Source organism: Pogoniulus pusillus, chromosome 4 (assembly GCF_015220805.1).
Source record: "Pogoniulus pusillus isolate bPogPus1 chromosome 4, bPogPus1.pri, whole genome shotgun sequence".
Lineage (NCBI taxonomy): Eukaryota > Metazoa > Chordata > Aves > Piciformes > Lybiidae > Pogoniulus > Pogoniulus pusillus.
The window spans coordinates 21,564,849-21,636,216 of NC_087267.1; the positions used below are offsets into that span (position 1 = coordinate 21,564,849).

The 71,368-nt window shown below is 47.1% G+C and overlaps 1 protein-coding gene and 1 long non-coding RNA gene across 3 annotated transcripts; both read left to right on the forward strand.

The window, feature by feature from the left end:
- Positions 1-1,538: 1,538 nt before the first annotated feature.
- Positions 1,539-4,104, forward strand: LOC135175115 (potassium voltage-gated channel subfamily A member 5-like). Its single transcript, XM_064142911.1, has one exon. It carries the CDS (start codon positions 1,755-1,757, stop codon positions 3,756-3,758), a length of 2,004 nt encoding a protein of 667 aa, XP_063998981.1. The 5' UTR covers positions 1,539-1,754; the 3' UTR covers positions 3,759-4,104.
- An 81-nt stretch (positions 4,105-4,185) lies between these two features.
- On the forward strand, positions 4,186-40,786 carry LOC135174805 (uncharacterized). Of its 2 annotated transcripts, XR_010302094.1 has the most exons (5): positions 4,186-5,393; positions 5,862-6,005; positions 7,612-7,737; positions 30,070-30,259; positions 40,677-40,786. It is a non-coding gene; the product is annotated as an uncharacterized LOC135174805 (long non-coding RNA). The 2 variants fall into 2 exon arrangements; XR_010302093.1 differs by lacking the exon at positions 7,612-7,737 and having other exon boundaries at positions 40,677-40,783.
- The last annotated feature ends 30,582 nt before the right edge of the window (positions 40,787-71,368 follow it).

The window sequence follows — 71,368 nt, forward strand, 5'->3', positions numbered from 1 at the left end:
TGGGAGGGCTACTATATTTCTGTACCACTTTTAACTTGTATATTCCTATATATAGCTGTATGTACTGTAAGTATCTACGTGTATATTGTGCTAAGCTGTAAATATAAATCTTTACTCCTTAATTTCCAACTCGACTGAATCTAGTCTAGGTAACTTTATAAGAGTGTGGGGGGTGGCTAACACCCAAACTGTCACACTTCACCAGGACAGTGGCAAAACAGGTCAGCAGTTCTGTGCTCAGTTGTAAGAAGTAAATTACAGGGCACATGCACATATGGGTAGATCATCACTTGCAGTGACCATTTAACATAATGATGATTTTTCTGTTTTGGGAGGGTTTTTCATATCTTTGGGCATATTTCATGCACAGAGGCTTTAAACTTAGTGAAACCCCACTAATCCCACTGAACCTGAATAACCTATTTGATGGAGCTATGAGCACTACCGTGAGGATTCAGAGAAAATGTCACTGTGGTGATGTCACTTGGATGGCCAAATAGTTTTCCCCCTTAATAATTTCTATACTGCTGTTAGGCATCCAGAAAACCCACAAGAGTGGAGTGCTGTGTACACGCAGAGGTTCTAATCCTGCAGCGTTTGTGTACATATTCAGTGTATTCCCCTGCAGACCTTGAAGAGGACAGATGAGTTCATAGTTTGATCATAGAAAACAAGATCTCAGCATTGATTGTACTACTGAACTGTAACTGAACTCGCTGTGTATACCTGCTTCAATTCCTTTTCCTCCAATAAAATGTGCATCTCCCCAAATTTATAAGCCGTTGCAGCAAGACTAAGAATGCACCAAAGGGAAAGGGACGGTTTGCAAAGGCTAACGTGAAGGTAGCCTGGCAGAAAATGCTGGCTTTGGAAGCACCTTTTGAAGCTGCACCAATTCCGTCACAAACTCGGGGCAGGGGGAGGAGAACAAAGCAAAACAAAAGCAAACACTCAAGCCCTTTCCTTTGTTCTCATTACAATGGGTAGGAGGGGGGACACACAACCCAAGAGGCGCCAGGAATCCCCGGGGCTTTTGATTATCATTTTCAATATAGGTGAGTGGGGGTTTACCGCCAGAGCTCTCCCTGCGCGCAATCCCTTTAAGCGAGTAATCCACGAGTGGGGCCTGCACCGTAATCCCCTGCTGCTGCGGCGGGGGAGTGTCCCGGGCCCGACAGGGTGGAAAACTGCCTCTGACCCCTTCCCGGACGGTGCCTCCGGGGACCCACCATCCCCTGCACCCGGCTTCCCCCTTCTAGGGACCTCCAGCAAGCCCCCGCCGAGAAGCTGTCCCTGCCCCGGTGCGGCGACACGGTGGCACCTGTGGGCATTAGTAGCGGCCGCCCCAGTAGCCTCTCCAGATGTGAGATCCGCCGACGGGAGCGTGTCCCTGCCCCAGTGCGGAGTTACCTCGGGGGGCGGAGCGGGGGAGGGATACGGTATCCCGATGCCCGGGAGAGGCTGCTGCTGGCGGCACAGGGGCACGGAGGAGAAGGGATCCTCGTTGACGTCAAGCGACCATAATATAACGATCGCTCGTTCATATCCGGGTCCCCGGGAGGCTTCCCCGGGCCGCGCTCGGCTGCGCGCCTTCGCGAAGTAAGGCGGTAGGCGGACGGGACAGGGCAGGGCAGAGGGCAGGGCGGCCGCTCGGAGGTGGCCGGAGGTGGTCGGCGGCGGCGGCAGAGGCAGCGGGGCGGCTAGCGCAGCATGCCCGCTGCCTCAGACACGCCTGCCTCTTGCCGCCGCTGCCCATGGAGATCGCGTTGGTGACTCTGGAGAACGGCGGCGCCACGGCCATCGTGGGCGGCGAGGATGCCGCGGCCGGCGGCAGCGGTGGCGGCGGTGGCGGCGGTGGCGGCAGCGGCGGCAGCACCGCCCGAGCCCGGCGGAGGAGCGACTTTCTCCACATCGCAGGCTCCGCCGCGCCACGGCTGAGCGACGGCATGGAGGGTGTCCCGTCGTCACCGCCGCCGTCTCCACCACCACCGGCGGATGAGGACCAGGACCGCGAGCAGCGCCCAGCGGCTCCCCAGGAAGGCGGCGAGAGGCGCGGCAGTGGCAGCGTGAGCAGCCTCAACGGCCAGGAAGCAGCGTGCGGAGTCCCCTCGCCGCCCCAACCGCCGCCCCGACAACCGGCGCCCCAACCGCCTCCCAAACCGCCACCCCGCGCCCCGCGCCCCGCCGCGGCCGTGGACATGGGCTCTGCGGAGGAAGGGGGGCATCGCCGGGGCATGGCCATGGCAGCAGCAGGCGAGGAGGAGGATGAGGCAGCGGCGGTGACGAACCGGGGCGCCCTGCACCACCAACGGGTGTTGATCAACATCTCGGGGCTCCGCTTCGAGACCCAGCTAGGGACCCTCAATCAGTTTCCTGACACGCTTCTGGGGGACCCAGACAAGCGCATGCGCTACTTCGACCCTCTCCGCAACGAGTACTTCTTCGACCGCAACCGGCCCAGCTTCGACGGCATCCTCTACTTCTACCAATCGGGGGGCAAGCTCCGCCGGCCGGTCAATGTCTCCATTGATGTGTTCACCGATGAGATCCGTTTCTACGAGTTGGGTGAGGAGGCCATGGAGCGCTTCCGGGAGGACGAGGGCTTCATCAAAGAGGAGGAGAAGCCTCTGCCCCGCAATGAGTTCCAACGCCAGGTCTGGCTCATCTTCGAGTATCCTGAGAGCTCCAGTTCAGCCCGGGCCATTGCCATTGTCTCTGTGCTGGTCATCCTCATCTCTATCATCACCTTCTGCCTGGAGACCCTGCCGGAATTCAGAGATGAGAGAGAGATGCCCATGCCCCTGCCCACACAGAGTGGAGCTTTGAATGGCACGACCGGGAGCTCCCCACCCATGAAGCCACCCAGCAGCCTTGCTGACCCATTCTTCATCATTGAGACCACCTGCGTGATCTGGTTCACCTTTGAGCTCCTTGTCCGCTTTTTTGCCTGCCCCAGCAAGCCCGAGTTCTCACGCAACATTATGAACATCATTGACATTGTGGCCATCATCCCCTACTTCATCACCCTGGGTACTGAGCTGGCCCATGAGCAACAGCAGCCTGGGGCTGGCAGTAGCAATGGGGGTGGGGGCCAGCAGCAAGCCATGTCCCTGGCAATCCTCAGAGTCATTCGCCTGGTCAGGGTCTTCAGGATTTTCAAGCTCTCCAGACACTCCAAGGGGCTGCAGATCTTGGGACAGACATTAAAAGCTAGCATGAGAGAGCTGGGCCTCCTTATCTTCTTCCTCTTCATTGGGGTGATCCTCTTCTCCAGTGCTGTTTACTTTGCTGAGGCAGATGACCCTGAGTCTCATTTCTCCAGCATCCCTGATGCTTTCTGGTGGGCAGTGGTAACCATGACTACTGTGGGCTATGGGGATATGCGACCTGTCACCGTAGGGGGCAAGATTGTGGGTTCATTGTGTGCCATTGCAGGTGTGCTCACCATTGCCCTGCCTGTCCCTGTCATTGTATCCAACTTCAACTACTTCTACCACCGAGAGACCGATCATGAAGAGCAAGCTATCCTCAAAGATGAACACAGCAGTGCTCAGGGTAGTACAGCTGGCGGAGATGCAAAGAGAAGATCCAGTAGAAACTCTCTGAACAAATCTGTTGTGCACTTGGAAAACAGCGAGGGGCTCAACAATGACACCAGCTCCCTAGAGAAAGCCAATATCAAAGCAAGAAGTAATGCAGACCTCAGAAGATCCCTCTATGCTCTTTGTCTGGACACCAACAGGGAAACAGACTTGTAAGGAGAGGAGAGAGAGTTCAGAGATGCAGAAGGGTTTGCTGGTGTCACAAACTAACTACTAGAATTATTATTTTGGTACCAATTTGTTTTGTTTTCTTTTTTAAAAGCCAGGCTATATTTTATAAATTGATCACCATACTGAGTAAGTTCTTCAGGAGTATGTGTTTTTTTTTTAATGTTCTTTTTCCATGACACAAAGGGTCACCTATTTTTAAAATAGACTAAGAATAAGCAATGCTCCGTGATGCAGGAGCTGGTAAACTGTGACAGCGCAAAACCCACTTTGTAGGAAACATCTTTTAGCAAACGGTTATTGGTTTTAAATGGGTTGTTTGTCACCAGTTCAGTTGCTCTAAGCTGGGGGGGGGTGGGGGATGTGTGTGTGGAGAATGAATGGATTTGGGGGTGGGGAGGGAGGGATGGGAGGAGGAGGTTGAGTTGTTTTTTTTTATATATATATAAATATAGACTGTAGTTTCAAAATGAAGTTATTCTGATATATATTTTATATCTGTATTTATGGTTGGAAGGGGGATGTCTTATTCCTGTGAAATACGACATCATTAAAGCACTTAGGAACATTTAGCTCAGCACTTTTCAGACTTTTCCACTTGTGATCAGTAATGATCCGGTTATCTCATCTGTGAAGTGAATTTGGTGCTTTGAATCCTCTAGCAGAAAAAAAACCCAAACAACAAACAACCCAAACACTTTTGTTGTCATCAATATATTAGTTTCCTGTGAGCCTTACATTATTAAATATTGTAGATATTATTCTTTACCAATAGTTTTATTAATTCCTATTTCTGAATTTCTAAGGAGTCTGATCCTGATCTTACTACCTTCACTCAAAAAGAAATGTGTGTGCAGCTTTTTCTTCTTTTTTTAAAAATTTCCTTCCCAATTTTACAGTTCAGCTATGTGAAGCTTTTGATTTATTTTACCTTTTTTCCCCCTCCAGTTTTGCATTTTTATACCTTTGTTATCTTTTTGAGACAGAAAGGAAAACAAAAACTAGTATCTGCTGTTGCTGGTTTCGATCCAAGTGCACAACAGATCAAAAACATGAAAGAGTGGATAGCTACAAGAAGAAAGTAGAATATATGAGTGCAATATCTGCACAACTATTTTCACTGTACCCTCCAGATTACTTTGACCATGTGTGTTGGGTCACCTTTACGTATCCATACCATTTCTTCACTGGTTTTAATTATCATAGACTGGAAACAGACGGCACTCGAGGAGCCTAATGTGGCACGCCGTGCTACTTAACTAACCATTGCGTGGCTTATAGCTTGGACTCAGACAGGAAAGCACAAAACACCCTGGTTTTCTTTTATTTCCAAATAAACCCTCCTTCAGTGCTTTGGATTTTACAGTTAAGATGCCGTTGAGAGATGAACGACACAATTCCTTTGTCGTGATAATGCGACGCTGGACGGCTTACTAGTGAAGGCTGACACAAAGTGGCTTCTTCAACTCAAAAGAGCTGTGTTACCAATTTTTTCTTGCCAAGGACAGCCCTGTTTTGCCCTCAAGTTGCTGGTTTATTGCTGAAGGATGTTTCATGCCTTTACCATGTTCGGCGGCGCAGCAAGACTAGCAGAAGGAGAAGTCTTGATTGTCAGCGCTCAAGGTTTGTTCCTAACAAATTCTCTAATACAGTGAAGTGCTTGGCCAGATTTCTAACACATTTTCTAATACCATTATAATTTATACAAAGCAGAACTTTGAATTCTCTCATCTGGACTCAAGTTCTGCTTACCCGTGCCTTACTGTGCTGTTTAAAGATAATGGCTATATGCATGATGTTTTTTCCTTAGTAAAACCAGGCATGGTAAGTGTCAGGCGAGCAGCATTGTACATGTTTGGTATAAAAAATTGCCACACAAGGCTCAGGGGTGGAGGGGGAAGGAGGTTGAGTCTGATAATAGCGAACAAGATCTTTGAGATTAGATGTTGGTTTCTTGGTTGATTTGCTTGTGAATTTAGGTAGGAAATGGTGCTGTAATATGCTGAGAAACTCTGTGACAACCCTGACAGACAAAAGCGCCCAGCCCGGCTGCTCTCCAGACTCAGACAGATCTCCTGTTTGCTTTTACAGGAGTTTTTACATCAAGGTGAAGTGCAGAATTAGCCCTTTGGTGAGGCTGAACCTAAAATGAAACCAAGAAGTGGTGTAATTTGCCTATTGCACATGCTGAGATCTAGATCATTGATGGACCCACAGTGAAGCTTTTTCCCTCAGGCAAGTTGTTTGATTTACTTCAGTGTTTAAATACATCTAACTCCCAGCATAAATGCCAATTCAGTGAGTCTTTCAGGGTCAAATTTTATTTGTTTCTTCCTCTAACTGCTACCTCCAGCTTCCTGACTGTTTTTGTTTTCCATAATTCACTCTTCCAATTGCTCACTGTGCTGAATTAGGCTGTGGGCTCCTGAGAGTGGGGGCAATGTGTATATGAATCCCTTGTTTAGTAGAGGAACCCTACTTATAGCCAGGGCTTATGTGTATTGATCTCAATTACCTAACCGTAACCATTGCAATTAGTGGAGTAACACTGATGTAAAACTGCTGTTGGTGAAAACAGATCAGAGCTATAGGGAGTGAGTTGAGCCAATTTTGAAAGCCTGTTGCTGGTAGAATGCCTTGTCTTCATCCTTCCTATTCCCTGTTCTTCCTCCCACTGTGTGCCCTTTAGTTGCTTGACATGAACTAGGTCTGTCCTTGTGCAAACACACGTGTGAGTACTGCCTTCTCTTCCCGGAGCTGCTTGAGCTCACTAATCTGGCAGAAAATGCAACATAGCAGCAGCCACAACAACAAAGTAAAGTTTTTTTTAATGTCAAATTAGTGCATTCCAACTCACTAAGCAAGTAAGTGCCAGAGCCAGTGTAAGGAAGGGATGGAGAATGTCAACAGTGGGGGGAAGTGAGGAAGTAGTGAGGAGTGAAATCCTTACCCTTCAGTGGCGGCGAACAGTTAGATGATCACAACTGCTTGTTGCACTCGACTTGGTGTTTGCAGAAGGGCTGGGTCTTGCCAGGTGTATCTAAAGGAGGCCTACAAAAAGGCTGGGGAGGGACTTTTTAGGCTGTAAGGTAGTGATAGTGACTAGGGGGAATGGAGCAAAGCTGGAGGTGGGGAGATTCAGACTGAACGTGAGGAGGAAGTTGTTGAGCATGAGAGTGGTGAGAGGCTGGCATGGGTTGCCCAGGGAGGTGGTTGAGGCCCCATGGCTGGAGGTGTTTAAGGCCAGGCGCCTTTATCTTTCATCTGGAATCCACTTGGTAAAGCTTGCCTCTGGATTCTAGCATATGAGAGCAGAATTTATCCCATCCAAGGTCAAGCTCTGTGAGAGCAGAATACCCTGATTTCTGCACAGGGTTTGGTGCAAGCTTGTCAAATCACTCCTTGACCTTTGATTTGCACATGCTACATTTTTCCATAATAAAACAACATAACTTTCCACTAAAACCAGTTATTCTTAAAATAATGGTTAAAAATATTTGCCTGACCTGGCTTTCTAAATGGTCGTCAAGAGCGGTTCAGGTAAACCAGGCTTTGACACCTTCTTTACAAGGATGCATAATTTCTGTTGGCTTATAAGGTAGTAAAGAATTTGCCTTCTAATGAGAGAGGTTACTGCCAGACACTGAGCAATACAACCAGAAACATGCTTAGATCCCAGTTGGGCAAAGCACTTAGTGTGAACTCAGCTTTAAGCACATGCTCGAGTAAAGCATCAGATAGTTTAGGTGCACTGATCTTTAAGTTTCTTAATAATGACTTGCACACCCTGCTGAAACCTCAGAGCTGTCAATTCCCATTGGACTTTGGTGTGATTGTTTAGGTCCGTGGGACAATTTGTGAGCCTGAAACTAAGTGGTATGGCAGGACACTGTGATCAGAACACGATTTTTGCTACAGGAGGAGCACCTATTCCTGCATCAGTCTTCTGGACATGTTGAGTTGGAAAGTGAGTACTAAGGCTGTGTGCATGAAGAGTTGCAACTCGGGCCTGGATGAGAGTGTTAATTGTGCTTTCCAGCAGTGAGAGTCTGCTTTTGCTGCAATTGGTTTTGGTGTCAAGAAGCTTCATTGAGTTCAGTGGGCAGCATGTATTTGTGCCTGGGATACAAACAATGCAGATCATAGGATCAATCAGGTTGGAAGAGACCTCCAAGATCGAGACCTCATACCTTGCCCATGCAAGTTTCTGCTGCTAAAGAACAGGAGAGAAAGAGAACTAAGTTACTCTTGACAGAGCTTCTGTAAATGTGATATAGGAAGAGGGTTTGGACTATGTACAGCAGTTCTATGCTTATTAAAAGAAGGAAGTATTTCCAAATCATTATTGATCTTATGTTAGCTGACCTGGAATGAAAAGCAAGCTGAATAAAACCTCTTTGGAATATGGAAAGCCACAAAAATATCAGAGCTTAACGAAGAACAAATCATTGCAAGTATATATATAAAAAGAAGAAACAACTAAACAAACAATCCCAACCCAACATTTCCCCTCCCCCCCCCCCAACTCTTTTGGCTAGAAGCTCCCTCACAGCTGATTTCTCACAGGTCTGTATGCTGTAGTTGTCAGTGGCTTGTCATTTTGTGGGGGACAATATGTCCTGAAAATGCATTGCCCTTCCATTCCATCCATCTTGAGGCATGCTGAAATGAATGTTCTTTTGGGTCAGTGGTAATGCAAGTTTACCTTGCTTAGCCTGGCCCTCAGGGGAACTCTACATTCTCATTCTAAAAAATGATAAGCCAGTAACTAGCAGTTATATAACACCATTCATCTGCTGCTGCTTTGTGAACAATAGCACAACGCTCTTCAATTTACAAACAACTTAAAGCAAAGGCTATGCAAAGCTGTGAAGCCTTTCAAAGTGGGAGAAGGCTGAGAGAGGCACAAAAAAAAAAAGAGTGGGCTTGGCTGGTCTAGGATACCTAAAATATGAGGTCTCAGGGATAGAGGAAAATGTGGAAGGAGATTCACCCTGTGGTATTCTTTGTGGTCTTGTGGTCTCTTGTGTGGCTCTTGATGTCTGTGCAGGCAAGGGCTGTGTGCCAGCATCTGCGCACCATGACCCATCTGGTGGGGTCAGCGAACACAGAATGAGAATTAATGCTGCTTTGAGCAGCATGAGCAAATCCCTGTTTTGTGTGCTCTTTTGAAGAAAAAAATGGACTCTGTAAGGAGAAAATGCCATTGGAATGGGCTGCCCAGGGAGGTGGTGGAGTTGCCATCCCTGGAGGTGGTCAGGAAAAGAGTGGATGAGGCACTTAGTGCCATGGTCTAGTTGATTGGACAGAGCTGGGTGCTAGGTTGGACTGGAAGATCTTGGAGGTCTCTTCCAACCTGGTTGATTCTATGATTCTGTGAAAATGACACTTCTGGCTGTTTCTTGGCGTCTTGTGCTGCAGAGATCACTGTTCTGGTGGTGGTGGTGCTGAGGGCTTTTGGTTCACATATATTGAGCACTATTCTGAAGTTGCTTCCCTTCAGGTGCTGCCATTCACTTCACTTTAGATAGCGCAAAAGATCTGCACTTTCAAGTCTCACAGAAGGTATCTATGTACAGAAAAAGCCTTCCTCTTCTGAAAGGTGTCAGCAAAGCTAGCCGGGAGGTAAAACAGGGACATCACTTAGCATCATGTGGCAGTGTCATTTAATGATATTGAGGAAGGCAGCTATCTAGCTGAGGTTTGTTGGTGAGGTGTCATAAAGAGTTGTGAAACTTGACAAGAGCCTGCAGGCAGATTGCTGCCATGCTTAGGGAATAATTAAAAGAAGGCTTTAAAGACCTGATCAAGTCTTTGGCCTTGCTACTAGGCCACTGATGAGATCAATATGTTATACAGCAGTTAGTGTATGGAGAAACCTCACTAATCACATCAAGTGATTTAGGTTGGAAGGGACCTTGAAGATCATCTAGTTCCAGCCACCCTGCCATGGCCAGAGACATCTTCCATTAGACCAGCCCAAGACTTCATTCAACCTGGACTTGAACACCTCCAGAGTGTAGCCTGTTCCAATGTCTCCCTCACTGTAAAGCTGATGTTGGTGAGGTTGATCCTGTTTTAAGACAGAGGGGCAGCAAGGATGCTGTGAGGTAAAGCTTTAACAGCATCTACCTGCCTTCGGTATAGCTTTAGCCTGTCATTGTGTGAGCCTCAGTTTCAATTGCCTCCGTCAACAGGCTAACTTAACTATAAATACTTTACAAAATGAGATAAAAAAGGTCTTTGTAATAATACAACCTACACAACCCCCAAATGTTTGTTCCAAAATTCATTCTGTCAAAGCTTATATTATATTCAGCACCACAAGGTGTTGTCTTTTTTAAGAACATGCCCTTGTCGTGGAGGTCTCTTCCAACCTGGTTGATTCTGTGATTCTATGTTTTTATATTGGTTTGATTGGCTATTTTTGTCACTTCCTTGCCGTGTGCATCAACTGCTCCCTAGTTCTCATTGCTAAAATTCTGTTGCTTTAATTTGGGATCTAAGGGTGCTGATAGTCTTCAGTGAACCTGGATCGTGGCTGACTGACATCATAGTGTCAACCTGTAGTAGGTATAAACCAGAAATTCTCCACCAACACCTTGTGAGTCCTTTGGCCAGAAAACCCCCAACATTTGTATGATGAAATATTGTGAAAGCTCTGGGTTTAATGTAATTAACATTGTATGAAGTAAGAAGAAGATTTATCTTAATTGGAAGAGGAGGAAATGGAATTAGAAGTTGCGAAGATACATAATTTGTTTAAAGAGACAGAACATCATTCACATGAAATTAATATATAGAGAATATAATATAATAGAACAGAATAGAATCAAGCAGGTTGGAAGAGATCTCCAAGATCATCCACTCCAACCTATCACTCAGCCCTATGCAGTCAACTAGACCATGGCACTAAGTGCCTCATCCAGGCTTTTCTTGAGCACCTCCAGGGACGGTGACTCCACCACATATATTATTATATATACTCTATTACTTCTGTAATAGAGTGAAATAGTGTCCTTATGTCCTTATTTGCTGTTTTTTCTGATTCCCAGCTATCCGTCCTATATTCTTACCAGGCCTGAAAAATACAGACCCAGGCCTTGAAGATGTCTCTTTTACTTGGAAGCATTTTTTTCCTTCTCTCAATAATACCAGCAGGTGAAATAAAAGCTCATTTCTCTCCTCATAAGTATTGCAAGTAAGCATGCTTACATAGTATCACAGTATCACAGTATCATCAGGGTTGGAAGAGACCTCACAGATCATCAAGTCCAACCCTTTACCACAGAGCTCAAGTATAATTAGCAAAGCTTAGTTGAAATCACTTCTGCATTGAACGTAGGACCTACAGCTCCAAGTCATCATCACACTATCAGCACTGCCTTTGTTTTGTTCCCCATTGTTGTGTGTGTATCATAGAATCACAGAATAGTCTGGGTTGGAAGAGGCCTCCAAGGTCATCTATTCCAGCCTCCGCTGCTGTCAGCAGGACCATCCTCAACTAGATCAGGTTGGCCAGAGCCTTGCCAAGGCTAGAATATCACTCACCTAGAATATCTCCAGAGATGTGGCCTCAGCCACCTCTACGGAAACCTGTTCTGGTGTTCCACTACCCTCACGTTGCAGAACTTGTTCCTAACATCCAATCTAAATCCACTCTTCTCTAGTTTGAAGCCACTGCCCCTCATCCTATCACTATGCACCTTGATTTGTGCTTGTACCAGCTTGTGTGCTGCTTTCCATTGACCTAGCAGTTCAGCTGCCCTCTGTAAGATAATCCCACATCTTTTCACCAATGTGAATGATGAGTGGTAATGGTGTTTAAACTGGAAAAAGGGAGATTTAGACTGGATGTTAGGAAGAAGTTCTTTTCAGTGAGGGTGGTGAGACACTGGCACAGATTGCCCAGGGAGGTTGTGGCTGCTTCCTCCCTGGAAGTGTCCAAGACCAGGTTGGATGAGACCTTTAGCAACCTATTCTAGTGGGAAGTGTCTCTGCCTATGTTTGGGGGCCAGAACTGGATGATCTTTGAGGTCCCTTCTAACATAAACCATTCTATGATTTTATGATCTCTTCTGCTACTGGAATGCAGCACTAAGGACCCCCTCAGAGCCTTCTGTCCTCCAAGATGAACATCACCAACTCCCTCATCCTGTCCTCATAGCAGAGGTGCTCCAGCCCTTGGATCACCTTCATGGCCCTCCTTTGGATTCACTCCAACAGCTCTGTGTCCTTCTTATACTGGGGACACCAGAACTGGAAACAGCATTCAAGGAGCAGAAAAATGGGGAAGAGTAGAACTCACGAGAGCATGGAGATGTAATAAACACTAATTTTCAGGGCTGCAGTTTGTATGAAGATACTGGAGGAGAAGTTGCCATTTACATGTAGCAGATTGGTGGCAGAGCTACCTAAGGGTTTCTGGTGTGTGCAGGGAGCAGAAATTGGTAAAGTTCAGATTCTTTCCTTTGTATGGTTAACACTTCAGTGGTGGTGCCCCAACACTTAGTAATTCCCCCAGAAAATCTCACAAATCCACACCAGGGTTTTCTTTGCTTCCTCCATAGTTAGATTCTGCCATGCTTAATTTTCTCAAGCACATTCAACAATTTTCAAACCCCTTTCACCTCCTCATCCTTTCCCTCTTCTCTGTTTAACTGCAAGTAGAAACACATGTGGCTGGAGGTTGCAGCTGGAAATTGTTTGAATTAATTAAGCAGTGCAGCATTATACATCCCCCCCCCATATTGTTTAAAAGGATTGAAAATCTGAGGGGATGTAAATTGAGTGAAGACTTGAATGTGAATTTGCATGGCAAATTTTATGAGCATTTTAGTTCAAATTGCTGTAATTTTTTAAGTCAGTGCTGCATAAGAGGCTTATTTAAAGCAAAGTTCACTTGAAAATGCTTCTCCTTCTATTATTGTTATTAGTAATAGTAGTAGTATTAATGTTAGTGTTATTACAATATTAATTCTTAGAACATTTTAATGAAGAAATACATAGGCTTTAGCCTGCTGGCAAATTCTTGCCATGCAAGGGAATGATGCAAAGGAACAGTCAGTCTGGATGGTGACAAAGATTATTCTGGGAAGGAATAGAATCATAGAATCAAGCAGGTTGGAAGAGACCTCCAACATCATCCAGGCCAACCTAGCACCCAGCCCTAGCCAGTCAACTAGACCATGGCACTAAGTGCCTCATCCAGTCTTCTCTTGAACACCTCCAGGGACGATGACTCCACCACCTCCCTGGGCAGCCCATTCCAATGCCAATCACTCTCTCTGGCAACAACTTCCTCCTAACCTCCAGCCTAGACCTCCCCCAGCACAACTTGAGACTGCATCCCCTTGTTCTATTGGTGATTGCCTGGCAGAGGAGACTAACCCTCACCTGGCTACAGCCTCCCTTCAGGTAGTTGTAGACAGCAATGAGATCAGCCCTGAGCCTTCTCTTCTGCAGGCTGCACACCCCCAGCTCCCTCAGCTTTTCCTCACAGGGCTGTGCTCCAGGCCCCTCACCAGCTTTGTTGCCCTTCTCTGGACACCTTCCAGTACCTCAACATCTCTCTTGAATTGAGGAGTCCAGAACTGGACACAGTACTGGACACAAGACTCTCTAGCTACAGTCTAGCCACTGTGCTTTGAAGGACACAGTTCAAGAAAAGACTGAATGAGTGCCATGGTCTAGATGACTGGACAGGGCTGGGTGCTAGGTTGGACTGGATAATCCTGGATGTCTCTTCCAGCCTGGTTGACTCTATGATTTTATGATTCCTCCAGACAAAGAAGAAACAAAGGAAAGAGCAGGAATCTATAGCTGAGATATCAGGGCACTTGCCTAAGAAAGCAGATGACAGCTGCCAGAGTTGTTTCAGGATTTCAGTTGCTAGGCAAAATACCTACCCAATATCTCTTAAGAGCTGAAGGGATCCTACAGGATGGCTAGAGAGGGCTTTTCCCAAGGGTATCTAGCAATAGGACAAGGGAAAATGGTTTGAAGCTGAGAGAAAGTAGGTTTGGACTAGATCTTACAAGAAGTTCTTCAGTACAAGGGTGATGAGACTCTGGAATAGCCTGCCCAGAGAGGTTGTGGATGCCTCTTCCCTTGGGGCATTCCAGGCCAGGTTGGCTGAAGCCTTGACAGCCAAGTCTAGTTGAAAGTTGTCCGTGCCCATGGTGGGGAGTTTGGAGTAGATGAACTCTGAGGTCTCTTTCAACCTCAGCCATTCTATGATTGTCTTATGATCTTGTTTTGAAACTCTGCTGGATGCTTGGAAAGAAGGGACACAGACTCCTCAGGAGAGTGCGCTAAAGTGTAGGTCCAAAGCTGGCAGTGGCATTTGGAGTGAGACAATGATTGGACTCGATGACCTTAACTGCCTCTCCAGCCAAAACCATTCTATGATCTGCCAGCAGGCCTGGTGGAGGAAGTTCCAGGAAGCAGCAAAATTTTGATCACAATCCCATCACCCACTTCTGTTGCAAACTAACTGCCCCATTTCGTTGGGATAAGCTAATAACGTTAGTGGCTCTAATGCCAGCAGGTTAGAGATGCTCCAAACCTCCCTGCAGGTTAAAATTCTGTAGCCAAGGCATTTAAATCAGCATTTCTTTGGACCTGAGAAAAGCACCAATTCTTCAGTGGTCCTTTCTATCTCTTACGATACGTGAAGGAGAAAGGAGCACCAAAGGGAGTGCATAGCTTGCTCACACAGAGTGTTTGCAACAGATTAACTTGTGCAGTAAGGGTTAGTATCAATACTGCACAACGGAAAAAATAAGTCCAGTTCTGAGATCCTCAATTCAAGAGAGATGTTGAGGTGCTGGAAGGTGTCCAGAGAAGGGCGACAAAGCTGGTGAGGGGCCTGGAATGCAGCCCTGTGAGGAGAGGCTGAGGGAGCTGGGGGTGTTTATCCTGGAGAAGAGGAGGCTCGGGGCTGACCTCATTGCTGTCTACAACTCCCTGAAAGGAGGCTGTAACCAGGTGGGGTCAGTCTCTTCTCCCAGACAACCAGCAACAGAAAAAGGGGACACAATCTTGAGTTGTGTCAGGGGGGTCTAGGCTGGATGTTAGGAGGAAGTTGTTGCCAGAGAGAGTGATTGGCATTGGAATGGGCTGCCCAGGGAGGTGGTGGAGTCACAGTCCCTGGAGGTCTTGAAGCAAAGCCTGGTTGAGGCACTTAGTGCCATGGTCTAGTTGACTGGATAGGGCTGGGTGCTAGGTTGGCCTGGATGATGTTGGAGGTCTCTTCCAACCTGCCTGATTCTATGATTCTATGATTATTAGAAGATAAATAATTTTCTAACTTGGTCTGATAGCAGAGTTCATGTGACTGCATAACAGTGTTCACTGGTGGAGTTTTTGGAGGGTAATTCTTCCTCCGCCCCCTTCCCCATATTTCATATGTCTTCATGACATTATGAATTGAAACCACCTTAAACTTTAAACTAGAGAAGAGCAGATGTAGTTTCTATGTTAGGAACAAGTTCTTTACCATGAAGGTAGTGGAACACTGGAAGAGGTTGCTTAGAGAAGTGGTTGAGGCCCCATCCCTGGAAGTATTTAAAATGAGTCTTGACAGGGCTCTGAGCAGCCTGATCTTGTTGAGGATGCCTCTGCTTACTGCAGAGGGGGTTGGACTAGATGTCCTTTGGAGGTCACTTCCACCCCAGAGCATTCTGTGATTGTATGATTAAGCAGGTGCTGGAAGAGTACCAGGGGATGTAAAAGTATTTCTGTTACGCATACTGATAATGGAGCAGAGGCTATGTATCATAGAGTTTTTGGATCATGAGAGAGAACTATCTCTAGAAGGTTTGGAAACTATACATTTAAAAATGGAATTTGAATCATTTCTTGCTAGTGGAAAGTGGAGTAGGTTCTGTTCTTAGTAAGCTGGATATTCCACTGAGGAGGAGGTAGGAATTCTCATAGACGTCCTGACTGCATCTGTATTAGACAATCTGCCCAAGACCATTCTCTGGCACTGAGGCCAACTGGCATGCAGCACATCCTGTATTCATAGTCACAATCTCTCCCTCTAAAAAGCAGGTGGCTGGAGGCAGCCTGCCTCATGGGCTCAGTTCCTAGCCTGTGCTGATTTCCAGATTGTGAATATAGGAAGTATTTTGGAGTGAGCTCTGGTGCAGACTTAAAAGTGTGACCAGGAGACTTTAATGGTAAAGTTGATTGTGGTTAATTGCCTGGGAATGTTCCCTCAAACTGTTTAACTGACTAGTGTAGATACTGATCACTTTCACACGTAGAGCTGAGAAGTATGCCCTGCTTGGATGCTTGTAGAATGGTCTGGGTTGGGAAGGACCTCCAAAGGTCCAACCCCCTCTACAGTAAGCAGGGGCATCCTCCAATAGATCAGGTTGCCCAGAGCTCTGTCGACCCTCACCATCCCCTCCAGGGATGCAGGACCATAAAATCATAGAATCAACCAGTTGGAAGAGACCTCCAAGATCATCCAGTCCAACCTAGCACCCAGCCCTGTCCAATCAACTAGACCATAGCATTAAGTGCCTCATGCAGTCTTCTCTTGAACACCTCCAGGGATGGCAACTCCACCACCTCCCTGGGCAGTCCATTCCAATGTCAATCACTCTCTTTGTGAAGAACTTCCTCCCAACCTTCAGCCTGGACCTCCCCAGCACAACTTGAGACTGCATCCCCTTGCTCTGTAGCTGTTTGCCTGGCAAAAGAGACCAACCCTCACCTGGCTACAGCCTCCCTTCAGGGAGTTATACACAGCAATGAGATCACCCCTGAGCCTCCGCTTCACAGGATGTTATGGATTGTAAGGGACTCAAAGAGATCATCAACTCCAATCTCCCTGACAGAGCAGGACTACACAATCTAGCTCAAGTCACAGAGGAATGCATCCAGATGGGCCTTGAAAGTCTCCAGAGAAGGGAATGCCCTCAAGCAATTTCTTGGAGTATCTCAAAAGCTTTACATGTTCCCCTTATTGCTAACTTCTTCTTTAAACAGCAATTATTCTCTGTTCACTGTGCATAATTATTTCTGAAGAAATATATTCTCATCCAGTTCTGCTTCCCCCCTGAGCTCATGCATATGTAGCTGTACCACACAACCCCCTGACTTTTCAAAGTGCAGAGAAGTGGTGAATGTGACCGTGAGAGTGGGATGCTTGTTGGTTGGAGTTTTGGTTGACTGATTTTCCTGTTTGCACAGCTCTTGTGTAGGCTACACTCTGTGTTTCAGTCACTGCACCTTGTAATTCTCCTTAGGAGCACTGTTGAAGCCCTGGTGGCACTGTTCTTGCTTATCTAGCAGGCTGCAGTAGGAAAACAGTTGGAAATGAAAAACAAACAATTAAAACAAAACAAATAACAACCACCAGGCTCACAGGCTCACAGGATGTCAGGGGTTGGAAGGGACCCAAGCAGATCATCGAGTCCAACCCCACAGCCACAGCAGGACAATCCTATCTAACACAGATCACAGAGGAACACATCCAGACAGGCCTTCAAAGTCTCCATGAAAAGAGACCCCACAACCTCTCTGGGGAGCCTGTTCCAGTGCTCTGGGACCCTCACAGTAAAGAAATTCCCCCTTGTGTTGAGGCAGAACCTCTTTTGCTGCAACTTACACCCATTGCTCCTTGTCCTAGCCCAGGGAGCAAAGTGAGCAGAGCCTGTCTCCCCCTCTCCTGGCCAGCCCTCAGATACTTATAAACATTTATCAAATCCCATCTCAGTCTTATTTTCTCCAGACTAAGCAGCCCCAGGTCCCTCAGCCTCTCCTCATAAGCCATGACCTCCAGTCCCCACATCATCCTCATAGCCCTCCGCTGGACTCTCTCCAGCAGATCCCTGTCCCTTTTTAACTGGGGAGCCCAAAACTGAACACAGTATTCAAGATGAGGACTCAGCAGGGCAGAGTAGAGGGGAAGGAGAACCTCCCTTGATCTGGTGGACACACTCTTCCTAACACACCCCAGGATGCCATTGGCCTTCTTGGCCACAAGGGCACATTGCTGTGCCATGGTTAACTTGGTATCCACCAGGACCCCCAGATCCCTCTCCACAGGGCTGCTTTCCAGCAGATCAACTCCCAGCCTGTACTGGTGCAGTTTATTATTCCTCCCCGGATGCAGGACTCTGCACTTGTCCTTGTTGAACTTCATCTGTTCCTCTGTGCCCATCTCTCAGTCATTCCAGGTCTCTCTAGATGGCCACACATCCTTCAGCCATCCAGAACCAAAACCCAACACCAAAAAGAAGTTTAAAAACAGAAGGAGGTGGGAAGGGATGGCACTTAGTGCCATGATCTAGTTGAATGGATAGGTTTGGCTGATGAGATTGGACTGGATAATCTTGGAGATCTCTTCCAACCTGGTTGATTCTATGAAATGCAGATGAGATCTGCAGAGATCTCAATGAGGCCAGCCTCCTTCCCACAGTAATGGCAACCACACCTAAATGATAGTCTCTAGATGTTTGCATTGCCTGTAGCTGACACAGATGAGGCCCTTCTAGGCTATTCCATGGTCTCAAGCCACTGTGGCTTGAGTTTTCTTCCCTTTGCATATGTGCTAAAAGGATAGAATGATAGAAGCACTGGCAGGCTGCTATTAGATCTCCCCAGAGCCTCCTCTTTTCCAGGCTCAACAACCCCAGCTCCCTCAGCCTGTCCTCTAGCAGAGTTGCTCCAACCCCCTGATCATTTTTGTAGCCCTCCTCTGGCCTACTCCATCAGGTCCACATCCTTCCTGTGTTCAGGACTCCAGAGCTGGATGCAGCACTCCAGCTGAAGTTTCCCTAGAGCAGAACAAGGTGTCAGAATCTCCCCTCTCCATCTCTGACCATGCTGCTTTTGATGCAGTCCATGATGTGATTTGCCTTCTGAGCTGCAAGCTCACACTGTCTGCTCATGTGCAGCTCCTCATCCATCAGCGCTCCGAAGTCTTTTTCCACTGGGCTGATTTCTATCTCCTCATCCCCCAGTCTATATTGATAGTGAGGATTGTTCCAGCCCAGGTGCAGAGCCCTGCACTTGTTCTTGTTGAACCTCATAAGATTCACCTGGGCACACCTCTCCAGCTTGTTCAGGCCCCTTTGGATGCCATCCTGGCCCTCTGGCACATCAACAGCACCACTCAGCTTGGTTTCATCTGCACACTTGCTGAAGGTGCCTTGATCCCACTCTCTTTATCAGTGATAAAAATATTAACCAACACAGGTCCCAGTATGGACCCCTGAGGGACACCAATTGTCACTTTGGTCCTAAGCTAATTAGAAGCTGAAAGGGAAATAACTACAGGTCAAAAAACAGTGTGCACTTTCTGAGCATTGTTAGCTTGAAAATGGCTTTGACTCATCTAAATCCATTTAGCTGGCCTGGAAAAAAAAGGGAATGTATGCAAGTAAGGACTAGTCTGAAAGCATCATCCAGCTTCCCTTAAAAGCCATTGGAATTTTGGATGTACTATTGGAAGCAAAACTATGACAAGCATCTCTAACTGTGCGACTGCTTCTATTCCTGTACAAACCATGGACCAGCATGACCAGGAATTAGAGACCACCACTAGGATTGCTCCATAGCTTCAAGGTGAATCATTTGCTCTGCTGTGGTCTTCAGCTGCTAGAATATTAATCATAAAACCATAGAGTCAAGCAGGTTGGAAGAGACCTCCAAGGTCTTCTAGTCCAACTTATCAGTCAGTACAATCCAATCAACTAGACCATGGCACTAAGTGCCTTACCCACTCTTTTCTTCAACACCTCCAGGGATGGCGACTCCACCACCTTCCTGGGCAGCCCATTCCAATACCAATCACTCTCTCTGCCAGCAACTTCCTCCTAACATCCAGCCTAGACCTCCCCAAGCACAACTTGAGACTGTGTCCCCTTGTTCTGTTGCTGGTTGCCTGGGAGAAGAGACCAACCCCACCTGGCTACGGCCTCCCTTCAGGTAGACAGCAATGAGGTCAGCCCTGAGCCTCCTCTTCTCCAGTCTAGCACTCCAGCTCCCCCAGCCTCTCTTCACAGGGCTGTGTTCCAGGCCCCTCACCAGCTTCCTTGCCCTTCTCTGGACACCTTCCAGTATCTCAAAATCACTCTTGAATTGAGGAGCCCAGAACTGGACACAGCACTCAAGGTGTGGCCTGACCAGTGCTGAGTACAGGGGCAGAATAACCTCCCTTGTCCTACTGGCCACACTGTTCCTGGTCCAGGCCAGGATCCCATTGGCTCTCTTGCCCACCTGGGCACACTGCTGGCTCATCTTCAACTACTATCTACCAGCACCCCCAGGTCCCTTTCTGCCTGGCTGCTCTCCAGCCACTCTGTCCCCAGCCTGTATTGCTGCTTGGGCTTGTTATGACCGCAGTGTAGAACCCTGCACTTGGCCTTGTTAAATCTCATCCCATTGGCCTCCCTTCATTCATTAGTTAAGATCAGTCAAACTGAGAGGTAAAAGTGCATGCCCAGAAGTAAACTTCCACTTGAAAATTCTTTTCTGATGCTTTAATTAATGAATCTTGATGGTTTCAGTAATTTAAGATGTTAATGTTGGCAACCACTCCAACATGTAAGTGAGAAGTGACCCCTCTGAAGGGACTACTAAGTGCAGGTGAACCTATCAATGGGTTATCAACTTTAACTTCTGTGTACAAAAGCCTTTCATAATCTGACACTGAACAGAGTGACTGTTTTTTTCCTTGTCTCACTGACAGAAGTGGTCATCCTTCAGTAGGAGTGGCAGGACAACATTACTGACTGCTGAAGGCCGGTTTGATGATAGCAAATGTTCTGCACAAGAGAATTTCATGGCTGACAAATTTTTGCTATGGAGATGGTTTCCTCTAGCAGGTTAGTAAGCAGATGAGATAGTGTGGAAGTCATGTTTTAGGTAACTATAGCAAAGACCAGCAGAATTCGGGGTCTGGAATGCTGAGGTACATGGCATGGAAAGTCTGGTGACACTTCTTATGTCAAGGCATTTCTCTTTAATGTCTATTTTAACAACAAAGAAGGTTCAAAGCTTTGTTTATTAATTATTCAGTATCTGGATACAAGATAAATACTCAAAATCCCCATGTGAAAGACATTTAGATTTGCAAGAAAGCAAAAGTATAACCCAAAAGCCAAACATACCTTGGAGGTAAGTGAACAAAATTGCCTCTGGGGCTAATAAGGAGAAGTGACCTGTCTGTTAATCTTTGTAAAGTCCAGAGAAGCTGCAAGTCTAGAGGAGGGCCACAAAGATGATCCAAAAACTGGAGTACCTCTGCTATGATGACAGGTTGAGGGAGCTGGGAGTGTTCATCCTGCAGACGAGAAGACTCCTATGAGCAGAGGCTGAGGGAGCTGGGATTGTTTAGCCTGGAGAAGAGGAAGCTCAGGGCTGACCTCATTGCTGTCTACAACTACCTGAACGGAGGCTGTAGCCAGGTGGGGTTGGTCTCTTCTCCCAGACAACCAGCAACAGAAGAAGAGGACACAGTCTCATGTTGTGCTGGGGGAAGTCTAGGCTGGATGTTAGGAGGAAGTTGTTGTCAGAGAGAGTGATTGGCATTGGAATGGACTGCCCAGGGAGGTGGTGGGGTCACCATCCATGGAGGTGATATATATATATATATATATTTATATATATTTTTATATATATATGTTTATAAATATATTTAAATAAATAAGTATTACAACTATTTCAGAAGCACTCTCTGCTGTCTCTATGATTATGGATTAGTCCCAGTGATGTCAACTTTTGTTCCATTCCAGGAATCCTATTCCAATAGACTTGAGGGCTGCATGGAGATGGTGGAGTCGCTGTCCCTGGAGGTGTTCAAGCAAAGCCTGGATAAGGCACTTAGTGCCATGGTCTAGTTGATGGGACAGGGCTGGGTGCTAGGTTGGACTGGATGAGCTTGGAGGTCTATTCCAACCTGGTTGATTCTATGATTCTATGATTCAGTCATATCCTTTGTTTCCTTTGGGTCTTGACAGACCAAATTAAATAGAGCTCTCTCTTCTAGTGCTAGCTGGTATGTGCTGTGAGGAGAAGGCAGCATGGAAACAATATTCCTTGTTTCTCAAACTCAGCTTTGCAAAATGACAGGCTGGCAAGTCCTGGTGATGCTGAGATGTGTGTGAAGGGCCTAAATTTGGAGGAGAAAATAATCAGAGACTGATGACTGAAAAAAAAATCCAAACCAAACCAAACCAAAACAGTTTGCTTAAGACAAAATGCTTCTTTCCAGGAAGCTCTTCCACAGTCAGCAGCAGCGTTATTTGGCTGGCTGGTTTGAATTCCAGGACTGCAAAGCAAGCATAGCTCTTAAGGCTCTGTTTAGGATATTTTTATTCTTTTGGTTTTGGGATTTGTTTTTGGGTTTTTTTTTTTTGTTTATTTGTTAAGGGTTTTTTTGTTTGTGTATTTTTGTTTGTTTGGTAAGGGTTTGTTGATGTTGTTTTTTGAGGTGGGTTTTTTTTTTTGGTCTGCTGTTGTATAACAAACCCAAACACAAAGCAGTCAGGCTTAAATAAGAATCTCACTAGTTTGAAACTAGCTAGAATGTTTTAGTGAGAAGAATTAGATGATAAGCTGTGAAAAGGAAACAATGGTGATGGCTACTGCACTCATAGGCTTGCTGAGATGTATAAGGACAAGAAGACAAACATAGAGGAGACTGTCTCTGGGGCTGTGTGATGGTTTGGGCTCTTACCCGCCCCCCCCACACTTGTAGGTACCCAGCTAACTCAGACGGACCCTGGGAATATAGATGAAGCAATTTATTTACAGCTAGCAGAATTTACAAGCAGCTATTTACAATATATACAGTTATATACAATTATATACAGAAATATACAAAGGATAAACAATACAGAAGCACAACTCCCCTCCCAGAAACCTGAGTCCCCAGGAGGGGCTCTCAAACCACCCCAACACCTCCCCCGGCCCTCTCAACCTTACCCCAGTTCTCAGGAAGAAGAGAGGTGCGGCCAAGAGGTTAGGGAGCAAGGTTAGTGGGAGCAAGGTTAATGAGATGTGACCAGGTCTGAAAGCAAAGGCAGAAGAAACAAAATGGAGAAAGTTTACTTCTTCTTCCCAGAGTTCTCAGTGTGACTGTGAGAGAAGGAGACACAATTGTTTTTCATTTCACTGCCTGTTATCTAGTTCTTTTACCAAAACATTCCAGCTTGCTTCAAACTAGCACAGGCTGCATGAACTTCTCTTTCTTAACCTAACTTGCTGCTTGACTAATCTATCTGCTTCCTAACCCCCCCTGGCCAACCCTCCACACTCACCTTGGGCATAAGGCAAAATCTGGGGTAAGGGAGAGGGGTAGAAAGAAGGTGGAAGAGTGATTGGGAACCTCTTCTGGAGACTCTGGTTTCTGGGAGGGCTGCTGTGTTTCTGTATTACCTTTTTAACTTGTATATTTCTGTATATCATGGAATCATAGAAACAACCAGGTTGGAAGAGACCTCCAAGATCATCCAGGCCAACCTAGCACCCAGCCCTATCCAGTCAACTAAACTATGGCACTAAGTGCCTCATCCAGTCTTCTCTTGAATACCTCCAGGTGTGGTGACTCCACCACCTCCCTGGGCAGCCCATTCCAATACCAATCACTCTCTCTGCCAACAACTTCCTCCTAACATCCAACCTAGACCTCCCCAAGCACAACTTGAGACTGTGTCCCCTGGTTCTGTTGTTGGTTGCCTGGGAGAAGAGACCAACCCCACCTGGCTACAGCCTCCCTTCAGGTAGTTGTAGGCAGCAATGAGGTCAGCCCTGAGCCTCCTCTTCTCCAGGCTGCGCACCCCCAGCTCCCTCAGCCTCTCCTCATAGCTGTATATATTGTAAATATCTGCTTTTCTATTGTGCTAAGCTGTAAAAATAGCTTCAATCTTCAATTTCCAGATTGACTGGGGCTAGTCTGGGTGATTTTCCTAAGTGTGGGGGGACAGGGAACACCCAAACTGTCACACTTAACACCATCCACTTCTCACCCCTAAAAGCCCCACAATTTCCTTGTCTGATTTTCCTGCCACAGATGTGAACTCCTGCTGTAAAGTTTCCTCCTGCTCCTTGCAGAGTGCTCAGAGGCAGGAACCAATGTGACATGCTTTGAATATGTTTTCCTTTTTAGAAGGGGCTTACTTTGTGGATTTTATTTACTTTTTTTTTTCGGTTGTTGAGTTTTTGGGTTTTTTTTGGCCCAAGGCTAATGTACATCTGATGTCAGGCTTCCCAGATGAGAATGGTTAGACTGCTGTTGACATTTGAAGAAATATGTGCGAGTGGAAAAAATATCCTGGGAGTGCTGCCAATGGCTGATTCTGTATTGTTTTAGTCTCTGTTAAATAAGAAACATGATCCAGGTAACCTTTACTGAAAAGAAGCCTACCTCATGAAGTGCCTCTACTCAGGGGTATGCCACACATGCCTTCTCAATTTAAGGAAAGGACAGGAATGAATTCTGCTAGGCTGTAACACATTCAGGGAATGTTCAATTCCCATTTCTGCCCAGCTGATAAACAGCCAATTAACATAGGATCACAGAGTCATAGAATTATAGAATCAGTCAGGGTTGGAAGGGACGCAAGGATCATCTAGTTCCAACCCCCCCGACATGCCCAGGGACACCTACCCTAGAGCAGGCTGCCCACAGCCTCAGCCAGCCTGGCCTTAAACGTCTCTTCCAACCTTGGTGATACTGTGATACTGTGATACCTCCAGCCATGGGACCTCAACCACCTCCCTGGGCAACCCATGCCAGGCTCTCACCACTCTCATGCTCAGCAACTTCCTCCTCAAGTCCAGTCTGAACCTACCCATCTCCAGCTTTGCTCCATTCCCCCTAGTCCTGTCACTCCATGAGAGCCTAGAAAGTCCCTGCCCAGCTTTTTTTGTAGCCCCCTTCAGATCCTGGAAAGCCACAAGAAGGTCACCTGGGAGCCTCCTCTTCTCCAGACTCAACAGCCCCAACTCTTTCAGTGTCATAGCAGAGCTGCTCCAGCCCTCTGATCATGTCATGGCCCTTCTCTGGGCACACTCCAGCATCTCTACATCCCTCTTGTAATAGTGGCTCCAGAACTGGATGCTGTACTCCAGGTTGGGTCTCAGCAGAGCAGAGTAGAAGGGGAGAGTCTTCTCCTGATGCAGCCCAGGATCTGTTTGGCCCTCTGGGCTGCAAGTGCACACTGCTGGCTCATATTGAGCTTCCTATTCACCAGCATCCCCAAATCCCTTTCCTCAGGGCTGCTCTCCAGCCTCTCACTGCCCAGCCTGGATTTGTACATCTTTCCCAAGGGGAGAAATGACTACTCAACAACAACAACAACAACAAAAATCCTGGAAATAAAAGAATTTTCCAAGGTGAAACTGTGAGGATAAGAATGAAAGTGGTTCAGACAAATCTCTTGCCTGATCCGTGGCTGTTGCTTGCAGTTTGGTGCTGACTCGTCTGAGACGAAGGAGCGTAGAGCTGAGCTGCTCTGCAGCGAATCAAGTCTGCAGCTTTCCATTCCGCAGCACGGTGGTGGAATCTGGAGGGGTGAACGCAGCTGATTTAACAACGGTGCTGTGAATGTCAGTAATGCTTTGTTGGCCATGCAGAATGTTCCTTTTAACTGCAAAGGGCTGAGAGGAGGCGTTCCCAAGGCACAGGTTAAACGCTGCTCTCCCTTGAAGAGAAGCAGAGTACCCTAAGCGAGCAGGAGGCTGTACAGGGGTTAAAGCAGTACAGGATGTGCTCAAAGGGTGCAGCATCAGCGCTCACTAAGAACAGATGGGCTATGTATATCCAGGGCTACAGCCGGCCCCCGCTGAGTTGTTGGCTCTGTTGGGTTTGAATCTCAGTAGGAGGCTGGAGCTGGTGCTTTTCTCTGAGGGAAAACAGTGCTCAGCGAGTGGCAGGGCCTGCAGCTCCAGCTGAGCTCAGCGCTGAGCCCAGGCTGCTAGCACCCAGCGTCTTGCCCCTGTAAGAAGCACAACCTGCTGATGTGCTCTGTGGGTCAGTACTCAAGAGGAGCAGCAGCTCACTTTCTGCTTCGGTGAGCACATCACAGTCCCTCTGCTCTGCCCATTATGAATGAATTGCTTCTTGTTTGTCTGGCCTGTCCCCCATTTACATTTTCACATAAACATGAGGAGGAATTTTTTCCCTGTGAGGGTGACACAACACTGGAACAGGCTGCCCAGGGGGGTTGTGGAGTCTCCTACTCTGGAGATATTCAGAACTTGCCTGGACACATTCCTGTGTGATCAGGCAAAGGTAATCCTGCTCTGGCAGAGGGGTTGGACAGGATGAGCTTTCGAGGTCCCTTTCAGCCTCTTACATTCTGTGATTCTGTGATCATTCTCCTAATGCTATCTCTCTTCTGCACAGTCAGCAGAGTCACAGAATCATGGAACATGAGGGGTTGGAAGGGATCTCAAAAGATCATCCAGTCCAACCCCCTTGCCAGGATTACCTAAGGCAGGTCACAGAAAGGTATCCAGGCAGGTTTGGAATATCTCCAGAGAAGCAGACTCCAAAACCTCTCTGGGCAGCCTGTTACAGTGTTTTGTCACCCTCACAGTGAAAAAGATCTTCCTTACATTCACAAGGAGGCCTGGAACACAAACCCTATGAGGAGAGACTGAGGGAGCTGGGGGTGTGCAGCCTGGAGGAGGCTCAGGGCTGACCTCATTGCTGTCTACAACAACCTGAAGGGAGGCTGTAGCCAGGTGGGGTTGGTCTCTTCTCCCAGGCAACCACCAATAGAACAAGGGGACACAATCTCAAGTTGTGCCAGGGGAGGTCTAGGCTGGATGTTAGGAGGAAGTTGTTGTCAGAGAGAGTGATTGGCATTGGAATGGGCTGCCCAGGGAGGTGGTGGAGTCACTGTCCCTGGAGGTGTTCAAGAAAAGCCTGGCTGAGGCACTTAGTGCCATGGTCTAGTTGACTGGATAGGGCTGGGTGCTAGGTTGGACTGGATGATGTTGGAGGTCTCTTCCAACCTGCTTGATTCTATGATTCTGTGATCACCAGCTCTCTTCTGTGTACTTTACATTCCCATTCTGACATGGCCAAGTGGCTGTGGCTGTGCCTGGTGCTGCATACCAGCCTGTGTGCTCTGGAGTGTGTATGTTGGCTTTGGCAGGGCTCCCTGGGCCAGCTCATGTTGTGGATGGCTTCCCCCACAACAGGGATACTGTATCTTAGTAGTGGCTTTAGCAGGAAGTTCAAATGCAGATATTTTCTGACGTTATGGTTCAGATTGGATGTTAAGAGGAATTTATTCACTGAGACAATGGTCAAACACTGCAGCAGGCTTCCTAGAGAAGTGGATGATGCCCTGCATCTGCTAGTGTTTAGAAGGCATTTTGGCAATGTCCTTAATAGAATCACAGAATCACAGAATCAGAGAATCAGTCAGAGTTGGAAGGGACCACAAGGACCATCTAGTTCCAACCCCCCCGACATCCCCAGGGACACCCTACCCTAGAGCAGGCTGGACACAGCCTCAGCCAGCCTGGCCTTAAACACCTCCAGCCATGGGGCCTCAACCACCTCTCCGGGCAACCCATGTCAGGCTCTCACCACTCTCATGCTCAACAACTTCCTCCTCATGTCCACTCTGATTCTCCCCACCTCCAGCTTTGCTCCATTCCCCCTAGTCACTATCACTACCTTACAGCCTAAAAAGTCCCTCTCCACCTTTTTTTGTAGCCCCCTTCAGATCCTGGAAGGCCACAAGAAGGTCACCTGGGAGCCTCCTCTTCTCCAGACTCAACAGCCCCAACTCTTTCAGTCTGTCCTCATAGCAGAGCTGCTGCAGCCCTCTGATCATGTCATGGCCCTTCTCTGGACACGCTCCAGCATCTCCACATCCCTCTTGTCATAGTAGCTCCAGAGCTGGATGCAGTGTTTTAAATTTTGGTCAGCCCTAAAGTGGTCAGGCAGTTGGACTGGATGATCATTGTAGATTCTTTCCAATATTTATTTTCTGGTTTTTCTCCTTACCAAATATGTGGGTTTTCTTGGAGGCAGGGAGTAAATCAGAACTGGTTCACTGATCTGTGTGGAAATTAGAAGACATTTGATGCACTGCCCTTGTTAAGCAAGGCTGCAGCATTTTGTCATCAGTGCAGTGATGGATTACTTGTGAAACCTGGGAGAGAGCCTCACCAGGCTGAACATTATTTCCAGCTTCATACTATCCAAATCATGCTGTATCTATAACAAGACAACAATCAAAAGGAAGAACCTGGGGGGAAGAACCAGGGAGGTGGTGGAGTTGCCGTCCCTGGGGGTGATGAAGAAAAGCCTGGATGAGCACTTAGTGCCATGGTCTAGTTGATTGGCTAGGGCTGGGTGCTAGGTTGGACTGGATGATCTTGGAGGTCTCTTCCAACCTGCTTGATTCTATGATTCTATGATTTCAGAACAGAAGTGCATCTGGGGCATTGCCACAACATATGCATGTGCTGAAAATCATCTTTCATTGTCTATTGCAGAATTTTGGTCTCATTTGGTGGAGGTTTCTTTGGGGAAAATGCAGTTCATGTAGCAGGGACATTATGTGGTTCTTGAGACTTTACTATCAGGAGGGCCTTGAAGATGGTCAGAGGGCTGGAGAGCCTCCCCTATGGAGACAGACTGAGAGAGTTGGGTCTGTTCAGTCTGGAGAAAAGAAGGCTCTGGGGAGATCTTAGAGCAGCCTTCCAGGACCTGAAGGGACCTTACAAGAAAGCTGGGAAGGGTTGTAGTGATGGGACAAGAGGGAATGGATTGAAGCTGCAGTAGAGTGCATTTAGACTTGAGAAGAAATTCTTTCCAGTGAGAGTGGTGAGACACTGGAACAGGTTGCCCAAGGAAGCCAGGAATGGACTCCTGGAGGTGTTCCAGGCCAGGCTGGATGAGACCTTGAGCAAACTGGTCTAATGGATGGTGTCCTGCTGCACGGGGGTTGGACCTAGATGATCTTTAAGGTCTCTTTCAACCTAAACCAAGCTCTAGATGCTGTTTAAGATCCCTTCCAACCTAAACCAGTCTATGCATTTACAGCAGTTTTCCTGCTATAGAGAAAGACCAGGCAGTGAAGATGGCTTTAGATTTTTTTCTAAAGCTGGAAGGCTTCATCTACATGGGAACAGTTCAGGGGGTGGTGATCAATGGTGCCAGGTCCAGCTGGAGAGCTGTGACTAGTGGTGTCCCCCAGGGATCAGTACTGGATCCAGTCCCATTCAACATCTTCATCAGGGCACAGACAGAGTCTGCTCAGCAAGTTTGCTGATGACACCAAGCTGGGAGGCTTGGCTGATACAGCTGAAAGCTGTGTGGCCATCCAGAGAGACCTGGAATGACTGAGAGCTGGGCACAGAGGAACAGATGAAGTTCAACAAGGACAAGTGCAGAGTCCTGCGTCTGGGGAGGAATAGTAAACTGCATCAGTACAGGCTGGGAGGTGATCTGCTGGAAAGCAGCCCTGTGGAGAGGGACCTGGGGGTCCTGGTGGATACCAAGTTAACTATGACACAGCAATGTGCCCTTGTGGCCAAGAAGGCCAATGGCATCCTGGGGTGTGTTAGGAGGAGTGTGTCCAGCAGATCAAGGGAGATTCTCCTCCCCCTCTACTCTGCCCTGCTGAGACCTCATCTTGAATACTGTGTTCAGTTTTGGGCTCCCCAGTCGAAGAGGGACAGGGATCTGCTGGAAAGGGTCCAGCGGAGGGCTATGAGGATGGTTAAGGGACTGGAGGGCATGGGTTATGAGGAGAGGCTGAGGGACCTGGGGCTGCTTAGTCTGGAGAAGACTGAGAGGGGATTTGATAAATGTTTATAAGCATCTGAGGGCTAGGAAGGAGGTGGGGGGACAGGCTCTGCTCACTGCTCCCTGGGCTAGGACAAGGAGCAATGGGTGTAAGTTGCAGCACAAGAGGTTCCACCTCAACACAAGGGGGAACTTCTTTACTGTAAGGGTCCCAGACACTGGAACAGGCTTCCCAGAGAGGTTGTGGAGTCTCCTTCTCTGGAGACTTTGAAGGCCTGTCTGGATGTGTTCCTCTGTGATCTGTGTTAGATAGTATTGTCCTGCTCTGGCAGGGGGGGTTGGACTCGACGATCTGCTTGGGTCCCTTCCAACCCCTGACATCCTGTGAGCCTGTGAACACTCTGGAAGATCATAAAGCTAGGTCTGAAGTATAATGACTTGAAATGGAGCATACTCCTCTGTGAAAAAATCATATCCTGCATAAAGGTTGACCTGACTCATGTGTAACTTAGTCCACTTCAGAATACTCACACAGATTTAATCTTCATTGTTTTAAAGGGGGATGACTGTGCAAGAACTATTTAGAACATGCATGGATTTTGCCTAAGTAAGCAAACACTGTTTTGAAAAGCCATCTTAGAAGTCAGAGAAGACACTGGAGGTTATTGGAAAACCAGACCTGCCATCTCTAGGATCTCTTACACATGATTCCAACAACTGCTTCAGGTGCTGAACAATATTTATTGAGGTAGGTTGGACTGGATGACCTTGGAGGTCTTTTCTATCCTGGTTGATTCTATGATTCTAAGTGTAATGTGGACAATACAATGATGAATTAGGAACCTCGTGAGACAAAGGCAGTTGTAATTGAATGGGATTAAATCATTGTTAGATTAAGCACCTAGATCAGAACGTGCTTGACTGAAACATGAATCCTTTACAGCTAAACCCAATGTTGCTCTGCTTATAAGGTTGACACCTGTATTTATGGACTCTAAGTACAAAAGCAGATTTAAGCCCTGACAATTTGGAGAAGGTGAAAATCAGATTCTTTATATACAGCCAGGTGCTAAATTCCTTTTGTTGCCTGTGGGTGTTGAAGGCAATTGCTAGCACCTGAGATGTACAGATGGAACCGAGAATGACCTGTGCTCCTTGGTATGCAGATATATCATTGCTCTTATCACATTTCTTGGCTACGGAATGAAAGATAACATCGTCCTATAAGGTATTATCCTAGTGTGATGTTTTGTTTCTGATTCTTCCCCCTCTACTCTGCTCTGGTGAGACCCCACCTGGAGTACAGCATCCAGGTCTGAAGCCCCTATTACAAAAGGGATGTGGAGATGCTGGAGGGTGTCCAGAGAAGGGCCATGAGTATGCTCAGAGGACTGGAGCATCTCTGCTGTGAGGACAGACTGAAAGAGTTGGGGCTGTTCAGTCTGGAGAAGAGGAGGCTCCCAGTTGACCTTCTTATGGCCTTCCAGGATCTGAAGGGGGCCTACAAAAAAGCTGAGGAGGGACTTTTTAGGCTCTCAGGGAGTGACAGGACTAAGGGGAATGGAGCAAAGCTGGAGGTGGGGACATTCAGACTGAATGTGAGGAGAAAGTTGTTGAGCATGAGAGTGGTGAGAGCCTGGCATGGGTTGCCCAAGGAGGTGGTTGAGGCCCCATGGCTGGAGGTGTTTAAGGCCAGGCTGGATGAGACTGTGGGCAGCCTGCTCTAGGGTAGGGTGTCCCTGGGCATGGCAGGGGTGTTGGAACTAGATGATCCTTGTGGTCCCTTCCAACCCTGACTGATTCTATGTTTCTATGGTTCCATGATGCTATCACCCAGCCCTGTCCAATCAACCAGACCATGGCACTAAGTGCCCCATCCAGTCTTTTCTTGAACACCTCCAGGGATGGTGACTCCACCACCTCCCTGGGCAGCCCATTCCAATGCCAATCACTGTCTCTGCCAATATCTTCCTCCTAACATCCAGCCTAGACCTCCCCTGGCACACTTTGAGACTGTGTCCCCTCATTCTCTTGCTGGTTGCCTGGCAGAAGAGCCCAACCCCACCTGGCTGCAGCCTCCCTTCAGGTACTTGTAGACAGCAAACAACCCTATGTTGAGCTGCAACTTCCTATGCTGTAGTTTACACCTGTTACCCCTTGTCCCGTTACAATTCCATTTCTATGGTCTCTGGAGAGGCATTGTAGGAAGCTGAGGTTCACTGTCAGTAGATAATGCTTAAGCTGGAAAAAATGGAGTTGTGGGAAGCAGAGTAATTTGAGGCAAATGTGACTTTTGGACTTAAGAAAACTGAGGGTTTTGAACTGAACTCATCTTGAAAGCCCTCACAGACAACATTGATGCTAAGTATTTTAAACAATAGCTGGGATAACAACTTATTCCCTGATTGTTTTGTTGTCTGCAGTTTATAATTGTAGTTTTTAATAGATATTCCTGTCATTTTCTGGCTCCCTTGGAATCCATCTGCATTTTTGGCACAGAGTCATCTCTACCCTTTAGAAGGTAAATGATCCAATATTTCCAGCAACTTTTAATGCGAGAGTTTATCAAGGTTCTGGATCACTAGGATGTTTCCTATAAGCCTCATCCTCTGTTTTGAGCTCCAGCATCTAAAGCTGCATGCAGGGCTTGGCACAGAATCACAGAATGTTAGGATTTGGAAGACAACTGGAAAGAGAATCCAGTCCAACCCCCTCTGCCAGAGCAGGAGCATCTAGAGCAGGTCACACAGGAATGCATCCAGGTGGATTTTGAAGGGGACTCCACAACTTCTCCGGACAGCCTACTCCAGGGGTCTGGCAGGTCACAGTGAAAAAGTTTCTCCTTCTGTTCCCATGGAACCTCCTCTGCTCCAGCTTGCCTCCCTTGCCTCTTGTACTGTCACTGAATATCCCTGAGCAGAGCCTGGCTCTGTCCTCCTGACACTGCCCTGCACATCTTGATCAACATGAATGAGGGCAGCCCTCAGGCTCCTCTGCTTCAAGCCCCATCTCCCTCAGCCTGTCCTCATCAGGGAGGTGATCCATTGCCTTCAGCAGCTTTCTGGCTGTTTCTGAGATGGTCAAGTGATATAGTAAAAACAAAACTGTATTTCTTATCTGTGGGTGTATGGAACTCTCCTAAAAGACTCTTTCATCTTTTGCTCTTTTCAGTTTGTGAATGGCCTGGTTCTTTGTACAGCTAGCAAAGCTGCTAGCAAGCCTGCCTTATCAAGCTGGCTTACCAGTTTTGACAGCCTCAGTGAGGCTCAGAGACAACACCTCCTACAGGCTCCAGCAACACCTGCTGAAGTTAGATTCTGTCAGACTCAACATTGCCTTGCCAGCCTGCACTTGCCGTTGCAGATAGGCAGCTAGTAGCTGAAGGACCAGCAACCTGACCTGATATCAAGGGAGCTGGTATAGCTTCAGCAAACCCTGTGTTTTTCTGATGTGACTGTGCTCCTCATCTATGCTCCTAGTTGACAGGGGGAAAGCCTGTCCTCACAAAGCTTGTGTAAGAGAGGAAAAGTGATGCCTCAGAATGACTCCTCTCATACTGCTGAACACAGCAAGGCTGATCTAATTAAACTGCATACATAGAAATGAAAGAGCTGAACTAACCCTTACTGGGGCAGTCAAAGTGTGCAGCTTAAGTACTTGTCAGTGCCTGTCTTAGAACACAGCCTCAGTCCTGATGCAGTTGGAGACACTTGATGCATTGCTTCACAGGGGTAAGAGCTGAGCCTGTTTGCTCTCTATGTAGTAGTGATCTTACTTAAAATACAGTGAGACTGAGAACTAATTAATAGATGGGTAGGATAAGTATAGAAGTTGCATAAATCAGTTAATAGTAGTCAGTCTGAAACTTGTTGTTGGAAGTCAGTCGCTTCTTCCACATAGTAAGCGTTCAGTTTTGAGGGCACTTTACAAGAAGGACACTGCATTGCTGGAGTGGGTCTGGAGAAGGGCAGTGAAGCAGGTGAAGGGCCTCAGAACAAGTCTTATGAGGGGTGTGCAAGGGAGCTGGAGTCATTCAGTGCAGAGAAGAGAAGGATGAGGGGACACCTCATTGCTTTCCACAACTATCTGAAAGGAGGATGTAGTGAGATTGGAGCCAGCCTCTTCTGCATAGTATCAGGTGATAGTACAAGAGCAAATGGCTTCAAGTTGCACCAGGGGAGGTTTAGATTGGATATTAGGGAAAAAAAGTTGTAAAGCACTGGAGCAGGCTGCCCAGGGAAATGATTGAGTCACCATCTATGGAGGTATGAGGAAGCATAAATGTAGTGTGTAGTGCTGTGGTTTCGTTGAGGGCTTGGTAGTGCTGGGTTAACAGCTGGACTTGATCTTAAAGCTCTTGTCCAGCTTAAATGAGTGTGATTTTATGATTCTTGGGAAAAACACAACTATGGACCTCTATTTCTAGGACAGAAACATTTTAAGATGGAGAAATCCATTCCCTCTCATTCTGTCTCTATAAGCCCTTGTAAAAAGTCCCTTCCTGGCTTTGTCGTAGCCCTCCTTCAGGTACTGCTCTCCCCAGAGCCTTCTTTTCTCCAGGCTGAACAGCCTCAGCTCTCTCAGCCTGTCCTCATAGGAGAGGTCTTCCAGCTTTCTTATCATCTTCATGGCCCTTCTCTGGACCTACTCCAGCAGTTCCATGTCCTTATGCTGGGGACCCTAGAACTGGAGGAGTGCTCAAGGTGGGGTCTCATCAAAGCAGAGTAGAAGAACAGAAACACCTCCCTCATCCTGCTGGTAACACTTCTATTGATGCAGCCCAGCACACAGCTGCCTTCTGGGCTGCAAATGCACATTGCCAGCTCCTGTAGAGTTTTTCATCAACTGACACTCTCAAGTCCTTTTCCACAAGACTGCTCTTGAGCCACTCACCCATCCTGTACTTCTCTTTTGTGATCTTCTGCTTTATGTTTAATTGTGCTCACTGTTAGCTTTTGAAGTCACTCTGAGTGACACCATTCCTTGCATTGTTTTACTTAGCAATATGATTAGGCTGGTCCAGAATAAAATTGTACCATTGCCATCCAGGATATGTGGAGAGTGATTTGCCATTGGAATGGGCTGCCCAGGGAGGTGGTGAAGTTGCCATCTTTGGAGGTGTTCAAAAAAAGGGTGGCTGAAGCACTTAGTGCCGTGGTCTAGTTGATTGGACAGGGCTGGGTGCTAGGTTGGACTGGATGAGCTTGGAAGTCTCTTCCAACCTGGTTGATTCCATGATTCTATTCTTTGAGACTTCAATGCCCTCGTGGCCCATCAGACACATAAAGCAGGTATCACAAAGGTGTTTCGAGATGAGCCTGCTCAGTCTTGTAGGAACTGCAAGTTAAATGTCTGTTGGAGGTAGTAAAGGCAAGTGAAAAAGACCTATAAGATCACCAAGTCCAACCATAACCCAGTTACCATGACCACAAAGCTATATCTTGAAGCACCACATCTACACATTTCTTGAACACCTCCAGGGATGGCCACTCCACCACCTCCCTAGGCAGCCTATTCTAACCCCTCACCACTCTCTCAGTAAATACTTTTTTTCCTAATATCCAGCCTAAACCTCTGCCGGTACAACAAATTCATTTCCTCTCATCCAGTCTCTAGTTACTTGGAAGAAGAAACCAACACCAGCCTCACTGCAACCTCAGGCAGCTGTAGAGAATTGTATTTTCTGAACACCCTACATCCTTGAAAGAAAACAGTTCACTGAGAAGGTCCTTTGCTTTGCTCTACACTAGTTGACTACAAGTGAGCACCGTGGACTGCATCCCTGCATCTTCCTTTCCTTGTGTTTGGATGAGTGAGAGTGTGATGGTTTGGGAGTTACCCGGCCACCCCCACACCCAGACTAGACTCAGCCAGGTGAAAGTTAAGGAATGAAGCTGTATTTAACCTTAGCACAATATACAAGCAGATATACACAATTATATACAGATATACACAAGTTAAAGGTAATACAGAAACACAATACCCCTCCCAGAAAGCAATCCGAGTCCCCAGGAGGGCTCCCGACCCAATCCCCTCTTCCCCCTCCCTCCTTCCCTCCCTTCAGAAATAACCAGATCAACCCACGTATATCTCACAGGCTCACAGGATGTCAGGAATTGGAAGGGACCCAAAGAGATCATTGAGTCCAAACCCCCTGCCAGAGCAGGACCATACAATCTAGCTTAGGTCACACAGGAACACATCCAGACAGGCCTTGAAAGTCTTCAGAGAAGGAGACACCACAACCTCTCTGGGCAGCCTGTTCCAGTGCTCTGTGTCCCTTATAGTCAAGATGTTTCCCCTTTTGTTGAGGTGGAACCTCCAGTGCTGCAGCTCACATAGAATCACAGAATCACAGAATTTCTTAGATTGGAAAAGCCCTTCAAGCTCATTGAGTCCAATCATCAGTTTCACACTGACAAGTCCTTGACTAAACCAAATCCCTCAGCACAACATCTAAGCACTAGGAATTGCTATGGTTAGAAAGGATCACCAGGATCATCCAGTCCAACCTTCATTCTAGCAGCCTGCATCACCAGACCATAGCCTCAAGCACCACATCCACTCTCTGATCATGTCACTGATCCTGCAGCTAATACTATGGCAGAGTTTGGATTTGTCAAGTCAAGTTTTCTTCATGTTGTGATCAGTTCAATCTCTTTGGCCTAGAACCTTATTCCATTCATTCACCTGATATGAACTGGACCAACTTATCTGAAGACCAGTACTGAAACATCTCTATAGTGTGGTAAAGAACACAAGTGCTATGAGGAGAGGCTGAGGGATCATCCAGTCCAACCTTCATCCTAGCATCCTTCATCACCAGACCATAGCCTCAAGCACCACATCCACTCTCCTTTTAAACACCTCCAGGGATGGCAACTCCACTACCTCCTGTGGAGCCTGTTCCAGTGCCCGCTCAGTAAAGAACTTCCTCCCAACATCCAACTTAAACCTACCCTGATGCAGCTTGAGGCCACGTGATGTCTCACATTTAACTGTGCACCTGAGGGATGACAAAGGGCTCAGGTCCAGCCAGCATGGGTTTAGGAAGGGCAGATCCTGCCTCTCCAACCTGATCTCCTTCTATGATCAGGTGACCCTCTAGGTGGATGTGGGGAGGCCTGTGGATGTGGTCTATCTGGACTTCAGCAAGGCCTTTGACACTGTCCCCCACAGCAAACTGCTGGCTAAGCTGTCAGCCCACGGCTTGGATGGCAACACTCTGTGCTGGGTTAGGAACTGGCTGGAGGGCCGGACCCAGAGAGTGGTGGTGAATGGTGCCACATCCAGCTGGTGGCCAGTCACTAGTGGTGTCCCTCAGGAATCAGTGCTGGGCCCCATCCTCTTTAACATCTTCATAGATGATCGGGTTGAGGGCATGGAGTCAGTCATCAGCAAGTTTGCAGATGACACTAAGCTGGGGGCAGATGTGGCTGGGTTGGAGGGCAGAAGGGCTCTGCAGCGGGACCTTGACCACCTGCACAGATGGGCAGAGTCCAAGGGGATGGCATTCAATAGCTCCAAGTGCAGGGTGCTGCACTTTGGCCACAACAACCCCATGCAGAGATACAGGCTGGGGTCGGAGTGGCTGGAGAGTAGCCAGACAGAGAGGGATCTGGGGGTGCTGATTGATACCCACCTGAACATGAGCCAGCAGTGTGCCCAGGTGTCCAAGGGAGCCAATGGCATCCTGGCCTGCATCAGGAATGGTGTGGTCAGCAGGAGCAGGGAGGTCATTCTGCCCCTGTACTCTGCACTGGTTAGACCTCACCTTGAGTACTGTGTTCAGTTCTGGGCCCTCCAGTTTAGGAGAGACATTGAGATGCTTGAGCATGTCCAGAGAAGGGCTGGTGAGAGGCCTTGAGCACAAGCCCTACAAGGAGAGGCTGAGGGAGCTGGGATTGTTTAGCCTGGAGAAGTGGAGGCTCAGGGGTGACCTTATTGCTGTCTACAACTACCTGAGGGGTGGTTGTGGCCAGGAGGAGGTTGCTCTCTTCTCTCAGGTGGCCAGCGCCAGAACGAGAGGACACAGCCTCAAGCTACGTCAGGGGAGATTTAGGCTGGAGGTGAGGAGAAAGTTCTTCACTGAGAGAGTCATTGGACACTGGAATGGACTGCCCGGGGAGGTGGTGGAGTCGCCGTCCCTGGGGCTGTTCAAGGCAAGGTTGGACGTGGCACTTGGTGCCATGGTCTGGCCTTGAGCTCTGTGGTAAAGGATTGGACTTGATAATCTGTGAGGTCTCTTCCAACCTTGTTGATACTGTGATACTGTGATTATAAACCTGGAGATCTGAGGTGAGATGTCAAAAAGATGACAAGGGGATTAGAGGAGAAAGGGTTAGGTGGATTAGAGAGTTAAGACACAAACAGCCACAGAGACCAGACCACCAGAAAGAAGGCACAGCCTAAAGTGAGAGCTGAGGAGTGTGTGAGAAGTGAGTGTCTTATCTATATTTTGACTAGCTGTGTTTCTAACAGAAGAATGTGTGATAGAGGATACATGTTGTTTTCTTTCTTCTCCCAGCTAAGGATTTCATTTCTCTCAGTAAAATATTCCAATCAGTTTCAAACCAGCACAGAGAGGAAGTGCAGGGACTCAGTACCAACCTCATGCAAATGGAAGGCTCCTCTTTTACAAGTGGTTTCCTGGCTGCTCTGAGCAATTGCTTTCCTGGCTTCTTGTGCCTCTCAGATAAGGCATAGATGAAAAACTAAGCTATTGTAAGAACCCCACTTCATTTGTGCAGTCATCATAGAAGAGCTGCAGCCAAATACAGGCTCAGGAGAAGAGACTTCAGCTCAGGATAGACATTACTCAAGGACTGCTGATAGGAGCTTGACAAGCAAAACTTGTTAGTCTGTAGTACCTTGGAGCCTGTCTACTGAACAGAAAGCTCACAGCTGCTCACAGCAGGGCACTGCTGCATTAACAAGATTTTTTTTCCCCTCTGGCTAGGCCAATTCCCCTTAGCTTTTCTTTTTTGGTTGGTTGGTTCTTTTTTTTTTTGTAATCATCTCTCAAGATGCAGTAGCATTTGTTGTCCTGAGGTGCTGACCCCAGTGGAAGAGATTCTAGTGGAAGCTTCCACCCGAGTTTGCACACACTTCATTTCAGGTCACTAACCACATCCTCCTCAGGCTTTCCTCAGGCTCTTGCATTGATTGTTCTCCAGCTGGAGGAGCTGTCTGAAAGAAATGACATGACTGGTGTGTTGAGGTCACATTTCTAGATTGGGAGTTGACTGAGGGAAGCTTCTGCCCTTTGGATTCAGGGAAGACCTGACATTTGAATGTGACGTGGATGTACAAGCCTTCAGTCTTCCTTCTCCCTTATGCACATCTACCGCCCTCCAGGCGTGCAGTTATGTTGGAAATGGACAAAAAGGGAGAGCAGAGGATGTGATGGGTGACTTGAGCTGGCATCTGGATGCTGAACAACAAAGTTTCTCTGCTGGGTGAGGCTACTTTGCCAACAAAAGACCCAGTGGCTGTTCTCTGAAATCCACATGGAAGGCTTGAGTTGAGGTGACAAGATTAGAGGTTTGCCCCCAGGCAAATTTGGAGAAGGAACCAGAGAAATAGAAAATGCTTTCTGTTTTTCCACTGGTACCTGTATAACCAGATTTGACAGAATGGAAAAGCAGGAGTCCAAGGGATCTAAAAGCAGGAGATGAAGGGCTAGTTCCATCATAAGATCTCGTGGTACTTTTTTTCTGGGAGAGCTGTAATAACACAATGGAGTGAAAAGGTTCCTTCTGCCAATCTTACTCCAGAAGCTCCAGAGCTCCTACCTACCATCTCAGCAGTAAAAACAGATTACTTTGTCTAGGTAAACACTAAGGTCATAGAATCATAGAATCAGTAAGGTTGGGAGAGACCTCCAAGATCATCCAGTCCAACCTAGCACCCAGCCCTAGCCAGTCAACTAGACCATGGCACTAAGTGCCTCAGCCAGGCTTTGCTTCAACACCTCCAGGGATGGTGACTCCACCACCTCCCTAGGCAGCCCATTCCAATGCCAATCACTCTCTCTGCCAACAACTTCCTCCTAACATCCAGCCTAGACCTCCCCTGGCACAACTTGAGACTATGTCCCCTTGTTCTGTTGCTGGTTGCCTGGCAGAAGAGACCAACCCCCACGTGGCTACAGCCTCCCTTCAGGACAGCAATGAGGTCAGCCCTGAGCCTCCTCTTCTCCAGGCTGCACACCCCCAGCTCCCTCAGCTAAACCCTCATAGGGTTTGTGTTCCAGGCCTCTCACCAGCTTTGTCACCCTTCTCTGGTCCTCAGAGAGCAAATTGCTCCAGTACCTCTGTGAGAGGAATATTGTTGTACTTCATGGACTTCTCATCCCTGAGTTAGGCTTTGGGTTTTTTTTTCCCTTTTCCCCACATAAATGATTTCTTTTGGCAAAATGCAGATATTCTGTGAATGAGGCTTCTTTGACTTCTTCAAATAAATGTCCCTTCAGTTAGTTGTAGAGAGCAGTGAGATCTCCCCTCAGCCTCCTCTGTTTCACACTAACCACCCCCAGCTCCCCCAGTTGCTCCTCATCATATTTATTCTCCAGGCCCTTCCCCAGCTCCATCACCCTCCTCTGCACTCGACCCAGAACCTCCACATCCCTCTTGTGTTGAGGTGACCAAAACTGAGCACAAAACTCGAGGTGTGGCCTCACCAGAACAGAATCCAAGGGGATAATCACCTCCCTACTCCTGCTGGACACAGCATTTCTAATACAAGATGAAGGTGCCAATCACTTTTTGGTGGTGCCCAGTGATAGGACAGGTACAGTGGATACAAGCTGGAACACAAGAGGTTCCACCTCAACACGAGAAGGCACTGCTTTATGGTGAGGGTAACAGAGCACTGGACTAGGCTGCCCAGAGAGGTTGTGCAGTCTCCTCTGAAGATTTTCAAACCCCGCCTGGGTGTTTTCCTGTGTGACCTGCCCTGGGTGATCCTGCTTTGGCAGAGGGGTTGGTATGGATGATCTCTGGAGGTCCCTTCCAACTCCTAACATTCCATGATTCAGTGATGTCACCAAGAGCATAAACCAGGAAGAAGTGCAGCCCTTACAAACACCGAGGACAGGCTGCAGCAGTCAGAGCAGTTCTGAGTAAATCAGTAAGCAATGCTGTGTCTGTCTCTGTTTTCAACAGCGACCTGGAGCTCAGGCAGCAGCGCTGCTCTCCAGATGGCTTTCCACAGCATCGTCTTCTGACACACGCCACCGAGCCACGAGATGGAGACAGAAATTCCAGTGTGGGGAGGGTGTGAGTCATGAGATGGTGAGTGAAAGAAACAGCAGGATAAAAATAACAGAGCCACAGTATGATGCAGAATATTAATCTCTTACCCTGTGTTATCCCAGCTTGTATTACATACACTACTCTGTTATACTGTAGATGCTCCACTGCTCAAAGCAGATCTCTCTGTGCTGCTCTGAAAGATTATGGCTCAGGCTGACAGATTGCAGAGGAATTCTAATACTTGGGCCTTTAAGTTGGCTGAAAATTCTTGATCAAGACTTTCCTGCAATAGAAAACATATAATCACAGACTAGCAAAATACCATTTCTGCAACATTCAATCTTTTTTCTCTGCTTTAGATGAGAACACCAAGTGAGTAAATGTATTTATTTCAGATAAATCATGTTTCCTCTGTTCACCCTAATTTCTGGGATGTGGGAGAACTTAGGTTCCTAACTACTTCACTGTGTGTCACTTCTGGGTTTAAAGAAAGACTGAAAATTGCCTGAAAACTCTTAGTCAAGAAATTCTTTCAGCAGAGAATACAGAACCACAGAGCATCAAAATGCCACTTCTGCAACATTCACATTTCCACTAGCTTATATGAAAACATCAATCTGGATTTAAAGAGAGGCTGAAAATACTTAGTCAAGAAATTCCTGCAGCAGATAATACAGAACCACAGAGCATCAAAATGCCACTTCTGCAGGATTCATATTTCCACTGTTCTATGTGAAAACATCAATCTGGATTTAAATACATTTTAAAGTCCCCCTCTTTTTCCAATCCTCCTTTTGTATTTTTTTCTTCTTTCAGGGGGAGGAAAGGAAAGGGAAAATGAAAGGAAAAGGAAAAGGGAAGAAAAAGGAATAGGAATAGGAATAGGGAAGAGAAAAGAGAAGAGAAGAGAAGAGAAGAGAAGAGAAGAGAAGAGAAGAGAAGAGAAGAGAAGAGAAGAGAAGAGAAGAGAAGAGAAGAGAAGAGAGAAGATAAAAAAAAAAGAGAAAAAAAAAGATAAGAAAAAGAGAAGAAGAAAAGAAAAGAAGAAAAGGGAAAGGGGAGGAGAGGAGAGGAGAAAGGGAAAGGGGAGGAGAGGAGAGATGAGAGGAGAGGAAAGGGAAAGGGAAAAGGAAAGGGAAAGGGAAAGGGAAAGGGAAAGGGAAAGGGAAAGGGAAAGGGAAAGGGAAAGGGAAAGGGAAAGGGAAAGGGAAAGGGAAAGGGAAAGGGAAAGGGAAAGGGAAAGGGAAAGGGAAAGGGAAAGGGAAAGGGAAAGGGAAAGGGAAAGGGAAAGGGAAAGGGAAAGGGAAAGGGAAAGGGAAAGGGAAGGGAGGAGAGGAGAGGAGAGGAGAGGAGAGGAGAGGAGAGGAGAGGAGAGGAGAGGAGAGGAGAGGAGAGGAGAGGAGAGGAGAGGAGAGGAGAGGAGAGGAGAGGAGAGGAGAGGAGAGGAGAGGAGAGGAGAGGAGAGGAGAGGAGAGGAGAGGAGAGGAGAGGAGAGGAGAGGAGAGGAGAGGAGAGGAGAGGAGAGGAGAGGAGAGGAGAGGAGAGGAGAGGAGAGGAGAGGAGAGGAGAGGAGAGGGAAAAGAAAAAGAGGATAAAAGTACTGTGAAAATCTGTCAGAAAAATTCAACTTTGATCCTAACTAACATGACTCAGTAGAAAAAGTAAAATCAGAAGGAAAGCCAGGCATTTTATTTTGAAATGTTAATTCCTACTTTTCTCCTGCAATCTGTCAGTCTGTCCTGGCTGAGCTTCATTCTGTGATTACTCACATCAAAATCAGGACCCCTTCGAGGAGGCTTCTGTTTTCTGCTCAGTTAGTTGGAAGTATTTGGGTAAAGCATCTCACCCAGCCTCCTTGATGTCACAGGATGTTAAGGCTTGGAAGGGACACAAGGAGATCATTGAGTCCAATGCCCCCCACCAGAGCAGGACAGCATTGTCTACCACAGATCACAGAGGAACACATCCAGGCAGGCCTTGAAAGTCTCCAGAGAAGGAGACTCCACAACCTCTCTGGGGAGCCTGTTCCAGTGCTCTGTGACCCTTGCAGTAAAGAAGCTCCCCCTTGTATTGAGGTGAAACCTCTTTTGCTGCAATTTACACCCATTGCTCCTATAATCACTGGACAAACCTTCAGAAAGCTTTTTGGAGGTTTGGAAGCCCTATTACCATGTTATTTCTCAATCTGGACAGGAATCTGGACATCATAAAGCCAGCAGGAGGTTTTCCTTTAACTTCAAAGGGTTGCCAGATCTGAAACTGGGTCTTCACTGCAGATTAACACCATACAAACTGTGCATTTGTTATCTGGGATCATGGAGAAATGTTTATTTCATGCACATTCGGTTCAAACTTATTTGAATATATTAAAACTTTGCTTGTTTTTCATGTAAGTCCTCTTCAGGCTTTGTCAGGACCACAGAAAACTTTACCAAAATTGGGGAATATATAAGCCAATTGCTGGGCAACCTTCTCTGAGAGGCATTGAGATGCTTGGTCTGGGCCCCGTGGCATAGAATTCAGGATGTAATGACCAATTTTGTAGGACTTCCCTTCCTCTGCCCTTTCTGGGCTGTCTGATGGAGTGAAGCATTTGCACACAGACTGGAAAATAGATGCTATTTAATCAGGATAGACTTAAGATTACTTGCTTTAAGACAGGCATGTGTGTAAAGTAGTGTGGTTTAGGCATGCAGTTGTGACCAGAATACTTTTTGCTCCCTATCAGAGCCCGTTGAAATCAATTTCTTTTAATCCCACTAAAAGTTGAAACTGCTTGGAAAATTGACTGTATTTTCTTCTCCCCCCTCTTTTGTCTTACAGAGGCTACCTGGGAATATCTTTTCTCTTTTCCAATTACTATGCTTAAGTAATCTTTTGTTTTGTTTTCCTTTGGGTTTTGCATTTGTATTTCCATCTATTTAGCTTATTCTCTTATATCCAGCCTTTTTATTTGCCAATACATAAAGAACAACACAATGAAACAAACTCCCTCAAAAAAAACCCCAAACCAAACAACCAAATAAACCAAACCAAACCCATTTGTTTTTGAAGTTCTACAAAAATAGAAGTAATTGTAACCATGATTTGATGTCCTTGGAACACATTTTATTTACTATTCAATAGCCACTGTCTTTATTAGGACACTGTTTGAACGTAACTTTTAGCTCAGTCTCCTGGGAGAGGATATTTATGGTCCATATTTTTGGAGAGGGAGATTTTAAGTAGAAAAAGCTTAGGTATTTAGGCCTCAGCTCAGCTCCTGAAGTCATAGAATCATAGAATGGTTTAGGTTGGAAGGGATCTCAAAGTGCATATGGCAGGGACACCTCCCACTAGAGCAGGTTGCTCAAGCACTCATCCAACCTGGCCTGGAACACCTCCAGGGAGGGAGCAGCCACAACCTCCCTGGGCAATCTGTCCCAGTGTCTCACCACCCTCACTGGAAAGAACTTCTTCCTAACATCTAGTTTGAATCTCCCCTCTGCTAGTTTAAACCCATTACCCTTCATCCTGTCATTACAAGACCTTGTCAATAGTCCCTCTCCAGGCCTCCTGTAGGTCCCCTTCAGATACTGGAAGGCTACTCCAAAGTCTCCTCAAAGCCTTCTCTACTGCAGGCTGAAGAGCCCCAACTCTCATAGTTTGTCCTCATAGCAGAGCTGCTGCAGCCCTCTGAGCATCTTGGTGGCCTCCTCTGAACTCTCTCCATCAGTTCCATGTCCTTCTTGTGCTGGTTGCTCCAGAACTGCACACAGTACTCCAGGGGGGGTCTCACAAGAGCAAAGTCAGGGGAAATCTTTCTGTTGCAAACAGTCATTTGACTAGTTGAAGCTGACAATGACCAGCTTGAAGGAGAAGTTACACAGCATCACAGAATCACCAAGGCTGGAAAAGACCTCCAAGATCATCAAGCCCAGCCTCTAACCTAACACCATGACATCATCTAAACCATGCCACCCAGTGCTACATTCAACCTTTCCTTAAAGACCTCTGGGATAGTGACTCCACCACCTCCCTGGGCAGTCCATTCCAGTGCCTAATTCCCCTTTCCATAGGAAAGTGCTTCCTAATATCCAACCTAAACCTCCCCTGGTGTAGCTTCAGACCATGCCCTCTGTGTCCTGTCATGATTTGCCTGGGAGAAAAGCCTGTCTCCTACCTGACTACAACTTCTCTTTTAGGTAGTTGTAGAGAGTGATAAGCTCCCCTCTTAAGCCTCTTCAGTGTCCTTATTAGAAGCAGAAGCTTGGGCCTCAGGTTCTCTGTATTACTGCAGAGGAACTGACCTATTTTTCAGGAGAGTAGAAAATCTGCCATAAAAAAAAATCACATTTGCAATGCTTTAAGAGTGGAAACAACACTGGGTTTTGGTTTATTTTTCCTAGGATATCTGATGATATAAACAAATTGATGAAGATGACATTTCCAGCAGGAAAACCACTGATGGTGCTCGGTGCTGCTCAGTATTAACAGCCTTGGAAGGAAAGGGAATTAATGGTGCACCTTTCACTTGCTTTTAAGACCTGCTTCTGTACCCAGTGTGAAGCCTAATGATTTGCTGGTATTTACTATAGCTTTTTTTGCACTAAAGAAGTCTGATTCCTTTTCTCCTGTAGATGCTGACCTTCAGGAAGGACCTTGCTACAAAGACTGCAACCAAATCCACTTACGCTTTATTCTGAAGTCATTCTGGGTTAGAAGCTGCTGATAAAAAAAGAAGGAATAAATTTCTTCTGGATAAATAACTGTGATGTCCCTGTCAAGCATACAGTGAGTTGTGCCTCTTCCTTCAAATTGTTGCAAATCCATTCTGCTTGGAGGTTTCTTTCATAGAAGAAATTGCTCAGCATCACAAAAGGAGAGCACACAGCTTTGAAGCTGCTCCCAGGCACAAGAAGACTTCGCTACTGGAGATTTTGTTTGGAAATAAATGAATTCCTGTCATAAATTAGGCATCTGCCTTACATATCAGTATTTCTCATCATTCTGGAAGAAGATTCAAGTATTTATCCTTCCCCCCCTCCTTCTTTTATTGCCATTGATTTTGTTTATTTTGTATTCCAGAGAAGTTGCATCTCTGAAGTTTGTACTTCTATTTTTTGGCTTAATGCTGTGCATGCAGGTCTAGAATGCATCTGAAAATTAGTCTTAATTGTCTATGTGGCTCTGACCTTTTTCTCTTTGTTTCTCTTGCTCTCTCCAAAATGTGCATTACCTGTGTTCTTTATGTCTTTCTCCCAGCTGTAGCTCAATAAAATGTTGTCTCCATTTTGCAGAACCATATCATGTGCATGACAGTTATAACAGTTTGGGGGTTGATGTAATAAGAAGAAGACTAATAGTGGTAATTGTAAATGGGTTCATCTATCTATCTATCTGTCTGTCTGTCTCACTTCTAGTTTAAGTTTCCCAGAGACTTAAATATAGTTAATAGAACCAATAATGATTTATAGGATGTCATTCCCCCTTCCCCCTCCCACCCTTTTTTTTTTTTTCAAAGAAAAGGAATTAGATGTAGAGAGGAGAAGGTAAAACACACCCAAATAGATAGTCTCACTTTGATTTGGAAGTGAAAAGACAAAACTTTAACAATAAATAAAAGGTATTTGAGGTGGGGGAGTTACAAAAAGATATAGAGAAGGGAGAACAAGATACAACATATCTATATCTATATACAACCAGATTGATGGCAATGGGTTTCTGTCCTCCCTCATGGACCGGTGGCCACATGGTAAAACAAAGAGCAGCAGGAACAGGAGGGTGATGCTGGCAGGCAGGGAGATAAGGCAAGAGAGCACAAAACAGGACTTCCCTCTGTTTTTATAGGGGGCTAGAGAAGAAGTGGAAGTGGGCTGACCACTACACCTGGAGTAAAGCTCAGACCCACCCCTGGGGAGTCAGGAGGACCTGGGGTCAGGGTTAAGGTTGCTCCCCCAGGAGAGTTAATCCTTTACAATATATATATATATAAACATTGAACTGACATCTGTCGCAGACAGAAAATCTTCTGCTCTAGGAGTTGAGATGGTGAAAAATATTATCAGCTTAGTTAGCTCAACTCAGGAGTAATTCTTTGTATAAGGGGATTAGGGCTTGAAAAGTAGATTTTCCTGTTCCCTGATAGTAACCCTTTGAATTGATAGTTAACTGTTTCGTCAGACTACTCTGACTGTGGCTCCGTGTAGCTCAGGGATCAATAAATGGCTGCACTATGTCCTTTGTCCCAGAATATGCAAGTGTCTAAGGGGTGCTAGCTCAGTGTTTTGAGTTCTCCCAGCCATTGTATGGTTAGGCAGGAATACAGCCCAGGAGGTCTCATGAGTTTCAATAAGGCAAAGTGTAAGGTGAGGCAATCCTAGATATCAGTACAGGCTGGGGGAGAATGAGATTGAGAGCAGCCCTGCAGAAAAGGACTTGGGGTACTCTGGGGGACGAGAAGCTGGAAAGGAGAGAGCAGTATGAGCTTGCAGCCCAGAAGGCCAATTGCATCCTGGGCTGTATCAAAGGAAGTGTGGCCAGAGGGTGGAGAGAAGTGATTCTGCCACTTTGCTCTGGTGAGACCTCACCTGGAGTGCTGCATCCAGCTCTGGGACCCCAACACAAGAGAAACCTGGACCTATGGGATTGGGTCCAAAGAAAGGCCACCAAGATGACCAGAGGGCTGGAGCACCTCTCTTATGAAGACAGGCTGAAAGAATTTGGGCTGTTCAGCCTGGAGAAGAGAAGGCTCTGGGAAGACATTGGAACAACATTTCAATAGCTGGAAGAGACCGGCAGGAAGGCTGGGGAGGGACTGGTTAGAAGGGCTTGTAGTGCTAGGACAAGGGGCAATGGCTTGAAACTGGAGCAGGATAGATTTAGGTTGGACATCAGGAGAAACTTCTTTACAATGAGAATGGTAAAATACTGGAAGAGGCTGCCCAGGGATCTGGTTTTGACCCCATTCCTGGAGACACTGATGATCAGACTTGGTGTATCACTGGGCAGGCTGATCTAGTTGGAGATGTCCCTGCTAACTGCAGGGGAATTGGACAAGATGACCTTTGAAGGTGCCTTCCAACCCAGTGCAATCTGTGAATCTGCCAGTGACCTGAAGTAGCAAAGGCTTGGATTATGTTGAATGGTCTAGCAGGAGTTTCTCTGTGAGCTGGCATATTAGACGAGGTCAAGCACATGGATCTCACTGGAAGTTAACAAATACTAACTTGAGTACAGAACCTAAAATTCATGTGAGAATCCACATCTTGCCAAACTTATTCACTGGCCCTACCTACATCTGAGGCAGAGGACAGGCAAAACCCAGTATCTTCTAATGAAGGGCTGCTTGGTGAATGAGCCTTGTTAGTACCAAGTCAGAAAGTTCTAGCAATGGAGGAGGCTCTTTTGCTCCACCATTTGAACAGAATCCTCTGGGACCTGGTGTCAAGGTCCAGAGAACAGAGATTAACAATAGAGGAGCCCCATCTGGACACCCACAAGTCCATGGGACCAGATGGGATCCATCCCAGGGTGCTGAGAGAGCTGGCAGCTGAGCTGGCCAAGCTGCTCTCCATCATTTTCCAGCAGTCCTGGCTCACCGGAGAGGTCCCAGGAGACTGGAAAATGGCCAACGTGGTCCCCATCCACAAGAAGGGTCGGATGGAGGAACCTGGGAACTATAGACCTGTCAGCCTGACCTCAGTGCCAGGGAAACTGATGGAGCAGGTTATCTTGGGGGTGATAAGAGCGCACCTAAGGGATGGCAAAGGGCTCAGGCCCAGCCAGCATGGGTTTAGGAAGGGCAGATCCTGCCTCTCCAAACTGATCTCCTTCTATGATCAGGTGACCCGCTTGGTGGATGTGGGGAGGCCTGTGGATGTGGTCTATCTGGACTTCAGCAAGGCCTTTGACACTGTCCCCCACAGCAAACTCCTGGCTAAGCTATCAGCCCATGGCTTGGATGGCAACACTCTGTGCTGGGTTAGGAACTGGCTGGAGGGCCGGACCCAGAGAGTGGTGGTGAATGGTGCCACCTCCAGCTGGCGGCCAGTCACTAGTGGTGTCCCTCAGGAATCTGTGCTGGGCCCCATCCTCTTTAACATCTTCATAGATGATCTGGATGAGGGCATGGAGTCAGTCATCAGCAAGTTTGCAGATGACACCAAGCTGGGGGCAGATGTGACTGAGTTGGAAGGCAGAAGGGCTCTGCAGCGGGACCTTGACCGCCTGGACAGATGGGCAGAGTCCAATGGGATGGGGTTCAATAGCTCCAAGTGCAGAGTGCTGCACTTTGGCTACAACAACCCCATGGAGAGATACAGGCTGGGGTCGGAGTGGCTGGAGAGCAGCCAGACAGAGAGGGATCTGGGGGTGCTGATTGATACCCGCCTGAACATGAGCCAGCAGTGTGCCCAGGTGGCCAAGAGAGCCAATGGCATCCTGGCCTGCATCAGGAATGGTGTGGTCAGCAGGAGCAGGGAGGTCATTCTGCCCCTGTACTCTGCCCTGGTTAGACCACACGTTGAGTACTGTGTTCAGTTCTGGGCCCCCCAGTTTAAAAGGGACGTTGAGATGCTTGAGCATGTCCAGAGAAGGGCGACGAGGCTGGTGAGAGGCCTTGAGCACAAGCCCTATGAGGAGAGGCTGAGGGAGCTGGGATTGTTTAGCCTGGAGAAGAGGAGGCTCAGGTGTTGTCTACAACTACCTGAGGGGTGGTTGTGGCCAGGAGGAGGTTGCTCTCTTCTCTCAGGTGGCCAGCGCCAGAACAAGAGGACACAGCCTTAGGCTGCACCAGGGGAGGTTTAGGCTTGAGGTGAGGAGAAAGTTCTTCACTGAGAGAGACATTGGACACTGGAATGGGCTGCCCGGGGAGGTGGTGGAGTTGCCGTCCCTGGGGCACTTTAAGGCAAGGTTGGACGTGGCACTTGGTGCCATGGTCTAGCCTTGAGCTCTGTGGTAAAGGGTTGGACTCGATGATCTGTGAGGTCTCTTCCAACCCTGATGATACTATGATACTACTATGATGATAAGATCTGTTCTTAAAGCTTTCCATGTTGTGAAATTAAGGTGCAAGCAAGACCAGATATCTCCACAAAACTATTTATTAAAAGATAAAGTTGGACAAAACAGAGGGAGAGAGAGAAGGGGAGAGAGAGAGAACAATGGAGAAAAAGAGAAGCAGGGAAGGAAAAGAGCAGGGATTATGTTACCTTCAGCCACAGATGATCGGGGGGAGAGAGAGACAGGTGCGTGGTCCAGAGATGTTCTTCTGTGGAGTTCATCAGGAGTTCTGGTGGGGGTGCATGGGTGGGGGTGCATGGGTGGAGGTGCATGGGTGGAGGTGTTCTGGTGGAGGTGCACACTTTGGCAGGCATTGCTCATGTATTTTCATACAGTTTTTTAGATGGGTGTCCAGGTGCAGCTCCCCAGGGAATCTTCCTGTGTATTCATGCATTGGCAGGGGTCCAGCAGCAGCACCGGAGAGGGCTTCCCCTCCTCCCTGTGCTGCTCACCTGTCCATACCCCAAATACACCTAAGTCTTCTCTCTTCGGGGTAGCTGACATAAGATGTGCACATCCTGGGCATTCAAGCCAGGCTGAGGTCCGGGAAGTCCACAAAGGGTCTGTTGATTTGCATCCCTGAGCTTTCAGCCAGGCAGCTGGTCTGGGCCCTGGAGGGTAACAAGGGCAATCTTTATCCTTGTTGATTTACAAGGGAGAGACCATGGCAATCTTTATCTATGTCGATTTACAAGGGAGAGACCATGGCAATCTTTATCTTTGTTGTTAACTAAGGGAGAGATGATCTAGACTCTCACACCTGGCTCTGCCTCTTCAGAGTGTTTAATGCAGGTTCTCAGCTGGCATTAACTAGCCCAGTTTCTTTGACATGAGTGGACCTCTTCTGATTTCTACTTACTGAAAACCCAAGAGCTTGGTTGCATTTAAAAGAAACTTGTTTATATGAAGCACAACCTCTTAAAAGGAGTTTTTGGGGTTTTGGTTGGTTGGTTGGTTTGGTTTTGTTGTGGTTTTTGTTTTCTGTTGTTTGTTTGTTGTCTAGTAAGAAGAAAGTCTCTTGATTTGGGAAATCTGTGGGCTGATGCAAGCCTTAGGGCTTTAACTGGTGGACCTCCATCCTTGCTGTGTGTATATTCAAGTTCTATACAGCTGCCTTGCTTTTCTGTGCTTGTGTTTTGTGGTGGGTAGATCTAGTGAGGCACTGAACTCCATGCTTAAGTGTAGCTCTAGCTCACATGAGCAGACTGCACATATGCACAAATTGATGCAGTATTGAGGCTTTAATGAGTAGGAGTTTGGATGTCTGGAAATAAGCTTTGATCTCACAGTGAACTTAGCAAACTTCTGTGGGCTATGAGTGTTCACAGATATTAAAATCCCTCAGAGCAAGGACATGAAACCATCCAATGTCTCTTCTGCTTCATGGAGATTCAGCCTTTGTTGGCATATTTGTGAGAGGATGTCGATGTTCACTGCCAGGAGAAACTTGAGGCTATTGTACAATGGTAGCTTCCTTATTTTTTTTTACTGTTGTAATATTCCTTTGGGTCTCCAAAGTTCAGTGAAGTCAATAGGAAATTTCCTCTTGGCTTCAGCATGTTGGGAACATATCCTTGCTGTGAATAAAACTCTGTTATTTACAGTTATTTACCAAGTCTTCAAACAAGGAGAAGCATTTCTCATCCTTGTCCATTCCGTGTTATACGCCAAGCCTGTGCTCAGGATTTAAAATCACATAAGTTGAAAAGTGCCTCACTGAAACAGAAGGAAGCCTGAATCAATTCAATCTTCTACTCTGTAGGATACTTTGCCACAGGGAAAGGGCAATAAGACCTCCAGTGAGATGTCTGAGGACTGCTAGAGATGACAGTGGTCACACTGACCACTTCAGCTACTGATGGAAGTTCTTCAGAATTCTGACAAATGCATAGAACTGCAACACAAGCAGAGCTAAAAACCACCAGGACCTTGTGTCTGCTTCTTGTTATGGTGAAGGCAGCAGAGCACAGCCTGGGCAGAAATCTTGACAAGGAAACAGTTATCGCAGGGTGCAGCCCTCATTTCAGCCCTGAAATTGATTGATGGGCATCCAGGAGGGTATCTTCTGATTCTAGTATTCCTCCTTGTGTGTCTGCCATAGGTTGAGTTTTGTTCTAGTACAGAATCTCATGTGCAAGGAGGAAACTTGTGAGGGGGTACAAGCAAAAAAATTATAACAGCTTGAAGAATGACAGTATTAAATCTGGGAGCTGCTCTAGTAGGAAATGTTCATTTAGCCTGGAGAAGAGGAGGCTCAGGGGGGACCTCATTGCTGACTACCACTACCTGAAGGGAGGCTGTAGCCAGGTGGGGTTGGTCTCTTCTGCCAGGCAACCAGCAACAGAAAAAGGGGACACAGTCTCAGGTTGTGCCAGGGGAAGCCTAGGCTGGATGTTAGAATGACGTTGTTGCCAGGGAGAGTGATTGGCATTGAATGGGCTGCCCAGGGAGGTGGTGGAGTTGCCAGCCCTGGAGGTGTTGAAGCAAAGCCTGGCTGAGGCACTTAGTGCCATGGTGTAATTGACTGGATAGGGCTGGGTGCTAGGTTGGACTGGATATCCTGGAGGTCTCTTCCAACCTGGTTGATTCTATGATTCTATGATTTGATTCTATGATTCATCAAGATGGATCAGTCTTTCCATGATGAGCCTGAAAGCTCTGATGCTGCCTGTCATGATCCAAGCACATAGGTAGCAGAATGGGCTTTGGGCTTTACTCTTTCTTTCAGTGGTTCTGCACATTTCCACTCCTTTTGCTGGGATGAGAAGGTAAACCAGCAAATATGCTCATGCTTTTAGAGGCTTATATTCCATTCTAGGCTAAGCACAGAATCACAGGATTAACCAGGTTGGAAAGACATTCAAGTTCATAGAATCCAACCTATCATCTAACACCTTCTAATAAACTACACCATGGCACCAAGTACCTCATCCTTTTAAATATCTCCAGGGATGGTGCCTCCACCACCTCCCTGGGCAGCCCATTATAATGCAAATCACTCTTTCTGTGAAGAACTTCTTCCTAACATCCAGCCTAAACCTGCCCTGTTGCAGCTTAAAACTGTGTCCTCTTGTTCTGTCAGGTTGACTGGCAGAAGAGACCAACCTCCACCTGGCTACAACGTCCCTTCATGTAGCTGTAGGGAGCAATAAGGCCTGCCCTGAGCCTAGTCTTCTCCAGGATAAACAAGCCCAACATAATAACCCCAAGCAAATCACCTTGTTACTATCTATTAGCTTTTAATTTGCAAAGTAAAAAGGAAAAAGATGAGGATATCTTCAATCTGAAAAATTGAGTTTGTTTAGAAATCGACTCTTTCCTTAGCCAGCTCCCTGCCCTGCTCTTTACTTTCATGCCTATAATGATAGGAAAATAGTCCAAAACAAGTAGGAACACGACAGAAGCATCTCCTAGTAATAAGAAAGGTGATAGACTGAAATGTACAGAGATCAATGTGATGCAAAACCTTCCTGCAATAAGGTATTTTATCCCAGGCTTCAGATTCACAGACAGCAAGAACATAGAATCATAGAATCATAGAATCAGTCAGGGTTGGAAGGGACCACAGGGATCATCTAGTTCCAACACCCCTGCCATGCCCAGGGGCACCCTACCCTAGAGCAGGCTGCCCACAGCCTCAGCCAGCCTGGCCTTAAACACCTCCAGCCATGGGGCCTCAACCACCTCCCTGGGCAACCCATGCCAGGCTCTCACCACTCTCATGCTCAACAACTTCCTCCTCACATCCAGTCCAAATCTTCTCACCTCCAGCTTTGCTCCGTTCCCCCCAGTCCTGTCACTCCCTGAGAGCCTAAAAAATCCCTCCCCATCTTTTCTGTAGGCCCCTTTCAGATCCTGGAAGGCCACAAGAAGGTCACCTGGGAGCCTCCTCTGCTCCAGACTGAACAGCCCCAACTCTTTCAGTCTGTCCTCACAGCAGAGCTGCTGCAGCCCTCTGAGCATCCTCGTGGCCCTTCTCTGGACACCCTCCAGCATCTCCACATCCCTCTTGTAATGGGGGCTCCAGAACTGGATACAGTACTCTTAGTGGGGTCTCACCAGCATGTGCCTGCAGTGTGCCTGGCTGAATCAGCTGCCAACACTGTACTGAACACTAAGTTCATTCATTATTCTTGCTGAGATCAACATCAATCTCCAAACAGATGGAATGAGGGAAGGGCAGCTGCAGGCGTACGGTGCACTACATAAGGCACGCAAGCGCATGAGGAATCCTCTGCCCCCAGAGCTCTGGCATTTTCATTGCACAGGAAGCAGGAAAATGCAATTACCTGAATTAACTCTCACTCCATAACCCCCTTGACTTCATGCTGCCCAGTCAGAAGAACAGGGAGCACTCAGGGAAGAACCAGCATAGAGGTTCAGTATGTCACCTGGCAGTAAGCAGTGGTATAGGAGCACATTAAAGCCTACATGAGGCATTCCTGTGAGCCTCCTGCTTTTTTTTTTCCCTTTTCTTTCTTTTTTTCCCTTTCTCGGCATCTCATTTAATTTTTTTTTAACCTTTGAGGCTGAAAAGCTGGGAAATGCAATTACAGCACAGGCATGGAGAAAATAGAATACAGCAGAAATATGTGTAAGCCAAAACAGTGCCTCTCAGCAAATTGACTGCACTGTGGGGGATGCACAGATGGGGCAGCCCTTGAGGGCTGGGTAGAATCATAGAGTCATAGAATCAAGCAAGTTGGAAGAGACCTCCAAGATCATCCAGTCCAACCTATCCAACCAAGACACAGCAGTATTAAAATGTATACTATAGGTGGTTATGAGGATTTAGGGGGAAAGGTTTTTAAATGAAAAGAAAAATAACTGCGGTCAAAAAAGCAAACAAAATATTCTGAAAAATTCATAGAATGGTTTAAATTGGAAGGGACATAGAAAATCATCCAGTTCCAACCCTCTGCCCTGGGCAGAGACCTCCCACTAGCCCAGGTTGCTTAAGGTCTCATCCAGCCTATCCTTGAACATCTCCAGGGAGAGGGCATCTGCAGCCTCCCTGGGCAAGCTGTGTCAATGCCTCACCACCCTCACTGAAAATAATTTCTTCCTAATCTCCAGTCTAAATCTGCCTTCCTCAGGCTTCAATCCATTTAGTGTGGCCAGCAGGTCGAGGGAGGTGACTCTATCCCTCTACTCTGCTCTGGTGAGACTCCACCTGGAGTAATGCATCCAGTTCTGGAGCCCGCATTACAAGAGGGATGTGGCCAGGAAAATGCTCAGAGGGCTACAGCAGCTGTGCTATGAGGACAGGTTATGAGAGTTGGGGCTCTTCAGTCTGGAGAAGGATACAAGGAGACCTTATAATGGCCTTCCAGTATGTGAAGGGGACCTGCAGGAAGGCTGGGGAGGGACTATTGACAAGGTCTTGTAATTACAGGACAAGGAGTAATGGGTTTAAACTGGCAGAGAGGAAATTTAGACTGGATGTTAGGAGGAAGTTCTTTACTGTGAGGGTGGTGAGGCACTGGAATGGGTTGCCCAGGGAGATTGTGCCTGCTTCCTCCCTGGAGGTGTTCAAGGCCAGGCTGGATGAGGCCTTGAGCAACCTTCTCTAGTGGGAGGTGTCCCTGCCTACGGCAGGGGATTGGAGCTGGATGATCCTTGAGGTCCTTTCCAACCTGGACCATTCTATGATTCTGTGATTCTATGAATGGAGATATTTCACACAGTGGAACAGTAATTTTTTGTTTCAGATGTTTAATCTGATTTCTATGGCACACAGTACAGATAAAATGATCTAATAAGAATTCACCCACACCTAATAATGATTTGACACAGGTTCTGCTCATGGCACTCTGTGTCTCATTTCAGTCATGAACAAAAAAAACACAACCCAATGAATTCTAGCCTATAAAACACTTCAGTTGGAGCTTTCAAAATTTTCAACTCCTTTCATTTGGTGTGGTTTTAACTCTGTTCTGACTTGGAGACAATATATAAGGGGGAAAAAATATGGAAAGCAAGAATTTTCCAAGTGATACAACACCTGTAGAACCTTACTGCCCTCTACAACTACCTAAAAGGAAGTTGTAGTGAGGCTGGAGCTGGTCTCTTCTCCCAAATTACTAATGATAGGACAAGAGGAAATGGCCTCAAGTTGCATCAGAGGAGGTTTAGGTTGGATGTTGGGAGTAAGTTCTTTACTGAGCAGGTGGTCAGGCACTGGAAGAGGCTGCCCAGGGAGGTGGTGGAGTCACCATCCCTGGAGGTGTAACAGAAGAGTGGATGTGGTGCATGAGGCTATCATCTAATGATGAAGGATGCTGGGATGAAGGTTGGACTGGATGATCCCTCAGCCTCTCCTCATAGCACTTGTGTTCTTTATCACACTATAGAGATGTTTCAGTGCTGGTCTTCAGATAAGTTGGTCCAGTTCATATCAGGTGAATGAATGGAATAAGGTTCTAGGCCAAAGAGATTGAACTGATCACAACATGAAGAAAACTTGACTTGACAAATCCAAACTCTGCCATAGTATTAGCTGCAGGATCAGTGACCTAAGTGGTTCTTGCCCCTCTCTCTCCAGTGGTTTGCTTCATGCATCATGGAATGTGCATTAGTTTGACAGCCAGCAGAGCACTGAAAGATGGGGAATGAATTTTACAGCTGCAAAATCCTTGACTCATTGAGCTGTCCTGGCAAGGCAGGTGTGCTTTGTTGTGTGTGATGTCCGTTATCACAAAACTCATGAAATGGCTTTAAGACAATTTTGTGACCAAAAAAAAAAAAGCCAACCGGAAAAAAAAAAAAAAAAAGATATCACAGTATCACAGATCTGTTCAGGTCTCTCAAATTTCTGATTCCTTTCTCTCTTTTCTGGTGTCTTCCCAGAGAGAGTGATTGGCATTGGAATGGGCTGCCCAGGGAGGTGGTGGAGTCACCATCTCTGGAGGTGTTCAAGAAAAGACTGGATGGGAAACTTAGTGCCATGGTCTAGTTGATTGGACAGGGCTGGGTGCTAGGTTGGACTGGGTGATCTTGGAGGTCTCTTCCAACCTGCTTGATTCTATGATTCTTTGTTCACAGAATAGAAGTAGGATGTTTGAAACAGCTCAGTTTTCTGTAGAAACTTCAGTAGAAATTTTGATTTTGGTTGCTTGCAGTCAATGTTGTTTGCTCCTTGTCCTACTGGAAGAGAAAAGATTTTTTTTTCTAAAGGCAAGTGTCTGTCTCAGAACAGAATGCAGAGAGATGATATTCCAGAGATTTAAATTGGATTTTTCCCATGCAGGAACACATGTACAGCGAGATATGTGCCATTCTATTTGCTCCTCTAGTGTAGTCTAGTGAAGACAGCTTCAGAAGCTTGCAGATAGCTCACATACCAGGAGAAGGTACTTCTCAATGATGAATCCACCCTACATTTATCTCATTTCTACAACAGCAGTTTATAGAGCTCTAATTTATAGTAGTTTGTTTTTTTAAAAGAGTGCTCCCTTTCCTTTTCTTCTGAGACTGGAATTTCACTTGGGAAACTTCTCTCAACAGCTCTTCATTTTTTGTGTTGTTGTTGTTGATGTTTCCCTCTCTCTATCTTTCAAGCAACATCATGAGCTGCTGAAAGGTCCCAATTTAAGTTCTGTTGGACAGCAGAGCCCCCTCCCCTCTCTCCACAAATGCTCTCTGGAGAAATGCACTTGGCAAAAACCACAGGCCTGCTCTTGTATTTGCTTTCTTCTGTGAGGGTGAAATTCCCACAACAAGGACTACCATAGGGCAGACAAGTCCAGTTCAGCTTTGCCTTGGGAAACAAGATGTAACAGAAGTAGACACTCTGCCCTCACTGCACATGCAAGACTTTTACCTACCTTCTAGTGCCTTTTGTCTCAGGGCCATGCATTTCTACAAAGGCTTTGACTAAAGAAAAAGAAAACATGCAATCCTTTGAGCTACTGTAAGTAAAAGACTTTTAACTTAATTCTGTAACTATTTCTGGATTTGTCCCAAAACTGCTCAACAGTTTGGGGGAAAAAAAAAACAAAGTCAAGATTTGTGGGACAGGAGTTGGTGGCTTTCCATTAACTCTGTCCACCAACGGAGCAAAAGCAGGCACCAAGAGCACAGAAGAGCTGAAGTCCCTCACTTATGAAGGTCACCCAGACTACACTCAGCCACCTGAAAGTTAAGGAATGAAGCTGTAATTTGTAGCTTACCAGAATATACAGGCAGATATACACAAACATATACAGATATATACAAGTTAAAGGTAATACAGAAACACAGTACCCCTCCCAGAAAGCAATCAAGTCCCCAGGGGGGCTCCTGACCCAATCCTCCCTTCCCTCCTCCCTGTTTCCCTCCCTTGAGCCCACCTAGAGGTGTTGAAGAAAAGACTGGATGAGGCATTTGATGCCATGGTCTAGATGACTGGATAGGGCTGGGTGCTAGGTTGGCCTGGATGATCCTGGAGGTCTCTTCCAACCTGGCTGATTCTATGATTCTGTGATTCAGAAATAACCTGATAAACCCATATATATCTCATGTGATAAATATGGAGATCTGAGGTGAGATGTCAAAAAGACAAGAAGAAGGTTAGAGGAGAAAAGGGTTAGATCAAATTAGAGTTAAGGCAGAGGCAGCCACAGAGACCAGACGGCCAGAAAGAAGGCACAGCCAGAAGTGGGAGCTGAGCAGTGTGTGAGAAATGAGTGTGTTATCTATATTTTGACTAGCTGCATTTCTCAGCAGAAAAATGGGTGATAGAGGGTACATGTACTTAACACTGGTCAGGCCACCTTGAGTGCTGTGTCCAGTTCTGGGCTCCTCAATTCAAGAGAGATGTTGAGGTACTGGAAGGTGTCCAGAGAAGGGCAACAAAGCTGGTGAGGGGCCTGGAGCACAACCCTGTGAGGAGAGGCTGAGGGAGCTGGGGGTGTGCAGCCTGGAGAAGAGAAGGCTCAGAGGTGACCTCATTGCTGTCTACAACTACCTGAAGGGAGGCTGTAGGCAGGTGGAGGTTGGTCTCTTCTGCCAGGCAACGAGCAACAGAACAAGGGGACACAGTCTAAAGTTGTGCCAGGTGAGGACTAGGTTGGACGTTAGAAGTTGTTGTCAGAAAGAGTGATTGGCATTGGAATGGGCTGCCCAGGGAGATGGTGGAGTCCCTGTCCCTGGAGGCGTTGAAGAAAAGGCTGGATGAGGCACTTAGTGCCATGGTCTAGTTGACTGGCTAGGGCTGAGTGCTAGGTTGGCCTGGATGATCTTGGAGGTCTCTTCCAACCTGCTTGATTATGTGATTCTATGTTTTCTTACAGCTAAGGATTTAATTTCTCTCAGTAAAATATTCCGTTTAGTCTCAGACCAGCACATAAACTTGGCCTCAAAATGTTCGAAGGGAATATAGAACTTAAAGGGTTAATGAGGGACTGTAAGGGTACAGTTTATGGAGATACAATGACAAAGGCAGACAGAAGAAGGCTGCAGAGGGACTGCTTGCAAAGGTTAACATGAGGGATAAGTGTTTGAAGTGAGAGAGGAGCAGATTTAGATTGGATGTTAAGAACAAGTTTTTTAGCATGAAGGTGCTGGAGCACTGAACAGGTTGCCCAGGGAGGTAGATGGAGTCCCAACCCTGGAGATACTCAAGGGTCAACAAGACTCTGAGCAACCTGATCTAGTGGAGGATGTCTCTGCTGAGTGCAGGGAGGTAGGATTAGATGACCTTTGGAGGTCCCTTCCAGCCCAAACCATTCTATGATTCTATGCTGAGATTTTGTTCTTTGCCAGTTATTTCATTGCCAGGTTTGTATTTATTTTGAGGCTGGAGGTCCACACACTCTGTGCCTTGTTGCAACAGCTCAGTAGCAGCAATGCTAACATAGTTCTTACACTAATGTAGGTAAACAAACTTAAAAAGGACAGCAAACGTTCTGGCAGGGGTATGATGAGTGCATCACAGTTACTCACAGCATGAACTTTCTAGCAAGAGGAGTGTGTAGGTTATGTTTCATAGAATATGAAATATTGCACCATCTGCATCTGGGCTGCATCTGGGTTGAGGCAATGCCAAGCACAAATCCAGGCTGGACAGTGAGTGGCTGGAGAGGGACTTGGGGGTGCTGGTGCATGAGGAGCTCAACATGAGCCAGAAGTGTGCACTTGCAGCCCAGAAAGCCAATGAGAGCTGGGGCTGCATCAGGAGAAGTGTGGCCAGCAGGGCCAGGGAGGTGACTCTCCCCCTCTACTCTGCTCTGCCAAGATCCCACCTGGAGTACTGCATCCAGTTCGGGAGCCACTATTACAAGAGGGATGTGGAGATGCTGGAGTGTGTCCAGAGAAGGGCCACGAGGATGCTCAGAGGGCTGGAGCAGCTCTGCTATGAGGACAGACTGAAAGAGTTGGAGCTGTTGAGTCTGGAGAAGAGGAGGTTCCCAGGTGACCTTCTTGTGGCCTTCCAGGATCTGAAGGGGGCCTACAAAAAAGCTGGGCAGGGACTTTTTAGGCTCTCAGGGAGTGACAGGACTAGGGGGAATGGAGCAAAGCTGGAGGTGAGTAGGTTCAGGCTGGATGTGAGGAGGAAGTTGTTGAGCATGAGAGTGGTGAGAGCCTGGCATGGGTTGCCCAGGGAGGTGGTTGAGGCCCCATGGCTGGAGGTGTTTAAGGCCAGGCTGGCTGAGGCTGTGGGCAGCCTGCTCTAGGGTAGGGTGTCCCTGGGCATGGCAGCGGTGTTGGAACTAGATGATCCTTGTGGTCCCTTCCAACCCTGACTGATTCTATGATTCTATGATTCTAAATCAGGTTGCTCAGACACCTGTCAAGTCCCATCTTGAATATCTCCAGGGATGGGGCCCCAGAGTTCCCAGAGGAACTTACTGCAGTGTCCCACAACTCCCATGGTAAAGAACGTCCTTCTAACATCCAATCTAAATCTCCACTTCTCTAGTTTGAGGCCACTGCCTCTCATCCTATCACTGCAGACCTTTGCAAACAGTCCCTTTACAGCCTTCTTGCACCCCACTTCAGCTACTGAAAGGCTGTTATTAGGTCTCCCCAGAGCATTCTCCTCTCCAGTCTGAACAACCCCAGCTCCCTCAGCCTGTCCTCATAGCAGAGCTGCTCCAGCCCCCTGATCATTTTGATGGCCCTCCTCTGAACCTGCTCCATCAGGTCCATGTCATTCCTATATTGAGGACTCCAGAGCTGGACACAGTACTCCAGGTGAGGTCTCACTGAAGTGGCAGAAGCTCACAACTTGCAGATTAGTGCTGTGATGGCAAAGCCTGGTTTCAAGGGCCTTTTGAAACTAAGGTTGACTGAAACTTGCTGTTCTTCAAACCCAGCTGTTGTGCTGCACTGCAGCCACCTTTGTTTTTGATTCTAATGAAAAGCACTTGCAAGGATATGTGATACAGCCTGCCAGCCTTTTGGATATGTGGAAGCCAAAGGCTGGTGTGAGGTTTCACGGCAGTGATTTCATAAATTAACTTTAATGTGACCTGTAGCTCTTTTGCCAGATAATAGGTGAGCAGATGAATTTGAAAGGGTATTATCTGAAAGATGAAAGATAGTGTTAGCATTTGAATGGGACCTGGAAACCTGACATCTGATCTAAGTCTATAAATATCTGAGGGGTGAGTGTCAAGTGGATGGGGCTGATCTCTTTTTGGTGGTGCAGAGCAATAAGAAAAGGAGCAATGGCCACAAACTGGAACACAGAAGGTTTCACCTCAACATAAGGAGAAACTTCTTTACAGTGAGAATGACAGAGCCCTGGAACAGGCTGCCCAGAGAGGTTGTGGAGTCTCCTCTGGAGACTTTCCAAACCCACCTGGATGCATTCCTGTGTGTACTACTCTAGGGGATCCTGCTCTGGCAAGGGGGTTGGGCTCAATGATCTCTGAAGGTCCCTTCCAACCTCTAAGGTTCTGTGATTCTGTGATTATATGCCCTGTCAGTCTTGTGCAGACTAAAAAGCCCCAGGTCTCTCAGCCTTTCCTCATCAGGCAGTGCTCCAGAATCTTCATAGATTCATAGAATCAACCAGTTTGGAAGAGACCTCTGAGCTCATCCAGTCCAACCTAGCACCCAGCCCTATCCAATCAACTAGACCATGGCACTAAGTGCCTCATCCAGGCTTTTCTTCAACACCTCCAGGGACCGTATCCTTGTAGCCCCTCTGTTGGATTCTCTCAAGTAGATTCCTGCCCCTCTTGAACTGAGGAGCCCAGAGCTGGATGTGTCATTTGTTGGAACCAGAACAAAGAAGATACAGTAGAACAAGCTCATATTGTCTTTAAAATACTATAACAATGCTGCAGTCAGTTGAGCAATTCAGTTGATAGCCTAATAAATCCCAAGGAGAGAGAAGTTAAAGTAGCAACATGAATTTGTGAAAGCACACATTTGTGTAACAGCTGCTCCCTCAAGCAGTCTCAAGCAAAGCCTCAAAAGCTTCTGTATCCAGTGTGAGCCTTTATGATGAACTGCTCTTTTAATCTGCCCTCTAAAGCCCTCTAAAGGACTTGAAAACTGATTGTTTTTTCTCATTAGGTCTCATCAGTGGCTTATCACTGCTGGGAAGATTTTCATGGGTTTGCTGCACAGGTGATCCTAACAATCCATTTGGAATTAAAGTGCTTTTGATCTCTATGACAGCATTAGATAGAGTCATATTTGAGCAGAGATTGGTTCTCAGTGAGGGCAGAAAGTCTTACCCAGCGTGATTCTGCACGCGGCGAGGTGAAGTGTTGGGTAGATTTCAGGGCATAGTTGTTCATGGGAGATTTCTGTGTGAGACCAGACTGTCCTGTCTTTGAGGCAGAGATCATAGAATCCTAGAATGGTCTGGGTTCACAAAGGACCTCCAAAGGTCATCCAGTCTAATCCCTTCTGCAGTCAGCAGGGGCATCCTCCACTAGATCAGGTCACCCAGAGCCCTGTCAAGCCTCAACCTGAATGCCTCCAGGTTTGGAGCCTCAAACTGTTCCCCTGAGCAACCTGTTCCAGTCTTTCACTACCCTCATGCTAAAGAACTTGTTCCTCACATCCAATCTAAATCTGCTCTCATTTTAAACCATTGTCCTCATCCTGTCACTGCAGCCTTTGCAAACAGTCTCTCTTCAGCCTTTTTGTAGTCCCTTTTCAGCTACTGGCAGGCTGCTCTTAGCTGTGCCTGGAGCCTTTTCTTCTCCAGGCTGAACCACCCCAGCTCCCTCCGCCTGCTCTTGTAGCAGAGCTGCTCCAGCTCCCTGATCATTTTCATGGCCTGCTCTGGACCTGCTCCAGCAGGTCCATGTCCTTCCTGTGTTGAGGGCTTCAGAGCTGGACACAGTCCTCCAGGTGAGGTCTCACCAGAGCAAAGTGACAGAATCCCCTCCCTCCATCTCCGGTCGTGCTTCTTTGGATGCAGCCCAGAACTGCATTGGCCTGGGCTGCAGTGCACACTGTCTGCTCATGTGCAACCTCTCATCCAAGTCCTTTTTCCACATGGCTTCTTTCTGTCACCTCAACCTCCTGTCTGTATTGATAGTGAGGATGACTTTTTCAGATGTCTTTTTCAGTGTCTATGAACAGGTGACATGTTCTGGACAGTTGCACAAGATGAAGGAAAGAACTGTAGATGGACAGATGCTGTCTCAGTTCTGGCATATCTCGTTATGATTTATCTCAAAAAGGAAGCAGGTCCTGAGTGTGGAGGGCAAACAAAAGGTCTCTGATAAATGTTAACTATGAAAGTCTGTTGAGTGGAAGTCTGCTTGTAGTTTTATTGAGTGATCAGTTAAGGCAGAATCTCTTGCCAGTGGGTGACCTAAACATTTTCTGGCACATCCTGAAAGAAACCAATATGATTGAGGCTTGTGAAACAAAAAAACCTTACTAGCTCATTCAACATTCTCCAACCTGTAGTGTCTGAGAGAGTGATGGGTCAGTGGGCAAACGTGAGCCAAACTGCAGTGAACAGGTTCCAAATACCTGGAGCAACCCAGCTTGTCTAAACAAGCAAAAGAAAGTTTATTGTAACTTCCTTCTGCTTTTGCTGCTGCAGCCTACTCCTTTTGTATTGCAGAGAATACAGTGCACAACTTTGAGATCATCTCTGGGGCAGGGGGAGGATGCCCCTGCTCACTGCAGAGGGGGTTGGACTAGATGACCTTTGGAAGTCCCTTCCAACCCCGATCACTCTATGATTCTATGATCTCTGTAAACAATGGAGATGAGACCAAGTTCAACAGGACTATGAGGTGCAGTGGCATCCCTCAGGAGCCAGTAATGGGACCAGGACTGTTCAACATCTTTGTCAGTGACATGGACAGTAGGATTGAGTCACTCTCAGCAGGTCTGCAGATGACACCAAACTGCATGGTCTGGTTGACACACTGGAGGGACTGGAACACCTCCATGGTTGGGGCATCCACAACCTCCCTGGGCAACCTGTTCCAGTGTCTCAGCACCCTCACTGGAAAGAATTTCTTCCTAATCACCAGTCTAAATCTGCCACCCACAAACTTCAAACTGTTCCCTCTCATCCTACCACTACAAGCTCCTGTTAAAAGTCCCTTCCCAGCTTTCTTGTAGGGTTCCCTTCAGGTACTGGAAGGCTGCTCTAAGATCTCTCCAGAGCCTTCTTTTCACTAGGATGTCCCAACTCTTTCATCCTGTCCACACAGGGGAGGTTTTCCAGCCCTCTGATCTGCATGCAAACCCCTGTAACCACTCCAGCACTTCAATGTCCCTCTTATGCTGGGGGCAACAGAACTGGAGTGGAAGCAGTGCTGCAGGTGGGGTCTCACATGAGCAGATGGACAGAATCCCCCTCTGATCCTTCTGCTGTCACTGCTTTTGATGCAGCCCAGCATATGTTTGCCCTCTGGGCTGCTAGTGACCATTACCAATTAATGGTGATTTTTCCATCAGCTGACACTCCTCCTCCACACTGCTCTTGAGCCACTTCTCAAACAGTCTGTATTCATGCTTGGGATTGCCCCAACCACCTCAACACAAGGGGGAACTTATTTACTGTAAGAGTCACAGACAACTGGAACAGGCTCCCCAGAGAGGTTGTGGAGTCTCCTTCTCTGGAGAATCACAGAATCATAGAATCAGCCAGATTGGAAGAGACCTCCAAGATCATCCAGTCCAACCTAGCACCCAGCCTTACTCAATCAACTAGACCATGGCACTGAGTGCCTCATCCAGGCTTTGCTTGAACATCTCCAGGGATGGTGACCCCAGCCCCTCCCTGGGCAGCCCATTCCAATGCCAATCACTCTCTTTGCCAACAACTTCCTCCTAGCATCCTGCCTAGACCTCCCCCAGCACAACTTGAGACTGTGTCCCCTTGTTCTATTGCTGCTTGTCTGGCAGAAGAGACCAACCTCCACCTGGCTACAGCCTCTCTTCAGGTAGTTGTAGACAGCAATGAGGTCAGCCCTGAGCCTCTTCTTCTCCAGGCTGCACACCCCCAGCTCCCTCAGCCTCTCCTCACAGGGCTGTGCTCCAGGCCCCTCACCAGCTTTGTTGCCCTTCTCTGGACACCTTCCAGTACCTCAACATCTCTCTTGAATTGAGGGGCCCAGAAGTGGACACAGCACTGAAAGTGTGGCCTGACCAGTGCTGAGCAAAGGGAAAGAATAACTTCCCTTGTCCCACTGGCCACACTTCCTGATCCAGGCTTTCCTCTGTGACCTGAGCTAGATTGTATGGTCCTGCTCTGGCAGGGTGGTTGGACTTGATGATCTCTTTGGGTTCCTTCCTCCCCCTGATGTTCTGAGATCCTGTGACTCAGGTGTAAGACCTTGCACTTGGCCTTGTTGAACTTCATGATGTTGGCATGGGCCCACCTTTCAAACCTGTCCCAGTCCCTCTGGATAAACAGATCAGTTCTTGAAGAAGAAGATATGAATTATACCTTCCTTGCAGAGCTGCCCTGTGGACCCCTTGCTAGACAATCTATTCTTTCTCGACTTTAATCATGCCTTGGCAGGGAGGTTGGACCTGATGATGCCTGGAGGTCCCTTCCAAACTTTAAAGCTCTATGCCTCTCTGATTCTTTAAGATGCTTCTTGGGCTGGGACTTCCTGAATAAAACGCATCATGACATAGCTATAAGACAAAAATGTGTCCAATTTCCTTTGTTCTTTTCCCCATGAATCATCTTTTTCATCGACCAGGCACCTTATCTCATACATCATGCCATAGGCAGATCCAGTCTTATTCAACATCTTCATGGATGCCATGCACAGAGGCACTGAGTGACACCAAGCTGTGTGGTGAAGCAGACAGGCTGGAGGGCAGGGATCCATCCAGAGGGACCTGGCCAGGCTGGAGAGGTGGGCACAAGCCAACCTCATGAGGTTCAACAAGACCAAGTGCAAGGTCCTGCATCTGGGTCGGGGCAATGCCAAGCACAAATCCAGGCTGGGCAGTGAGTTGCTGGGGAGCACCCTAAGGAGAGTGACTTGGGGCTGCTGGTGGACCAGAAGCTCAGCATGAGTCAGCAGTGTGCACTTGCAGCCCAAAGAGCCAACCAGATGCTGGGCTGCATCAGAAGAAGTGTGGCCAGCAGGGTGAGGGAGGTGATTCTCCACCTCTACTCTGCTCTGCTGAGACCCCACCTGGAGTACTGCATCCAGTTCTGGAGCCTTCATTACAAGAGGGACATGGAGATGCTGGAGCATGTCCAAAGAAGGGCCATGAGGATGCTCAGAGGACTGAAGCAGCTCTGCTATGAGGACAGACTGAAAGAGTTGGGGCTGTTGAGTCTGGAGAAAAGAAGGATCCCAGGTGACCTTCTTGAGGCCTTCCAGGATCTGAAAGGGGACTATAAAAAAGCTGAGGAGGGACTTTTTAGCTTATCAGGGAGTGACAGGACTAGGGGTAATGGAGCAAAGCTGGAGGTGGGGAGATTTAGAGTGGACATGAGGAGGAAGTTGTTGAGCATGAGAGTAGTGAGAGCCTGGCACAGGTTGCCCAGGGAGGTGGTTGAGGCCCCATGGCTGGAGGTGTTTAAGGCCAGGCTGGCTGAGGCTGTGTGCAGCCTGTTCTAGGGTAGGGTGTCCCTAGATGATGGCAGGGGGATGGCAGGGGGGTTGGAACTAGATGGTCCTTGTGGTCCCTTCCAACTCTGACTGATTCTATGATTCTATGATTTGGCAGTTGAAACAGGGGTATTATCCAGCATCTGAAGCTCAAACAATGCAGGAAAGCTTCCTTCCTCAAAAGTGCATGCTCAAAAGTGATTTTAAAGTCATCATTTTCATCCAGAAGAGGAGGAAAAAAAAATAAGAAAAGAAATCAAAGGAAGAAGGTTTTATGGTCTCTTTTGAAATGAACACTCTAAAATTCTAAGTGTGACAGCCTAAATACAGGAAAAAATGATATTTCTATTATTTTTTCCAGCAGTTCAATTTAAATTTGCAATACATTTTAATAAGAATAGTGATTTGATGATTTCTGACAAAGACAAAAGAGAAACCAATCCCAAACCTTTGCTACTTACTACTATAACAGAGTAGCCCCAGTGGAGATGCCACATGTTGGATAAAGATATTTTTGCTCTGCTATCACAATGTTCTACAGTCTTTTATCTTCCCTGTTGGGAATTTACTCTGCAAATGCATGAGTTCAAGGAAGGAGTTTAAGTTTAAGCCATTGGAATGGGCTGCCCAGGGAGGTGGTGGAGTCACCATCCCTGGAGGTGTTCAAGGAAAGCCTGAACGAGACACTTAGTGACATGGTCTAGTTGATTAGGTAGGGCTGGGTGCTAGGTTTGACTGGCTGATCTTGGAGGTCTCTTCCAACCTGGTTGATTCTATGGTTGTATGATTCTATAAGGGGAGTGGTGAGTAGATCAAGAGAGGTTCTGTGATGGTTTGGGTGTTACCTACCCCTCCACTCTTGTGAAAATCATGCAGACTAGACTCAGCCAAGCTGAAAATGAGAATGAAGCTTTATATTTACAGCTTAGCACAATATACAAGGAGGTATTTGCAATAGATATAGCTATAGACAGAAATATACAAGTTAAAAATAATAATACAGAAACACAACAGCCCTGCCAGAAAACAAGAGTCCCCAGCAGGGGCTCTCAACCACCCTTCCACCTCCCTTCCACCCCTCTACCTTATCCCAGACTTTGCTTTACGTTCAAGGTTATTTTGGAGAATCAGCCACAGGGGTTAGGAAGCAGGGTGGGGGTTAGTTACACAGACAGCAGGTTAGAGAGAGAAGGGAGGCAGCCAGAGCCAGAGAAAGCAACTCTGTTATCTATATTTATGTTCTTGTTTCTATACATCTCAGCAAGCCTATGAGTGCAGTAATCATTGCTGTTGTTTCCTTTTCACAGCCTATAGTCTGATTCTTCTCACCAAAATATTCCAGCTAGCTTCAAACTAGCACAGGTTCCCATGCCCCTCTTCTCTGCCTTGGTGAGGCTGCATCTGGAATATTGTGTTCTGGGCCCCTCAGTTCAAGAAAGACCTCAGAGAACTGCTTGAAGGAGTGTCTGGCACAGAGCCACAAAGCTGCTGCAGGCAGTGGAACATCTCCCTGCTGAGGACAGGCTGAGGGAGCTGGGGCTTGGAGCTTGGAGCAGAGGAGCCTGAGGGCTGCCCTCATTCATGTGGATAAAGATGTGCAGGGCAGTGTCAGAAGGACAGAGCTAGGTGCTGCTCAAGGATGTCCAATGACAGGACAAGAGGCAATGAGGGCAAGCTGGATCAGAGAAGGTGCCATGGGGACAGAAAGGGAACATTTTGCTTGTGAGGGTAGTAGAGCCCTGGAGCAGGCTGCACAGAGATGTTGTGGAGTCTCCTCTGCAGATATTCCAAACCCTGGATGCATTCCTGCTCTAGGTGATGTTGCTTTGGCAGGGAGGTTGGGCTGAATGATCTTTTCAAGGTCACTCCCAACCTTCTAATGTTAGCTGTTTAAGGCCAGGCTGGACGAGGCTGTGGCCAGCCTGATTTTGGGTAGAGTGTCCCTGCCTATGGCAGGGGGTTGGAACTAGATGATCCTTGTGGTCCCTTCCAACCCTGACTGATTCTATGATTCTGTGATTCTGTGCATGATTTCAAATTGCCTTTTGTTTTGTTTTGTTTTTCTCTTTTTATTTTTTTTCTTACCCAATGTGGACTTTTCTTCCCCTTCTACCTACCAGTAGAACTACAATTTCTCTTGAAAAAAAACAAACCAACCAAAACATATCCATAACACCATGCCAGGTCACATCAAGTCATTCAGGCTTTCAAGACATAATATAAGCCTACACAATGTGACATTCTTGCTGCATCATGTCACAAATCTTCAGAGATATTATAGGGGGTTTTGAAATGAATGTGGAAGTTACCATGGCTACAAACCCTCTTTATCCTGTTTTGGATTTGAAACACTTCTGAATATTGAATAAACCACTCTTTCCTTTCCAGCAACAGCACAGCAAGTGTTTCTCAAAATCACAGAAGGTTAGGAGCTGGAAGGAAACTCAAAAGCTCATCCAGTCCAAACCCCCTGCCAGAGTAGAATCACCTATACCAGATCACACAGGAGCACATCCAGGCAGGTTTTGAATATCTCCCGAGAGGAAGACTCCACAACCCTCCCTGGGCAGCCTGTGCCAGTATTCTGTCACCCTCACAGGGAAAAAAATTCTTCCTTAGATTTTCACTGAACTTCCTATGCCTTTTGTTCCACCCATTGCCCTTGTCCTGTCATTGGGCATTACCCATCAGAGTCTGGCTCCATCCTCTTAGCTCTCACCCTGCACATATTTATCAACATGAATGAGGTCACCTCTCAGATTCCTCCTCTCCAAGCTGAATAGCCCCAGCTCCCTCAGGCTCTCCTACTAAAGAAGACACTCCACTGCCTTCATCATTTTTGCAGCTGTGCTGAACTCTCTCAAGCAGTTCCCTGAGGTCCTTCTTGAACTGAGAGGCCAAGAACTGGACACAGTATTCCAGATGTGGCCTCTCTCAACCTACTACCCACAGCCCATCCAGAATGGCCAATACCCAGAATGGTATTAGCCTTCTTAGCCATCAGAGCACATTGATGGCTTGTGGTCAACCTTCCACCCACTAAGACCCCCAGATCCTTTCCCCCTTCACTGCTATCCAACAGATCAGTCTGCCAAACATGGGCTTGTTCTTTCTCAGGTGCAAAGCTCTACACCTGCCCTTGTTGAGTTTCACTCAGTTACTCTCTTCCCAGCTCTACAGCCTGCCCAGGTCTGGCAGAATGATAGAACAGCCTTTTGGTGTGGCAGCCACTCCACCCAGCTTTGTGTCCTCAGCAAACTTGCTGACAGTGCTCTCTGTGCCCTCATCCAGGTTGTTGATGAATATCTGGAATAGTACTGCCGCCAGTACTGAGCCCTGAGGGACTCCACTTTAGATGTGCTTGTTGTCATTGTTTACAGATGAAGAAACCTCCCACATGTCTCCATGAGGTTTCACCAGCTGTATTTTCTCTCCTTGGCATAAGAATGAAAAAAATTAGTGTGATGAATGGGATTTTCCTGCTATGGAAATACCAACTAAGAGGATTAAAAAAGAAGTGCTTCTCAGCTGCTGTGAATCAGGATGACTCCAGTTTACACTTAGACTCAGTGGCCCATGAAGGTCAAGGTGTGTGTGGGCTAGAAAAGGGCAGTGTCTGGAGAAGGAGTCAGTGACCTGTGAATGTCAGCTGTCATTCCTGCTCAGTGGCTCTGAGTTTCATAATGATTCTTGTTCTTTCCTTAGACTTATTCACAGAGACATTAACTTGGAGTAGTTTACCAGGGAACCCTTTGCTCTGTCCTGTGTGAACAGCACAATGGAGGAACTTTGTTTCCCACCATAAGACTGTAGGAGATTTGTTGCTGCCAGGAATCTGACAGATGCAACAACACACTTTGGGTTGAAGCAGGTGCTGTTTATTCCAGGCCAGTGCAAGTGTTAACATCCATGCAGGGCAGAGGACCAAAAGCATAAGACCAAAAAGGCCCAAAAAGGTCTCATCACCCTCCCCATTTAGCCTGGAGAAGAGGAGGCTCAGGGCTGACCTCACTGCTGACTACAACTACCTGAAGGGAGGTTGTAGCCAGGTGGGGGTTAGTCTCTTCTGCCAGGCAACCAGCAACAGAACAAGCAGACACAATCTCAAGTCGTGCCAGGGGAGGTCTAGGCTGGAGGTTAGGAGGAAGTTGTTGGCAGAGAGAGTGATTGGCATTGGAATGGGCTGCCCAGGGAGGTGGTGGAGTCATCGTCCCTGGAGGTGTTCAAGCAAATCCTGGATGAGGCACTTAGTGCCATGGTCTAGATGACTGGCAAGGGCTGGGTGCTAGGTTGGCCTGGATGATATTGGAGGTCTCTTCTGACCTGCTTGATTCTATGATTCCATGAAAAATTCCTGAAACTCATCTACTGGCTTTCCAGTATTTGAAGAGGCCTACAGGAAAGCTGGTGAGGTACTTTTTAGGGTGCCAGGAAATGATAAGACTAGGGAGAATGGAGTAAAACTGGAATTGAGTAGATTCAGATTGGATGTTAGAAGAAGCTCTTTGCTCTGAGGGTAGTGAGAACTGGAATAGGTTGCCCAGGGAGGTGGTAGAAGCCTCATTC

Coding starts and splice junctions, on each gene's coding strand:
- LOC135175115 (XM_064142911.1), top strand. CDS start 1,755: ATGGAGATCGCGTTGGTGACTCTGGAGAACGGCGGCGCCACGGCCATC.